A 66,560-nucleotide genomic window follows, 5' to 3' on the forward strand; every position below is an offset into this window, starting at 1 on the left:
CCCAGCCATATTATTTACATATCGAGTCTCAACAGCAACAGTGTAGGGATGAGCACGACAATGTATGTGAGCATGAAGGATGGACAAGCTTCGGGGATTTTGAATTGGGAACACAATAAAACACTAACACTCAGGGATTTGGGTATAGTCAAACGCCTGCTAATATCGATGATTCGTTTTTAGATCGAATCAATGAATTGTCAAACGAATTCAATCAATGGCACCAGCGTGACCAAGAAAAAGAACGACGTCGTCTGTCATTTTATTTTTAGATCGTATGTTACTAATTGTATGCTTTATTGTAGTCCATGTATGTTGATATACCTATTCCATGATAATTCTATGTTTATCCTTTTGTGTGATGTAAATTAAATGATAAATAGTAGTTCATGCAGGGAAAGAACATATAAATATTCGCACATTCATGCAAAAATATGAAAATTCTTAATGGAATATCCTTATTTCTTATTGAATTCCTAAAAAAAAAAATTTATAATGAATTTTAATAATTTTTTTGAATTTTTTTGAAGCTTTACTATGACAGATGCACCCAAATCCCGATTCGAATCATCGATTCGTCGATTTGGATCGGTTTTTGAGGTGCCCGATCAGGGTCACCGATCCCATTTTAAAACCATTGGTTGGAACATTATGGTTGTGAAAAACAAGTAGGATTTCAAATTCTTAAAATTGTGTATATTACAACAAATCATTGAGACAGTCTATTTCGCCTTAAAAATAAGTTTTTACAAATCCGCAAGATCTATACAATTTTTTTAGTTTCATATTTTATTATCAATGTTGAAAATTGATTTTAGAACCACCATGAAGATTTTGGATGCTAAAAGTGCTTTCCAAATGAAGATTTGAGGTGAGGCATTATTTTGTTTTCATAAAGCCTAGGCCCTATAAAAACTTCATCGTTTTTTAAGCCCTTTTAAATGAGAAATGTTTTCATGCTTTCCCAACAACATACAAGTTCTATCCTCCCCCTACCATCGAGCCGTCCACTTTTGATCATGAGAGCCACTCACCATTTGATCTTAGATTTGACGTTTCCAAGTATTTTATTTTTAGTATTTTTTTATACAAATTGTCTGAATATGAAATTTGGTACGTGTCATCTTCTCATTGGGGCGCACCTATAAAAAATATTAAAATAATTTTTTCGATAAAATATAATGACTTAAATACTTCTTAAAACTTTCAGGGTATTTTGATCATTTTATTTTATTGAAAATATTTTTTTTATATTTTTCGCTAGTGCAAGTTTAATAGAGGAATGGAGTCCAAAATTTGGTATCAAAGTAGTTTATAAAAAAAATTTAAAATATAAAATAGTGTAGAGACGTAACATTGTGATTGGGAGAATCTTAGCCCTCCATTCAGAATGGACGGTTGGATATAGGGGAGGATAGAACGTTTACGGCTGTCGGGGAAGCATAGAAAGCTTGCCCTTTTTAAATTAGGGAAAAATTTATATGAGGTTGTAACCTTAAAATGTAGAATTACAGATGGACCTAAAAAATCTATCAAAAAAGTTGTTTTAATGTTGAAAAACTCTTTATTTGATCATCTCCATATCGAGATATATGAATATAAAAAAAAGGAGTTTTTGAATCTAAAAAATAGTGCATCGTGCAACATATTATCTAGACCGTTTATTTTCAAGATTTTCAAATGTTTATAGGTCTTTTTTATTTTAACCATTTTTTAAATTTAAATTTTTTTAATTAGATATAAAAATAGATTTTAAAATAATCTTAATAATTTTTTACAACATAATTACATGATAAAATTTGAAAGTGCACGTTTTAATTGGATTTTTTAAGATTGCAACCACCGTAGCCTTTAAATAATATGTTTTCACATTGTTTTGAAGCATGCCATTCTGGTTTAACACCATGTACAAACCCCATCTATGAGATTAAAAGACGCGAACACAATAAAGAGACTTAAAAGTACCATATCATCAAGTTGTTCCGGTTCCCCCATCTTTTAACGCGTCCACCATTGACTCGAGGACGGCTCCTGTCAGGATTTTTGCCGCTCTAGGGTACTTTTTCCCTGCTCCCCTTCAAATCCGTAATCGACTCGACTCGGATTTCGAGGCGCCGCACTATCATTGTGGCGGCGGACTCCTCTTTAAGCAAGTTGCGCATGCGGTCCCCACGTCGGCGTGTCCCGGAACGTGCCGTGTCGACCGCCAAATCCGCTTGATCCCATGTCATTTCTAACGTGTCAACATCGCATGTCTCTTCATTGTCCCCCAAACACGTGTCGCACTCTTGTGCCTTTACCCGTGTGCTCGTGCCTGAAATAGTACGATCTGGGCCGTACGATACGCATCTAGGGATCAAGACCGTACTATTCTTTACCAAAGCAAGGGATCAGAAATAGTATGAAGGAATTAAAAGAAGTTGCGAGAAATGGAAATGGAAGGAGACCATGGTTTTCTTACTTTTCGCCTAAGGGTGGGTTAAAGCGTAGGGTTAGGGTGCCTTAATGGAAAATTGTAGGGCTGCAGCCTTATAAAAGCAAGTAAAGCTCCATTAAAATAATTGCAACCACCAAGCTTTACATCCAATGGTCAAGATTATCGTGATCACTTTGTATAAAAGGTAAATGATTCTATTTTATACTTTCTTGAAGCATAATTAAAGCATCAAAAACTTTTTATATCGATCATTTTGACTTGAACATTATAGTTGTACAAAAAACAAGAAAAATAAATGATCTTGTAAGACCCTCCCCGCACCCATGTGTATAGGATTTCAAAAGATCGCCATTAAATTTGATACGGATCTCTAAAAAAGTCAAATATCACACCTATGTGATAACTTTTTTAGAGATCTGTATCAAATTTAATGGTGATCTTTTGAGATCCTACACACATGTGTGTGGGAGGGTCTCATGGGATCATTACTCATAAAAAAAATATAATTTTGAGCTCTAAAAATATTGTATATAATAACAAATTATCCTTTATATAATAACAAATTATATAGACTATCTATTTCATCTTAGAAAATAAATGTTTACAGATCTGTAAAATCCTGAAACCCACGTTTTTCTTAAAAGTTAAAATAATGGGAAAGTGATGGATTGTTCATCCCATACATTGTTTTTTCTTTTGAGTGATAACTCTTTTTTGACAGTTTTCTTTTGAATGATATTCATCCTATAATTACCCCATTCTAAGTGGCCAAGCCCGCATATATAGAAATGCGGGCTTATTAATAAATCTATTTTTGAGATGTATTTTTTAACATAATTTTTAAGGATATGTAATCTCTAATATGAAGATCATGAATACGAAAAAATAAGTAAATTTAAAAAACTCGAAACAATAATTCTAGTAAAAAAACAATTGGACCATTAGTTTTCATTGTTTTCTGATAGAACACCCACTTGCATCATAAATGCTTTACATTTTTTTTTATCGCATATGTAGTCATGCGGTCTTACCTGTATGAAACAATTTTTCTTATATATATTAATTAGGTAAAAAAGATGGGAAAATTTTGAAAAACCCACGTTTTTCTTGAAAGTTAAAATAATGGGAAAGTGATGGGTTCTTCATCCCATACATCGTTTTTTTCTTTTCAATGATATCTTCTTCTTTTTTTTACAATATTCGTTTGAATGATATTCATCCTATACTTACCCCATTGAAAAAGATAAAAGAATGTGAAAGAAAAGAATAATAATTATCACATGTCCTTTTGAGAGAATAAGAATTCAACACTAAAAAAAAGAATAATAATTTATCTATCAATATGTACATTAAAAAAGTGAAATTTGTTATTTTTTTTTTCTAGATGCTTACGGACCAAGAAAACATGGAGAAGAGATAGAGAAGAAAAGCCAATTAGGGGTTCTTTTTATGGGTGAGATGGAGAGAGAGGATTTGAACCACGAGGTAGGTGGCGAAGGAAACAGCATATAAAATAAAATATTAGAGTCTTTTGAACAAACTATGGACCTAGTAATCTTTTATTAACGAGTTCATTGATAGGATAATTTATAGTGTGACATTTGTTGATTGTTGAATAACTATCCCAAAAAAAAAAAAAAAACAGAAAAGAAAAGAAAAGAGGGAGGTCTTGTAACTTTCTTATTTGTCAATTTGGGTTTAACTGGTATTTTAGAACCTAGAAAGAGGTCTCGGCCCTCCTCTGCAGTGATATGTGGATCAACCAAACATGTAAAGAACATAATTTGCAAAAAAAAATAAAAAATAAAATAAAAATAAAAATAAAAATAAAAATAGGAAAAGCTTTCAATATTCCTTTATTGCAGGGAAGATGTATGCTTCTCCCTATCTATCGGTTCAATTTATATCAAGTGAGCTGCTGATCATTCGATCTTAGATATAACTCCTCATAATATTGATTTTTAGGTTATTTTATTTTATTTTTATTTATGAATTATATGAATATGACATTTGGTACTGCTATCAATAGAATGCAACTAAAAAAAATATTAAAATTAATATTTTGATAAAATATAATGACTAAAATACCCTTTAAAATTCAAATGATATTTTGGTTATTTTATTTTATTGAAAATTTTTATATTTTTTTTTACAGGTGTGAGTTTAAGAGAGGAGTGGATACCCAAAATTTGGTTTCAAAATGTTTTGTAGGAAAAAAACATTGTGATTGGGGCCATCTTAGCTGTCCATTAAGAATGGACGGATGGATAGGGGGAAATATATTAGTTTTATGCAGTAGAAAAAAACATAAAAAACTTGTAAAAAAAAAAACAAGTGTAGGAATCATGCAATTCCAGGCCATAGAACCCATCTTCATCGATCCAAGCTTGTGGTAGGCAAATCTGGTTCCACCCAGCATCTTTTAAAGCACCGGTCAACCTTCAAAGTATAGGAATTTATCAATGGTTTCCAAACCCATTTTGTCAGAATATTTTTATAAGAATGCTTGTTGATAACTTCTTTTTAAAGGGCAAATTGAGGTCCAACTTGGAGGCCTTCCTCCTGCTCCCATGTAACATTCATGGAGAATCGTTGTCCAAGTTTGAGTCATCGTGGGTACTCCTTTTAGTTTCTTTCACATAGTTTTAGTTGGAAGATCCTTTCTTTTTTTTTTTTTCTTTTTTTTTTCCTTTTTTTTTTAAAAAAAAGGCTGCAGTTTGTATAAGGCCAAGGCCCTAAACAATTAAAATAAGGCGTACCTTCAAAGAATGTTTAAAGATGTTGTTTTACTTCTGAGAATCTTTGTGATGGCTTGAGAATTTATTTTCGTCTCTAATTATAAAATTTAAAGCTTAAAAAATAGTGTAGATCTAGCATATTTATGAACACTTGAAATTATTGAAAATTTATGATATGAAAATACATTACAAGGTGTATTATTTTCAAGACTTAAAATCTATTTTTTCTCACGTCCATATATCTTGAGGTCGAGATGATCAATTTGAGGATTTTTGGGTATCGAAACATCTTCTAGTGATTTTTTAAGGTGTGTCTTATTTTGATTGTTTAGGGCCTCGCTCTTATATAAACTTTTTCCTTTTAAAAAAATGAGGAAACATTGGGAAAGTGGGGATAACAAAAAGATGACTTCCCCAATTTGGGTAACAACCAATTGACAATCATTGGCAAACATTGGAGATGCCTCATTTCCATATTAGAGTATCCTGGAAATTACATTTCAAGGACCCAAGCAATGTTTGTGTACAATAGTAGTCGTCAACAATTGACAATTTATCAGATGTCAAAATCAACGGCCCGTTGAAGATCATGAGATGGAGGGTATGTTAGAGATGGTGATAAGCAAATTCGTCATCACATAGAAATCCTATCCAAATGGGTTAATATTGGGTCAAGAAAATCGAATTCCAACAAGACAAGGACTTTTGGTTATATTTCTTGGGTCTTTAGATATATATAACTTATATGGAAAATTTTCTATGATACAGGATTTCTAATCGTGGTCAGAGCTTAATGTCTTAAGTTCCATTCTAAGTTCCATTCCTGCCATAAGTAGATGACCTTTTATCCACTCAACTACTCAAAAAAAAAAAAAAAAGACTTAATGAGCGAAAATCTCAATTGGTTCTCTTTTTAAACAGTGGTGTAGCTATATAATAGACATTGATGGTGTAGCTATATAATAGACATTGAAGATCGACAATGATTTGGTCAGGGGAGTTGGTCTAAAAAAGTTATTCGATTGAGTTTTGTCAAGGGTTAGAAAGATAATTCTATATCTCAAAATCTATAATATAACTATCAAAGGCATAATGGATTTTAATTTGTTGTTCCTATACATGTAGCCTGTTTGGGTGAGCCACAAAAATATGTGTTCTTCTTATGAATGTATTTTATATTTTGTTTCTCGTACTGATTATGCTTCATACGCTCACCTAATTTATTTGTAGTCAATTAAATACACGATTTAATAGAGATTGAAGATCAACAATGATTTGGTCAGGGGAGTTAATCAAAAAAAGTTATTCAATTGGGTTTTGTCAAGGGTTAGAATGATAATTCTATATCCCAAAATCTATAATATAACTATCAAAGGCATAATGGATTTTAATTTGTTTTTCCTATGCATGTAGCCCCTTTGGGTGAGCCACAAAAATATGTGTTCTTCTGATGAATGTATTTTATATTTTGTTTCTCGTACTCATTATGCTTTTTATGCTTACCTATTTTATTTCTAGTCAATTAAGTACACGATTTTAGTGGGATCCAACTTCTAAGGTTCACCTTTCCGCATCTAAGAGATCTCCTAAATCCAAATAGAGTTTAGATTAGCCATTAGAATGGAGTATTTTTAGGCCCCCAAATCAATAAATATATATATATATATATATATATATATATATTTTAAGGGTCTTTATCTTAGAGGACAAAAGAACTAATTCCGTAGTTTTGGATCCTAAATCTATGGAATACATGAGTTTTTGAGGTGAGGTTGCACAAGAACAAATTCCTAAGGCAAAAGATTGTGCGCTGCAGTTGGAGCATTTCTTCCATTCCCACACGACCTGGGAGTATTTTTAGGCCCTTTTTGGGGATATAACTTATTCATCCTAAAAAATGTTTAATCTATGTGCTTGAAGACATAACAATATAAGAACAAAGACTGTCCAAATTTTGTATAGTAGATCCAAGTGTTTAATAATTCAAAATCCTTTTCTTTTCCATGAAAAATAAGTGTGAAATGATTTTTAAATTTTAGATGGATCTCAAAATTTTTAATTATAAATAAAATACTCCTAAATAGCTCTTTTGCCTGAGGGAGTAAGTACTCTTTCCTTTAATAAGAGATCCACATACATTAATTAACTACAGGCATTTTCAACGTGAACTGCATTATCTTTCCTTCAATTATTGTCAAACAACCATACACGTTAATTTATTCTTGCAATGATATGATTTTCCAGAGAGGTTTGTCTACAAAGAGACTATTTACTTTTTGTACAAAGAGGTCACAAGCATTCTTGTCTTTTAAATTTCAAAATAGGTGGTCGTAAAAGTGTCATTGAATAAAAACAAAATTCTAAAAAGAAATTCTCAGACTTCATGACTCACCCCAAGCCATACAATTTGATATCTAATGAGTGAGAATAGTTGTGACCTCATTTTAAATGGTCTCTTATATAGACAATCCCTTTACAAACTTTGAAATATATTTAGTGGCATTTTAGGATTACAATATAAGGGGTAACTTTATTTGTGATTCTATTTTTAACGAACCATATAACCAGAGATTAATGAATGAAATTCGTATTCATATTCTACTAAAGAGTCTGATAATTTCAAGATTATAAATTAGGACAACGCATAAGATCAGACAAATCACAAATTTAAAGTACGTTAATAGCTTAGTAGCCATATTTCATATCGTAGGAAAAAGTTTATATAAAACCAAGGCTCTAAACAGCCAAATTAGAGCCCACGTAAGCATCTCGACATCAAGATGCATAGACTTGAGAAAAAAATAGATTATAAATTTTAAAAATAGTGCATCATGTAATGTATTTTTCGACCATCAATTTTCAAGCCCAAGCTTAATTGGTTAGTGTTTGACGATTTACAACGTTACCTCCTAAGCGTAATTCTTACCTAGGGGGCCTCTCCCCACTAACTCATCCAATTTTTTTTTTATTTTTTTCAAGTTTTCATAGATTTGTTTGATCTCAATATTTTTGAAGCTTTATATTTTATAATTAAAAATAAAAATATAATTTAAAGCTATCACAAAGATTTCCAATATCGAAAGAACATTTCTCGACACTATTTGAAAGCGAGTTTTACTTTAATTGTTTAGAGCCTTAGATCTATAAAAACTGCACCCTTTTTCCGTGATGTCCATGTTGGATTTGGTGTTATCCAAAATCATTCATTGATTAAGATATTCCCAAATTATATAGGATTGAGATATTACATGTGGGATTGAGATATTGAAGGAAGAATAATTTAAAAGGGTTTGCTCGACTTGGATTTTTTTCGATGTTTGTTTGTGCCTCTTGTAGAATCCCAAAGATTGAGAGATCTGTTTCTTGTAGAGAAAGAAAGGATAATGGCTTAGAAGAGTTTGTTTGATTTGGGTTTTTGTCGAGGTTTGTTTCAAAATCTTTCATGTAACTTTCATTGGCATAGTGGATTTCAGTTTGCCGTAACCGTGGATGTAGCCCTTCTGGGGTGAACCACGTAAATATTTGTGTTCTTTTGGTATGTATTTTATGTTTTATTTCTCAAACTTTATTTTTCAAAAATCAACCCATCAAGTTTAGAGCTTCCGTGCACAACAATCATACCCTATGATTTTTTAAATTTTTTTCCAAGATTCCCCCGAGTTTGGTTCTTTTTCTTTTTAACTTTTTCTTTATAATTTTTTGACCTAGGTAGGGCTGTCCATGTCCAAAACATCGAACCACCCCATTTAACCAAAGATTTCAGTGGTTTCCACCATTAATGCTGCAAATATGCAAAAAAACTCACTGATTTTTCCGAAAACGAAAGAATTGATTTTCAAAGAGTTTCAGGTGTCCGATTCCTTTGATTTCAGCCCTAACGCCCCACCCATTTACAATAACTTGGCTCCAAATTTATAAATTCGGTTATTCAAAAAACTAAGCGTTTAAGAAATTAGGGTTTTGAAAAACCAAAAATCTTAAATATTTTAATTTTTGGGGCAATTCTGTTTTTTTTTTAAAAAAAGTGTTATCGACTTCGAAAGACGGATATATCCATAATAACGAAAACTAAAATGTATTTTTATAATAACGACAAAAATAACGGATATATACATAATTTTTCTTATTCTAATATACTAAGCACAACGTTGTAAAATTACGTGCCAAGATGTCTAAGGTGGACCTTAACATTTTGGGAATCTACCATGGTGGAATCTGGAATGTAAGTTATTTTTAACTTTTAATTGCTATTACAGATATTGTTGAGAAGGCATTTGAAAATTATCCATCTATAAGTCAACTAACAACCATTAGATTCAAACATATTTTAATTTGTTATTCTTTCATGCCCTCCAAAGACATGAAAGGTTGATTAGGTATTAATATCAATTATTAATCTTAAAATGGTCTCTCTCCGTAGATATTAAAATAGTATATTTTTCTCTACCTAAATCGTATCTTTTTCTCTATCTAGATCTTAAACTGATCTCTCTCTCTCCCAAATAAGCTTCAACCCTAACCAGTACCAAGTCCATGTTAAACCAAGTTTGCATCTGAGAGGACACATAGAGGGCGAAGAGGCGTTTTCCTCTCATGGAGGATGAAGAGCGCGTTATAATTCCGATGGAGCAAACTATACATTTACTCCCTTGGGTAAGACACTTGGAGATTTTTTTATATGAAATTTCAAGATCATCTAGATGATTATTTTCAAAAAACAAACTTGGATTTTGAGCTCTTTAATATCTAGATCGTTCCCTTCATGGCTGGCATCAATGCAATCTTTTTAAGCACGTAGAGAGTGAGAGTTACATTTTTTTTTTTTTTTATTTGAGGTTGGTTGCCGAGATCACATCCCCAAACTTTGGGATATATAAAAGATACTCTAAGTGTAAATTTGGCTCGAGGGAGTAAATAGAACTTGTATAAAAGATTTCTCTAAAAATCCATTATGTCTCTACAAACCCAATCTCTCTTTCTTTCTCTAAAAACTCAATCACTCTCTTTCTAGAAACTCAATCTCTGGAAAAATCCTAAGTAGTAAAAAAGATTGCCTCAATTTCCTTGCCCATACTTGACTAAGATTTGAGCACTAAAACAGCAAAATTATGAAAAAGATTTAGAATCAGTGTTCGCAAAATCGCACGATGTAATCGCTAACCGCCCAGTTAGATCGAAACCGACCAGTAGCCGGTTCCGGTTTTGAGCGGTTAGGGTGATCAACCGGTATTTAAAAAAACAAATTCAAAGAAATGTATATAAATTCTAAAAAATAAGGAATTTAATTTGTAATGCATTTAAAAATATTCTTTACATTATGGTAAAGATTAAAAATTCTTTTAGTCATTAATACTCACTTTTATATTTTTCCCATCTTTTTTTAGAAAATTTTAAAAATAGCCCTTGAAAATTATACAATGGGTTAAAATCCATTTTTTTTCATTAATTTTCAACTTCATTTGAATGCGTTTTGTTTTTAATCATTCTTTATATGCTTTTCATATTTTTAGTATTTTTTTTGTATTTCTTATTTTTTTTCAATACTTTTTTGACCGCTCGGTTGAAGCGGTTGAATCGGCCGGTTTACCGATTAAAGCGGTCAAACTGCTTCCAAGCCCATGTCCGGTTAACCATTTTGGTTAGATTTTACGAACATTACTTAGAATGGCCCTCATAGATAATTGAAATTTCTTGAAATACAATTTAAAACACGCAGCTCTATAATGTGGATGCAAATTTTTTCTATTCACTTCTTAAACATAGAAACCATGAGTGCCATTTTAAATTCTCTTCTGCTCTTTCATGTTCACAAAACTTTTTCCACACCCAATGGGAAACTTCACATGGGCGAGTTACGTAAGCTTATACCATTTCCAATCACTACCAGCATGTGTTAAGAACTTGGGTTGAAGTGTGGGTTGCATGAAGTTGTAAGACATGGAATTTGGTTTCAATTGGATAATAAATACATAGTAAAATATGGTGAAATATATTGATTGCTATAGGGCCACCCTATGTACAGTTATCAGTAGGTAGTCGAGGGGAATTGATTTTGTCTCTAAGTCCCTGTTTTTAAAAGCATACAGTGTATTTTAACTTTTCTATATATTTGAGATTAAACCTAGGCTGCATTAGTTGGTGGTGTTTACCTTTAAAGTTTTTAAAATATCTTTATCTTATAGTTTTTTGTCTAAGAGTATTTTAAATAATTAGTCCAAGGTAAAGTAAAACTTCTTAATAAAAATAAAAGTATTTAGTAACAATAATGAATAATGACATCACCAATATAGCATGTGACATCACCCACAAGATGTATTAATTGTTTTTAACAACTAATAAAATGTCATTCTACCTTCTAAATGACCAAAAATTCTCCTATTTGAAAAATTTTATATTACAATTCAAAAATATCTACATGTCAAAAAACGTTAAAGACTTTAAAGGTATACACCACCAAGTGGTGTAGCATAACAAAACCCTTAAAGTTATATTTAGAATATATGTGATTCTCACCATCACATACTTATAAAAATATTAAAAATAATTTTAAAATAATAACTAATTAAAATGCCCTACAATATTAAGGGCTTTATATATATATATATATATATATATATATATATATATATATATATATATATATATATATATATATATATATATATATATATATATATATATATATATATATATATATATATATATATATATATATATATATATATATATATATATATATTATGGTTGCATAATGGTGAGAAGGATTGACATATTAAATTTGAACTTAACCTGAGATATAAGAAAATCATAAAATTAAAATGCACTATATATCGTTGGAGCATAAAATATGAAATACAATAGACTAGTTTTAAATTCTAAAAAATAAAACAAAAATTTTCTGTAAATTTCCCTTCGTTTTTTTACAAAAAAAAAAAGAGGGTCCGGTGGACATTGGGGTGGCAGGACCTTCTTATTTGCCACGAGGTTTCTGCCTTTAAATTGAATGGATTTCAATGCCATATTCTTTAAAAAAGAAAAAATAATACTTTATTATTGCAAGTTGGTACTTGGTAGCTTTTTCTATTCTCTGATTGGATTCCTCCAAGATGCATCGCAGGATTAGTTTATCACTCTCCAGGAAATAAATGTCCAAAAAAAAATAAAAGAAATAAATATCATAAAAAATTCAAAATTAGTTTTTGTGGTTTGTCAGTCAAGGTGATATTTGTTTTTTTATGGAAAGTTACGGTATTTGCAGTAAAAATGTATTTTTATCATTATATTAGCTTTAACTATGGTACGAATTTAAATTATAGTGCATATGTTTAGTGTGATTTGTTGGTGTAAAATGGGATTTCATTCAGTCATTCTCGATAATGAAACTAAACATGTTGTTCAAGCTTTCATCGTACACATTGTAAATGGTGCTGGGTGATTATTTTATACCTAGATTTGCACATATGAATCAGTGTGCAATTTGAGGAATATGAAGGGGAAAATTTTCTTGGCTTTTGCGTTCCTCAAGAACCTCAAACATCTCTATGTTGTGCGTAATGGACATTGTTTTTTGAAAACGGTTACTATGAATTTCATTGACCCAAGAATGACTATAAATATTGTAGGGTATTTATTAAAAATTTTATAAAAATATACCTTTATAAATTTGCAGAAGTGCTAAGTTATACCTTAAAATAAAAATAAAAAAATACACCCCGTCCTTTAATCTTTTGAAGGACAGAAGTACTTCTCTTTTCTATCCAAAACAAAGAGCTCTGTTAAGCGAATTTGATAACATTGGTTAGGACTGCATAATCAGTGGAGGTAGAAATGCAAAGTTAGGTCAAAAAATGAATAACTACGGTTAAAATGAATAATTATGGGGAAAGAGGAATGACCAAGGGTTATAGCTACATTGCTGAGGTCAAAACTTGATAACTGAGGAAAAAACTACAGAATTCAAATAGAGCTTCGACTTCTAAACCATAAAAAAATACATGAATTGAAACAGGGCTTAAAGTTTTTTTTTTTTACCAAAAAAATGGAACTTGAGACGGTGGGCTTTGAAAATCTAGACAGGGCTTAAAGTTACAGGAGTTTTTGAAACTGGGAATGTATCCAAACAATTGAAAACCTTTTCTCAACATAAACAAATTCCCATTTTTTGTTTTGAAATACCATTTACAATACTAAACTTTGCTCTGCAAAAACTAACAGCATAATCAAGTTTATGATTGTACAGGAGATGGACAAAACTAGGAATGACTCTCTTTTTCAATTACCTATTTTCAATCAAGTCTATTCATGAATTCTACAGCTGTGACCATTCCCATTATCGATCTTTTCATCTATAACTTTTGCTTTCAGAAAGAAACATTGTTTAGTCCATCATGTTAGAACCATCATTAGAGCATATAATTTCTAGCACCAAATGAAGGAAAAATATCTTTTAAAACACTGCTGTTTACTTTAAACTAAGTTAGAGGACACATTATGCAACTCAACCTACATCTTATTAGCCGGCACTCAGTATATTTATGACCCCAGAATTGAAATTGAAGATCAATTTAAGTGATAGTGATAAATTGAAAGCAGCTTTAATCATCTTTGTGTCATGCTAATTATTCTGTCTCATTTACCCAAATGCAAATATTTTGTAAGTTCATGAAATTCATAACACCAAACAGTAGAAAGGACGCGGTTAGCATGAGGCCAGCCCACATATTGTAGAAATGAGGGCTTGGCAATAAATATATTTTTTAAATGTAATTTGATGCTAATTTTTAGAAAATATATAATCTTTAACATGGAGACCATGAATATGAGAAAATAAATAAAATTTGAAAACTAGAAATAAGAATTATATTGAGAAAACATTTGGACCTTTAGTTACATTTGCTTTGAGAAAACATTTGGACCTTTAGTTACATTTGCTTTTAGATGGACCACCAATTTGCATCCATCTTTAAGATGGATGCTTTATTCCTCTGGACCGCATATTGTAGAAATGCGGTCCAGCCCGCATAAAACAATTGTTCTAGTAGAAATGATATTGCAAAGAAATTAACAATTTGTGTGTGGCATCACAACTCGGCTCATTGCTAAGGTTTCATATATCATTCGAGGATTTGTGAAGAAGGTATATTGCTAGTTTCATCAGGTTGTTTACATGCAAACATGAGGTTAACTTAGTTCCATGCTTGAAAGCACTTGTTTTGTTAGTTTACTATGTGAGATGCATTGATCCTCAATGTTAATCCCAACAAGTTTGGCATACTCGAGAATGTGCACATTATTAAGGCAGTAATAACTTTGTTTGGTTTCCCTTAATGGTCTACATATTAGATTTTAAAGTAAAATTAATAAGCCAGTATGAGTCAACGTCTTTCTTTTTTTCTTTTTTCTTTAATTTTTTTTTTTTTTTTGGGGGGGGGGCGTGTGCAAAAATTGAAAATTTAACAACTACAAAAAGTGATCCAAAACAACAGCGTCAGGGCGTCTAGCCTTGTTCATTGGTGATGAAAACTTCTGGTTGATGGGGGCTTAAAAGTGCTGTCTTGCGAGGTAGGAGGATTAGTCATTCCAAGCAATAGCTTTGATCTCCCCCCTACAAGGATATGATGATTTGGTCTGGTGATATCTTTTAGACTACAATTTCTAGAATGTCATGGATTGCTTTTCTTTGAGTCAGTCTGGAAATCCAGTTGTAGAATGGTCTTCCTTCTCTGGTTGCCTGAGAAAGGGATGCATGCATGTGTGTGTGCGCGTGCGCATGTGAGAGAGAGAACAAGAATTACACGGTATATACAAGACGTTTTTCAGTACACAGCCGACGATTGCTTCAGAAAATAGCCAGGACATCACTATCACCTGTGAATTACAAAAAATACATGATACATGTGACCTCTGCGAGTCGAGCTTTGCAAGAGGAAATACACACCATGCCAGAGGCCAGCTCCAAACATCGTAGGCACCCATTTTTTGCGCCCAATAATCGGCTCTCCATCCATTGGACTTCGTTATCGCCGGAAATGAAAAGGAAAGAAGGAAAAGAAGGCTTTATATGCTGAGATGTTAGCTTTTTCAAACGGAAAAGGGTGGTGAGAATTCTATCCTACGTTTTGTCAGTCTTAGTGTCTCGTCTTAGTTGAATCAGATGTGTTCTTAGGCTCCACTCTTCAACCTGTTGATGGTCCAAAAAAAATGTCACCACTAATGTCATATGTGAGAGAGGAAGGTATGCCTGCTAGGGGTTCTCATCATTAAAAGCGGGTGCGCAAGCACGACCATGGAGTGGGGGAGGAGGGGGGGGGGGTGTGTGGGAGGGGGGGGGGGGTGGGGGGGTTGTGAGAGAGAGAGATGGCACTTTACTGGTTTTCTAAAAACAGAACATAGAAACTGAATGAGGACAACACAGAGAGCTAGTCTTGCCTGCTTAGCTATGATGAAGGATAAGAGATGTCGGCATTCATCTAGCAAAGCTTTCTCTTGTGCAGCTACGTCTGCAAGCTCAGAGACCAAGGAATTCATGTCCTCTACCTGATAATTGCACCACCGATATCAGAGTTAATAAAAATCTAGCAGATAAAAAAGATTGCATTGATCCAAATTTTCAAAAATTTAAAGAAATAATTCCAGATAAGATTAAACAATGAACATTTCCCAAAAAGTAAACAGGGTTTGAAGGCAGTACAGGATGATAAAAACCACAAGTCTGTGTATGATCGTCCCAGCAAACAATTTCCTTATAAATATAGAATCACTTATTACTTCTCAAATGACATAATCTGCTGACTCAAAAAATTCTATTTTTTTCCCAAAAAATGATTCAACAATTTTATCTTCTCTGTATGCTGCAATAGGAACCTCAAAAAGTTCGGTCAATCTAAGAATTTTTGTAACAGAAAATTAAAGTCAACCTATGGTTGCTACTTCCTTTCTCTGCTTTTTTATAACTTATCATAAGGTTATCTTTGTCAAGTGTTCCTCACATTGTGTGTGTGTGTTGCCATGTGTAGTGTACGTTGGTTGTCTGGAGAGGGCAAACAGGGATTTGGAACCTGGGCATAATGACACTGCCCTTGATCCTAACAAACCAAAAGGTCAAATCCACCTGTCAGTATAAGAATGGACCACGCAGTTTACAAACCTTCCTGATTATTTAAACCAGAAATTTAATGATCAAAATCCATTTAACAATTAATTGCCACAGATATAACAACCTCAGGATCTCACATGAAATTCTTTACAAAGATAGGGAGTAAAATCAATGTACAAACTAATGGCTCGTTTCGATGCATTTGCTATAACTGATAATTCACTGTTTCATCAAAATTAATCATGATAATGGCTCAGCTTTTTTATAACTTATCATAAGGTTATCTTTGTCAAGTGTTCCTCACATTGTGTGTGTGTGTTGCCATGTGTGGTGTATGTTGCTTGTCTGGAGAGGGCAAACAGGGATTTGGAACCTGGGCATAATGACACTGCCCTTGATCCTAACAAACCAAAAGGCCAAATCCACCTGTCAGTATAAGAATGGACCACGCAGTTTACAAACCTTCCTGATTATTTAAACCAGAAATTTAATGATCAAAATCCATTTAACAATTAATTGCCACAGAATATAACAACCTCAGGATCTCACATGAAATTCTTTAAAAAGATAGGGAGTAAAATCAATGTACAAACTAATGGCTCGTTTCGATGCATTTGCCATAACTGATAATTCACTGTTTCATCAAAATTAATCATGATAATGGCTCTGCTTTTTTATAACTTATCATAAGGTTATCTTTGTCAAGTGTTCCTCACATTGTGTGTGTGTGTTGCCATGTGTAGTGTACGTTGCTTGTTTGGAGAGGGCAAACACGGATTTGGAACCTGGGCATAATGACACTGCCCTTGACCCTAACAAACCAAAAGGCCAAATCCACCAGTCAGTATAAGAATGGACCACACAGTTTACAAACCTTCCTGATTATTTAAACCAGAAATTTAATGATCAAAATCCATTTAACATTTAATTGCCACAAGAATATAACAACCTCAGGATCTCACATGAAATTCTTTAAAAAGATAGGGAGTAAAATCAATGTACAAACTAATGGCTCGTTTCGATGCATTTGCTATAACTGATAATTCACTGTTTCATCAAAATTAATCGTGATAATGACTCATTTATTTTTTGGCAGTGTCCCTTATAAAATTACCTGAGATAAATGTATAGGCAGTTTTACATATAAGTTTATCTTTCTGAAAGTCTGTTGTCACTCATTCAAAGTAACTTGCTGAAATCACATGTTTTTAGCCAGAAATAAATAAAGCAAGCTGAAAATTGCCAAAAAGATCAAATAATTACATGATATTACAAGGTCTTTACCGATCAACTAACAAAATGATATTATGCAAAGTTTTTCTTAATTTCAGATAAAATAGTCTACTCATAATAAGATCAACTGTCATTCAAATGGGCCCTGAAGTAGAGAGAAATGAGGGACGAATTGAATCAAAAAGAGCCAAGATGTTACCCTCGATAGTAAGTTACATATAGAAGAACCCATCGCCTGCATAACATCAACTGCAGAACCAACAGCATCCCTCATTTCATGGATATCAGCCTGTAAAAACAAAAATCCAATAAAGATATTCACTTTGGAGAGAGAGAGAGAGAGAGAGAGAGAGAGAGAGAGAGAGAGAGAGAGAGAGAGATCAACTCTTCAGGAGTCATGACTTAATAGGTACTTACCCTTGCTCCATCTATAACTGGAAGACGGAGGGTGCTGGCTTTCAAAGCTTCAATCGCTCCAGATAAAGAATTGGAATGATCTCTTTCCAGCAGAGACCAATCTTCGAGATATGACATCTGCATTTACCCCATGCCATGAGTTAATATTTTCTTTTAATTCACTAGTTAAATAATTTTTTCTTAGATGTATGAGAGATACAAGCCTTTGGCATAGGACTTGTAAGACCCAGAGCAAAGGTATTTATATTTTGCACATGTTGGTAACTTGTGAATCATGTCAGGGCACAATTCTCAATTATATGCATTTTCCAAGGGACTTTTGAACATATTATTGCTCAGATGGTACAAAATAATATAGATAGAAGCAAATATGTGAGTGAGCTAAGGCAGGGTGACTAGGAATATGTAAGGGGGAGGAGTAGGAAGGTTGTTTAGACTTTAGATTCATGGTCCATGTACAAGGGGTATAGTCAGTATGTAGGGCATCACGCTCTCTTTTGTATGTTTCTCTTGGGACCTGCATGTAATAAATGTTTCCTCATTAATTTAGACTATGTAAATTAAAAAGAAGTCACAACTCAGTTCCTCGATGAATCCAGAGTGCTAGCTAAGCGTCAATGTTAACCTGCAAAAGGACACTCCTACATTAACTTACAACATTAAGCTCACATTGATAACAATTTAATCCTATCCAAGAACCCCTAAACGTCCCAGCTCTTACTATTAAGCACACAAAGTTTGTGATCTAAATACCTCTCAAATCATGATAGCTAGAATCTGAAAATCCCTGGCCCCTTCGATAAACTAAGACGAAACAAACTACTCACATAACACCTGAGAATCATTGCGTCAATCCCACAGTTGCCAGGATCCACCTATGATTCGGCTCCAGAAACCCTATCTTGTGCTCTAGGGAAGGGGATCTCACTCCTTACCAATTCTTAAAAATCTTGATCCTTCCTAATAGGGACGGAGGTCCTGAGTTATATGGGATCCAGATTTTCTAGCATTCTAGTATAGTAGCAGTGTGATATAGCATAGAAGTATATACTATACGGTGTATATTACATAGATGTATGTAGTAGATTTAACTATAGTAGTGTATAACATAGTTGATAACATAGCACTGTAGTATAGTATAGCAAGTATTGTGTAACAATGTGATATATTATAATAGTTTGTACTATAGTACCATACTAAAAGTGCTCTCGGAGGCCTCAAGTTTTAACCAGATGGAGCTCGGTCTATCATCCAATCCCCATTAAGACTGCATCAATCTCTCCCACATAACGGGATTAACATCCCTAGATTTTAGGGTGTACGGACCGTGATCTGTAACATAGGGAGCTTTCTGCTTTCAACGTTCCCACGGTCCTGATCCTGATCCCAGATCTGATTCGATCTTGTTCCTAGTAAATATGGTCAATCCAAATAAGAAGAGGAGAGTACTGCAAGTGTTAAATCTCTATATAAGTTGAGAAGAGGATGATTCTCTCAATATCATTGCTCCAAATTATATCCATATTCACATACCATCACATACATCATGGAACCTTTTTTTTTTTTTGAATATGCGACATCAAGGAACTTATCAGTCATTAATCAGAATGCAGAGAATGTCACGGTCCACCTTATACTTTCTTTTGTTGCATGATAGATCACAAAATAAAGGATAGGCTCATTGCCAAGTTAGTCAGATGCAAGTGTAGCGGGTGGGTCTTGGATATTTAGTCTCTTTATTTCCAAGTAAAATGTTCACTGAAACCAAAGTACAACTATGAAAGTGAACGGAACCAGCCAAATGAATAAGAAAATATTCAGAAAACCAATCAATAACATCAGGACATCACACGTCCTTCCTTGACATAAAGGTCATGGACAATCGGTTGGGAAGAATACGGTATATCAGTGTTGAAGAGGGGTTAGGCCTGAAATAAAATTTGTGGTGTTGACGGGGTTGAGTCATTGGGGGCAGGAAAACTACTCTTCACAACGAAAGAAATAACATGTCTTATAGTTATGGTTTTGTGGAAATTCCTTTGGGGAAATAGTACCTATCCAATTCCACCATTACCACTGCCACGTGGATCAGCAGGTAGATTCTAGAATAGATTGTCATGACCAAAGGATTGTGGAAAAGACAATTAGCTTCATGATGGAGGATCTCATCTAATTTATCTGTCTACCAACATATCTATACACACAAGCATGCACCCACACATGTATCTATGTAGTATCCTGTATGTGTGTTTGTGTATATGCATATATTTATATGCTACTTATGTACATCCAGAGCATGCAGCTTTGTTGTTATATGTGTGAGCACACGTGGGAATAACAAATGAGAGATCATTTTGAAGTACATTTTTTTCTTACATTAGTAATCCATTCACAAGAACGTAAAAGTAATTAATTAGTAAACATAATTTATTATTCCTAAATGACTCAAAAATATGAAAAAATTATCGAAGTTTGGATCTCAGCAAGTGATTTACAAAGATTAAGAGCAAATAGATTATCATCGTGGCAAATGCATTTATGATTGTGATCTATTTTTCTAAAACTGATTGGTGCATATATCAAATTCATTCATTGTTGTTGTAATTTTTAGTGTATGCAGTGTTTGTATCAAATTTGGTTTCAATAATTCTCATGCGAATTCATGGAAGAATAATTCCATTTCTCTCTTGAGAAAGCAATAGCCTCTTTAATTTATTAATAAATATTTTATTTATTAATTCCTATAGAAAGGTACATCAGAATTAACGTCATTTCTCTACAACTGTATTATTAATAAGCAAGTAATGCAGTTTCTTTTGTAATTCTATGTTTTCTCACTACAGACGCTTGAAAACTTCTATCCTTCACTGTAAAAAATTGATATTAATTGAAATAAAGGGTAAGTTTGGAACAAGATCTGAGAAATACTCCATTAACCCAGCCTATGTAATAGAGTGTAGATACCGGATGAAAACAATTGTTATCAGAACAATGTTATTTCTATTCTCAGAGTAGCAATAAATATTTTTAATTGTCCACAAGCATGAGACCAAGAGTAAGGGCTTCGCAAGGGATGGAAGACGAGAAAGGAGAAAAATAACTCTCCAAAAATAATTTGCTTACGATGTCAATAAAAAACAAGGAGCAAAATTTCTAGACAACAAAGAAAAGCATGAGAAGAACGAAAAAAATTCAATGATGGCCATCCTGAGCAGAGATAGGATGAAGGTCATCCAAAACAATGACTTCGTGCAAATATGAAGTCTAGTCTACACAAAACCTTAGGAGTTTATCTCCATAATACATGGAAAGATGAAAATCGATTCTTGTTCAACTGACAGACATGCCCTTCATACATGGATATTAGCATACTCTTAGCCAAGAGAACAAAAGAATAGTACATGAATACACAGATAGATAGCCAACGGGTAACAAACTTGCAAATGGATGTCACTATAATGAAAACTAAATCTAGTTATGGAATTACACAGAATTTTCTAATGTATTGTCCACCACCGCATGACCTAATATATGACAAATGCAGATATGTAATGTCAAAAGGCCTAATGCATGGAAACCCTGAAATGGAAGAATATAAAATATTAAATATGCCGTAGGGATAGGAAGCATCCTATATATGCATATTGGTTCAGTTAAATCTCAGCAATGAGAATGTCAAAGTGAGGCAGTAATCCAGCTCGAATCCCATCAATCTTTTGCTCAATGTTAAAAAATTCAGCCGCCCAGCCATCTAGGTGACCAGAGGCCAAAATGCCTATGAGGGCCTTAGACAGGCTTCCTAGGCTTCGTGTGTCTAGGCTCTCGCCTTAAGATAGGCGCCTCACTGTCGGCAGGCCGAGGGTGGAAATGGGCCCTCGGCCAAGGGAAATTTAGGCATCCATTTAAGAGTTTGTTATCCGTTGGCTATCGATCTATGTATTCATGTACTATTCTTTTATTCTCTTCGCTAAAAGTATGCTAATACCAATGTGTGAAGGGCATGTCTGTCAGTTGAACAAGAATCAATTTTCATCTTTCCATGTATTATAATGGTATTTGAGATGAACCCCTTCTAAGGTTTTGTGCAGATCAGACTTCATATTTGCACGAAATCATGTTTTTATGTCACTGTAATGAAAACTAGATCTAGATATAGAACTGCATAGAATTTTCTTATGTACGATCCACCACTGCATGACCTAATAAATGGAAAAATGCATATATGTAATGTCAAACTGCCTAATGCATGAAACCCGAAAATGGAATCATATGAAATATTAATATGCCATAGGGAGAGCATGCGTCCTATATATATATATATATATATATATGTGCATATTGGTTCAGTTAAATCTCAGCAGCAAGAATGTCACAGTGAGGCAGTAATCTAGCTCGAATGCCATCAATCTTTTGTTCAATGTTCAAAAATTCAGCCGCCCAGCCACCTAGGCAGCCAAAAGGTCAAAATGCCTAAGAAGGCCTTAGACGAGCTTCCTAGGCATGGTGCGTCTGGGCGCTTGCCTTAAGGTAGGCACCTCATTGTAGGCAGGTTGGGGGAGAAAATAGGCCCTCGGCCAGGGGAAATTTGGGCATTCCCCCACCCCACCTCACCTCTCTTCCACCAAAAAAACAAAAAGAATGTGGACAAAACTGTTTTAGGGAGCATTCCAGCCCTCCAAAACCTCTTTTGTATATTTTAGAGAGATAGAGAGAGAGAAACTCTCCAAATACTAAGATTTTGAGATCTTTCTCAAGATCAAAAAAGTTTCAACATCTTTTAGTTTTTGCGAAATCAAAAGATATGCTTCTTGATACTTTTTTAAGCTTGGAGTGGTCATATAAGAGGACTTCTTGCGACCAAAGATCACCAGTTTGGGCCGATATCGGTCTCATTCTGAAAAGGTTAATGCATTACAATATTTGAATTAGGGTTTGATTTTTCTTTTTCTTATTTTATAGTGTGTAATGATTTGATGTTCCTTTTTTTTTACTCTTTTGTGATAATTTTACAGGCTTGTAGTTAAAAACTTGAAATATTTTGTGAATATTTCCCAATTTTGGCCTATATCAAATTTATTTCGAAAAGCTTAGTACATTACAATATTTGAATTAGGGTTTTTTTCTTCTTCTTTTTTTGTATATTGTGTTATGATTTGATACAATATTTGAATTAGGGTTTGATTTTTCTTTTTCTTATTTTATAATGTGTAATGATGTGATGTTCCTTTTTTTTATTCTTTTGTGATAATTTTACAGGCTTGAAGTTAAAAACTTGAAATATTTTGTGAATATTTCCCAATTTTGGCCTACATCAAATTTTTTTCGAAAAGCTTAGTGCATTACAATATTTGAATTAGGGTCTTTTTCTTCTTCTTTTTTTTGTATATTGTGTTATGATTTGATATCTTTTTATCTTTATTTAATATTTTTACATGTTTTGGTAGAAATATTATGTGATTATTTAACAGTTTGGGCTTATATTCTGTTAATAATTCGAAACTTCGATCTAAATTGGTATTTTGTGAATATTTTGATTGCAAAAACCAAATCTAAGCAGTATTAGTTATGTCTTATGAGATATTATGTGATTATTATTTAGATTGATATCATATTATGTGATTTTTGTTAGATTGATAACCCAAATATTATGTTATTCTTTATATTTCATTTGGCTTCCACATATTGTGAATTTCGTTTTTGATTGGTTTCCAGGTTGCACGTATTTTTATTGGTCTTTTCTAGTTTGTTTTGTTTACTTCATAGTCTTCACTTAAAACTTGAATTGTTTGTCTTTATTTTTCCCTTAATACTTTCATCTTGTGTTTTTCCAGGTTTGTTGATTGGGTGATATTGTGACTCTGTGAGTTGTGTTTGCAAATTCTAAGTCGCAACAATGACTTCAACTGGATCAAGTAAGCAACGTGATATGGGTTGGAAGAACGGACCTTATCCAAATCCCATTGACAAGAATAGGGTGGTGTGTAAGTTTTGTAAGAAATCATATAATGCTGGTATTAATAGATTAAAGAAACATTTAGCCAGCATCAGACAGGATGTGAACCCATGCACTTAGGAAAGAGATGTTAGAGCACTTGGAGGGGGTTAAAAACAAGAGAGGAGGTGAGGAAAAGACATGAAGAAATTGTCAGAAGTTTCGATGTTTATCTATTTTAGGAAGAAGAGGATACGTATGCCGAGGTCAGATCTTCTAGTACGCCAATGGAAGCCACGCATATGCGTAAGAGGCCTCAAAGAAGAGGGCCTATGGATTCTTACTTCCCCCCCCCCCCCCCCCCCCCCTTCCTGAGATTTTATCGCATGGAAGGGGGAAAACAAGTTTGGAGATCCACTTAAAAAAAAGAGGATATAGATAAGGTATCACAGTATGTAGCCAGATGGATCTGCCAAGCAAACATTTCTTTTAGTGGTATTAACTTGAAGAGCTTGCAGACAAGGTTGGAAGTAGTGGGTCAATTTGGGCTAGAGAATAGGGTTCCAACGGCTTATGAGTTTAAGGCGCTAACTTTTTGAAGACCCATAGGGACGCAGGGGGGACATACGGTTGCCTACTATGACTAAATGGTCGGAGTCATAGGAGAAATAGAAGCATTATGAATTTGATGATGAATTGTCCATTATGTACAATGTCCTTAAGATCTATTGATGCTTCTGACAATTCCATGATGCGACCTTCGTTTGTTATTTGGTGGACCAGTTAGTAGAGGAGTAGGGGTCGATAAAGTAGTCCACGTAGTGACTGATATTTACTCAAACCAATATTGGCAGCAGCTAGGTTATTGATGGCAAAGAGGCCGTGTCTTTTTTAATCGCCTTGCGTAACACACTATATAGACCTCATGCTTTAGACAATTGGTAATAGGAACTCGATGAGGACAATCATCAAAAAAGTGAAGACCATCACAATCTACATATACAGTCACACTCAGGTAAGAACATGAGTATACTAGCTTTGTTGTTACTTTTTTATTCTTTTGAATACATACATGTTATGTGATGCCATTGTAAGTTTATGACTCATGGAAATTTATGTTGATCAGGTCTTAGCCATGATGAGGAAGTTCACATAATGTTAAGACGTGAGAACTGGGGTGATTAGATTTGTCACCTCCTACTTGTCCTCGCAATCTTTGTATGGACAAAAGGAAAAGCTGAGGTTAATGTTTGCATTTGAGGATTGAATCAAGTCTAAGTGGGCCAAGAGATCTGATGGGAAAGTAGCAATAAAGATTGTCATGGACTCACAATACTGGAATAGGGTTCAGTATGACTTCTATGCTATTCGGCTATTACAAAAGGTACTCAAGATGGTTGATGCTGAGAAGGAACTGTGATGGGTCACATATATAAAGCCATGTAAGATGCCAAGGAAGAAATCAAGAAATATTTTGGGAATAATGAAGCTAAGTATGGAGAATATTTGTATACTATAGAAGACAAAAGGAACTACCAGCTTGAAAGGCCCCAACACTTAGCAAGATACTACCTTAACCCTGCTAACTTTTGTACTAATCATCAAATACATAGCCAGACTGAGTTCATGGAAGCAATCAACCAATGTGATATCAAACTCAACCCTGAACCTAACGTCCAAGACAAGGTCTCAATGGATTTCGAAAAGTATAGGTTCTCAATTGGGTCTCTTGGAAAGGTCTTGGCAATAAGGTAGAGGACCAAGTTATCTCCTAGTGAGCTTAGAACTTCTCATTTTGATTTCATGATTTGAGTATTAAAATCCAATTATACAGGCACCTTATGTAATACATTTACATTTATATAAAATAGTTGCATGGTGGACAAACCATGGGGCAAGCACCCCACATTTGTGCAAGATGACCATCTGTATATTGAATATGACTTATAGCTTGTCTGGATGTTAATGCAACTTCAACACATTTGAAATGGTAATAATACTTGCTTAGTGGTTAGCTAGTTACTTAGTTTAATAGTCACCTATATTATCTTTTTTCTAAATTTTAGTGTTCGTTCAACATTTATCTAATTAGTCCATATGAGGAACAAACTTAAGCAAAGGCGACTATATGACTTTGTCTTTGTTCAGTATAATCAAAACTTGTAGGAGCGTCATCAGGACCAGAGAAGCACAATGAAAGGGAGGCTATTGAAGTTGATGATATGGATGATACTAGCGAGTGGTCAGTTAATGCTGGGGAAGGTAAGGTGCTCCCTATAGGGGGCTTGACCTAGGGCCAAGTTCACGAGGTCACTGGGACACCATTAAGCCATGTGCGGACCACTCGATCTCAATCTCAAAGCCAAATGAAGGAGAAAGGAAAGGGGAACAAGAAGGGGAAGAGGTTAACGAGATTAAGAGAGGATGAAGCAGATTCAAATGAGAAAAGGGATAATGCTCAATATGTTGAGAAGGGGGATGTCTGATGATGATGGCATCATCACCAGATTCTATTCGGGGTGGTGATGATATTGAATTGTCATTTTAAATTATTGGGTAGTACATTACATGTGGGCATCATGCTTTGAGTCTTTGAGTTTTGATGGTTACTTTATCAATTTATCCAATATTTGTTGCCATTTGATGATTTTTGTGTCTCTGTAATTATTTATGTTTTATTTTTAGGGGTTTTGGGGCCCCCTTAAAACGCCTTAAGATCCCTAGCAGGGCCTAGACCCCTATACTAAGAACTCCTTAGGGGCCTAGCCTGTCGTTGTTCCTAGGTGCTCGCCTAATCAGCCAGGACCCCAAACTGCCTAGGCAAGCGAATCCAACTTTTTGAACAATGGTCTTCCCAATGGAAAATAATTTATTCCTGCCAATGTTTATTATGAATCTTCAGCAATATTGTTGGGAATAGCTTCCACATAATGAATATAAAGCCTAGACCATGTCAATGAATCCAAGTTGTATTACAAATCGTGGTGGATATGTTAGCCCTTAAGACACCAAAGAGACTCAACACCCATATCGTTTTCTTGATAAGTAACATTCCAATGGCCCTTGATAGAGCGGAATGGTGGAACAAGATTCGTGTAGCCAACCCCAAAGAGTTTGGATAAAGTTCGGATGCTGATGATTATGACGATGAAAAATATTCAATGAAATTTATAGAACATATACATCTAGTTGCATCCTAGGATGCAGATAGACAACAATTCCATACATTTTAGAGAAGAGAAGAGAAGCGGCGGAAATGAAAAATGAAAAATAAACACTGTCATCTCTCAATCAAGTGGATCCGTCTCTCCAACAAAGAGGTCAGGCAACCCCACCCTCATTTTTGCTAAGCGATCGGCATTTTCATTCTACTTCTCTCCAAATATGGTGAAATGATATATCTCCCTTTGACGAGGTCGACAATAACCTCTAGATAATCTGCCAATCTCAAAGCGACCTTATTTCCTTGCCGAGCACATCTATCAACATTAAGATAGTCTCTATCCGTTATAAATTCATCTAAAAGAATCGAAAGAAGATTCACAATCCATTCACTAATCCTCGCAATTTAGCCCCTGTTGCATCACCAACCCCCACCAAATTGACAAACACTCAATGAACGTTTCCAGCTGAATCTTTAAAACTATCGCTAATCCTAGATTGATGAGGGCTACCAACAGTGTTTCAAAAAGCAGACGCCCAAGTGCCTAGGTGGCCGCCTAGGCGGTCCAGGGGGCCTGGGCGCATCGCCCAAGCCTAGGCGACAAAAAAAGGCAGAAATCCCTGGGCACCCGCCTAGGCGCCCACCCAGGTGACTGTCGAGCACCTAGCCCTGGGCGGCCGCCCTGGGACTGCGCCCCGTCTAGAGGCAGGAAACAATTTCGGTAGGGGCATTTTTTGTCTATATTTTTATACTAAGGGGCCAAATTTGTTGTTTTTAGGTTTATTTGTAACCTAAAACATATTAGAGACCATTTTAGAGAAAAAAACCTCAAAAAACTAATCTTTGGTGATTTCTTTAGGATGGTAGGGTTTCTCAAAGTTATGAGAAATTGATCAAAACATTACCCATGGATATTGGATTTAATTTTTGATGTTTTATAAATCTATTTAAGGGTTTTTTAGAAGATTTTCAGTCCTTAGAAGCATCTTTGAGGTGAAAATTTGGAGATCGAGCAATCAAAGTACGTGATTTTTTTTTGTAAATTTTAAACTTTAATTGGATATGGACCGACTTATGGCTATGTTTATGGAGTGTGTGCTAATGTGTAGTATTTTTGAATTTTGATGTGCCCTAAATACCTAATTCTTATACTTTATACAATATACAGTTATACTTATACTGTTAAAGACTATAGAGTCCTTTTTGTCTCTACTAGGCCACCCAGGTTCTGGGAGCCCGCCTAGGCGCTGGGCGGCCTGGACCCCCCAGGCCGCCTAGGACACACCTTGCGCTTTTTGAAACATTGGTTACCAATCTAGCTTCGATCCAAATTCAGCTTAAGTGCTCCTAGTTGGAGGGATTATTTCTTCTCTTTTCATTGTGGGGAGGAGGGTTTCCATTTTGTAACAATATGCTAAACTCTACAGCTGTGAGACCAACTTTGCTCTATGGGGCGGAATGTTGGGCGGTCAAAAAACAATATACCGATAGAATGAGTGTAGCGGAGATGAGGATGTTGAGATGGATAAGTGACAAGACAAGAAGGGATAGAATTTGAAATAAATATATTCGGAAAAATTTAGGTGTGGCACCAAGAAGTGATAAGATGCGAGAAAATAGACTTAGGTGGAATGGTCATGTGTGGTGTAGACCAAGTATAATACCTGCTAGGAGTTGCGAGTTGGATATACCCATAGAATGTGTGTAGCAGGGATGAGGATGTTGAGAAGGATAAGTGGCAAGACAAGAAGGGGTAGAATTCGAAATGAATACATTCGAAAAATTTTAGGTGTGGAACTAAAAGGCGATAAGATGCGAGAGAGTAGACTTAGGTGGGCTGACCATGTGTGGCGCAAATCCAGTACAATATTTGTTAGGAGTTGCGAGTTAATTCAAGTAGGAGGCTCAAAAGAGGCAAGGGGTAGAACCAAAAGGACATGGTTGGAAGTAGTGAGAAAAGATATGGGGACTTATGACCTCACTAAGGGTATGGCCCTTAATAGAGCAGAATGACAGGCCACAATTTGTGTAGCCAACTCGAATTAGTTGGGAAAAGGGTTTGATGAAGATGATGATGTTGAACTCTACCATCTCAGAGAAGAACCAAATTCGAACCCCTTACCATATCTCTGGTTCTAAACCTTAGAACTCCTCTATTACAACCATCCACAGATAACTTAGTTCCACAACTGATAAAATGTTCAAGAAAATGGAAACGGGTGCCCAAGCAATTGGGGTATGGGGCTGAGCAGACACTGAAGAAAAGAAAAAAGAGGGCGTTTATGATTTGCATTATATATATATATATATATAAAATAAAGTGAAACATAATCAAATATATATTATAAATTTATTATTTTGCATTATAAATTATAGACAGCCGTATATATATATATATATATATATATATATATATATATATATATATATATATATATATATATATATATAGAGCCATACATAGAATGATATTTTTAAACATATCCATAAATATATTATAATCACAAAAAACTAGCAAACTAAGGGGAAAAACAACACTTCATGAAGCTTCATCATTAATGTAAAGCCAAACTTCAAAAATAAAGACATGAAAATGAAAAAAAAAAAGTATAACATAACGCAATACTCACAATAAATATGAAACCCTAAACATAAACAATTGAATAATAACCTTTCAAAAACCAATAGTAGGCTTGAATCGGTCACTTTTGGTTGCCAAAAGCTCAATTTTTCAACCTCCTTAATTCCTAGAAAATTGGAATGTATTTCCATTTTGCAAGAAATCAAAACCTACAATTGTAATCCTTAAAAAAATTCATTTTGAACAGAAAAATTGATTTTTTTGAAGGAAAAATAGGGTTGTTTAGGGTTTTGGGGGGCCAAAATGCCCCCAAATACAATTTCCCCCCTTTCTAGGGGGGGAAAGGACATTTTTACCCATTTGATGAGGCCTATTTTCAGGCCTCACCAAAAGGGCCATGGATGCCGGAGCACCCGCCCAAGGCCACCATACCACACTGGGCCGAATAGTCCCAATGCGGGGCGGTGATGCCTTCCATCTTCTTGGGCAGCCAACATTTGAACATCAGCGGATAACATAGTGCCGTTAAGCTTGAGTATCTCTCTTTCTTTCCAAATGCTCCTTACTAGCAGAACGAAGAACAGCCTCCACCAAGTCCTCACTTTTTGGAGGACATGCTTCATCCCGTCTAGAGCTCCCTTACCGAGATGGGCATCGCCCAATTGATCCCAAAAAGTTCCACAAAAAACATCCCAAAGCATCCTAGTGAAGGGACAATGAATGGACATATAGTCTACCAAATCTGCAGGATCCAGGCATAAAACATATATTTGAAACTAGATTTATCGATCCAGGAGACGGTCAAATTTTAGGGCTATGCCAAGCATCACCAACCGACCAAAAGTGAGGGATCATGGGGTAGCCAGAACTCACCAAATTGAGCATGCAATGGAATCATTAACACTGCAATCGCAAACAATAATAATGAAAAAGAAGTTAAATTAAGTTGGTCAATGAGCACGAGGACCAGACAATCTTGTCTCCTCTGTAAGATGCGAAGAAATCTGATTCCAACTCCAAGAGAAGCAAACAGAAAGGCTCCCAACTCCTTATCCCAAAGACTCCTCTCCTTTCCACTCACACGAAGCAGTCCGGAACCTTTACTTGGGAGCCAAGGGCAATTGCCATTACAGTACAAAAATGAGTTTCTTGATGCTGGATCGCACCCCAGAGATCAGCTATAATCTAACTCTACTCCCCTCGACCACCCTAAACCTAATGCACTTATGAAAGTAATCAATGACCGACCAAATTACCTTCCACGCTCCAGACTCTCTATAAAATCAATCCAAATTCCTAACTGCACACCCTCCTCCATCCCTCCCATACTTTGAACTGCCGCCTTTGTTGCAATCTGAGAAATCTCTTTCCCCAACAAAGCCTTAGTCATTAGTCATCAGAGCCTTTTTCCAACTATTTGGGCCATTCATTTTATTAAAAAGGAATCACAGCTCTCCTGTCAAAAAAAGAATCCCCAATAATAAGGACAAGCATTTATATCTCTCCCACAAGAAAAGGAAACCATACATTTTTCTCTTTCCTTTCTTTAAATGTAACCTACATTTAGCCTTTTAATCTGAATCTCCTAAAGCCAATAACATGTCAATGAGTCTATACTATGTCATTAATCGTGGCAAATATGTTTGGTCCTTATGACGTCAAAGTGAATCACGGCCTTTGGTTTTCTTTTTCTTTAAAAGGAATCAGAACTCTCCAAAAAAAAAAGGAGACCTCCTAGTAAATAAGAAGAGGAATTTATCTCAGATCCATTTTTTTCTCTCCTCTGAGTCCTTCTCTAGTTGTAATCCTAAATTTAGCTTTCCATCCATATCTCCCAAGTCCCCATTTGGACATCCTGATCGCCATATCCAAGCTTAACTTTAGTTGCCTTTACAAGCTATCTTGAAAATAGGCTCACTTCAACGGTCATAATCAAGTGGAAAAAAATCCAAGTTTTTAAAGTTGGTGATAGCAGAGGTTTCTTTTTCTTTTATCCTTTAGGCCAAAATGGGGCCTATCAGATGCATGTTCTCAATATGAGAAGGGTTCAATTCCTTATTTTGCACCAAGGATAGTGGCATGCCATCCACTCAGGTGCAAGAATAAGGCATTTTTTTCCTACAGCTGAAAAGGTTGACGTCCAATCAGGGTCTAAGACTAAAAGCTGAAGGGCCTAGGTCTAAGCTGAATCTATACCCCCACCCTACCTCGCTTCTTCCCTCGTATAAAAATGCAAATGAAGAGATACAAAATTACAAACAATAATACCATATATCTGAAGGAGATATGCCTAAACTTAAGGTATATGATGTACCAAAAATACATTGTAACCACCATAGAGATAAATGACATACCTCTAACTAAAAACAACATGATATGCATCACATTTACTGAATGTGCTGTAATGCATGTACAGCTTTTAAGAGATGGTCAAATTGCTCAATTTAAAGAAATATAAAAGGAATCATTTGTAACCAGCTCCCATTACATTATCTCAAGCACAAAAGGAAAATACAGGTATGTTCATCCATAGCCACCATGGTCCAAGAAGTGCCAAAAGTTTATTCAATATGTTTCCGAAATAAACCATTACTAGAATATCAAAAGAAAATGCAAGCAAGAAACATAATCGTGACCAATGAATGAAAATGCAGCCGCCTAGGCGGCCTATTTTCAAAAACACTTAGTTGTGGGCAAGGCAGCAATGCTCTAGGCAGGTCCATCTAGGCACCTGCCTAGACGGCGTAACGCCTAATGGTGGAAAATGTCACTCGGGCAATGTCTAAAATTGTCATTTTACCCCCTTGAAAGGGGGGAAAGGGCTTTGTGGGCCATTCTTGCCCCCAAAAATATTTTTAATGAAGTTTAGAATGAGAAAAAACTTGAAAAAGAAAGATTTGAAGATTTGGAGAGAGATCAAAAAAATTTTCGACCTCCTCGAATGGTCATGAAATTAAAGTATATTCATTCCCATATTTTTTTTAGGCTTAATAGTGGTTATAAAAGAGGAGATTTGGGAACCCAAACATTTCAGTTTAGCACGATATCGATTCCACTTCAAGAAGGTTGGTATATTTCAATAATTTTTATTAGGTTATGTATTTTTTATTTCCGCAATGTCTAATGATGTTATTCTTTGCCATTTGTATTTTTTTTTGTCATACTTTGTCATATATATTTGATATGTTATTGTCTATTTAGATTATTATTTTCCCATTTTGATATATAGTTTGGGTTTTTGGGAAAACAATTCAATAAAAAAGTCCATTGCCCCGAATGAATATTGTTTTTTACTTCTTTTTTTTAGTTTCATACACGAATTTACTTGTATGATTCATAAACCATAACTTTTCTCCCCATAATTTTTTTTATTAGTTAGTTTAACAATTACTTAATGCTACTTATTAAATAATTGCATGTGCAATATGTTTTTTCGATTTTGTGTTATATCATTGCAATTTTGATGTGTTTATTTTTTGGCTGGCTTAATAAGAACTTAATATATTAAAGGGTCGATGTAACTATTATTTTGTGATTTGCATAACTTATTTTTTGACTTGTGATTTGCGAGATTTAAAGGACATCTCGAGTTGATTTTATCTTCTAATGTTGCTTTTGAGTTTTAATTATTTCAGTTACAGGCTAAAATCGTAAATGTTTATGTTTGATACGTACTTCTGACTTCTTAACAATATATAAAGTACAAAACTTATTAAATAAAGAAAAGATAAATTCTACATACAATAAAATGGGGGGAGGTGTGGGGGGTCCAACATTAAAAAAAAAAGTCAACACAAGTCGCATTTGTGTCTGGGCGGCCGCCTTAGCGCCTAGGCAACCACAGGCAGCCACCTGGGCGTTTTTTAACCTTGATCATGACAATGATTTTCAGATTTGAAAGTTATCTAATTTCCAAAACAGTAGGCATGAAAAGAAGATAACAGTACTAGATAAAGATAGGAAGGATATAAAAAGGAAAGCTGCAGACTCACATGCCCCTTTAAGATGAAAATTAGCTTTGTTTTCTGCCTCATCTGTTGTAGTCCAATTCTTCTTAAGGTGACAGAATCACGGAGTTCTGAAGTTGTCAGCCATGCATTATATAAGAGTTTCTGTAAAAACAAAACGAACATTTAAAAGACAAAACAACCACTTCTCAACAACTGAAAAAAAACAATTCGGAAACTGGCCAGAGAAATTTAAGATGCACAAGCAGTGTGATATTTATATGGCAGTCCTTGAATACACACATCCGAGAGAGAGAGATCTAGGAATGTGCTCTCAACAAGCTCGAATAGCTTACAACCAGTGACTCGAATTGTATATTATGGATGATTCATTGTACAATTAAGCTATTAATTTTGTCAGCATGCTTTCAAGGTCTTACTTGATAATGTTCGACAGCAGAGCAAAGTATAAAATATAGAAGTCCTCTAATTATGCTGATAAGATCAAATATCCTACCAACCATTTGCCTCTTATGAGTTTTTTCATCTGAACAATGACCATGCTTATATCCATAAAATCGAACCCGTAGCTTGGGGGCAACAGAATTTAGTGCCTCGGAAATGTTAGAAAAAATTTGTAAACTTTTCTGCATATAGTTATTCAAATTGTTTATCCATCGAAACAATGAAACATTAAAAAATAAAGCTAGTCTCACTAAAAAGTAAAGCTAGTCTCACCTAGAAAGTCTCTTCTCCTAAGTACTTGAGAAACCTAATAATCTCCAGTCAAGAATCTATCGAGCTCTTGTTCTTTTCTTTCAGAACTTATCGACATAAGATTCATGAATTTCGTCTGCTTGTCTATTCCCTCCCTTGAATGGATCTTCGTGGAAGCAGGTTTTCTCCATTACACAGGAATGCACACAGACACGTATGCATAGACATGAGAGTATTCTCCTTGTTGCTCTCATAGTTGTTGGGATCCAGAGCGAGAGTGGGGGACCATTAAATGCTAGAAGATCCCGAATTTTTGGAGATCAAGATCCCGACCTTTTGGGGATCTTGATCCCGACTTTTAGGAATCTTGATCCCAAACTTTTGCGGATCTTGCTCCCAACCTTGAAGAGAATGTAGAGTTTAGGACTATATAAACTCTTTAAAATAGGGACCTCTATTTATAATCAGTAAGCAACAATTATATTCGAAGTATAGTATTGTTGCTTGCTGCCTATAAATTAAGAAAATCATTAATCTGGTAGTTATGTTAGTCTTGAAGTTGGAACCGAGAACCTAACAGTAGGAATCAAGATCCCTAAAAGTGGGGATCGAGATCCCAAAGTTTAAAAACAGAGATCCCTTGAAGATCCTTTTCTCGGAATGTTGGAGTGAGATTCTAGAGCAGAATTGCCACCTATGTGGAAGAGCCTTGACTTTATGGGAATATCCAATGAAGATATCTTCCCACCTATTCCTAGACTGGACCAGGGAGTCAGCTAAGTCATTCGTTGTCCTAGGGATGTGCTGGAAGGTCACTGTTTTCCAAAAAAGTATATACCATACTTCATGATGTCAGCAAAGCAAAGTACATTTAGAGTGTTTTATTGCCCAAAAGAGATTGGTCTAAAATTTTAAGGCCAATGAGAAGTACAATCACTTCTGGGATGTTCACATCACCCTAGCCTATTGGACCTGGGAACTCTATTTTGGGGATGCCCAAGTGTTCTCTGATCGCTAGCCCAATCCCAGATGGGCCAGGGTTTCCCAATCAGCTTCCATCAAAGTTTAATCTAAATGTGCAAATGGGGATTTATCCATGAAGTACGTTTAGATGTCTCCAGTACTCAACTTTGGCAACCACCTTCCCCTCCCAAATCAAATCTTGAGCCTGGAAATAATGGAACTCCTTTCTCACCAGACCGAACATAAGAAGGTTCCCTATCCTTCCACCTAATCATTCCTGAATGTTTCCACAAAATACTCATTTGTTTATTGATTTCTTCCTGGTCAAATGGCCCAAAAAATAGCTACAGTGCTGAGTAGCCAATGTGTTTCACCTATATGAGAGAAGAGGCAGAATCTCCAATTAGATATGACTTCAACCACCAAAGATGGAAAGACCAATCAGGCCCCGAAAGACATGGAATCTGATCCTACATTACCAAGCAAAGGAGCAATGGATCAACAGATGCTTAAATGATTCTCTGGCTTTCCAACATATGAAGTATATGTTTTCAATTTCCACTCCTCTATGGTGAAGTTGGTCCCAGTTTAGAACCTTCTTAAGTAACACAAGCCAGCAAAACCATAGGAGTCAGGTGGGGCAGCAAACTCAGTACCAAACGGCCTTTGGAATGTGCCATTGTGGTCTGTGAGAGGAACATGATTTGTACTCCCTGGATCGCGTTTCCGGATGGGTTTATCATCCCCATGCCTAGACATACAAGTCGTACGGAGGCATTCTACACAGATCCTCAATCTCTTGCTCATCCAGACTCCATGCAACTATTCCATATCGTCTGTCATAGCAATCATGTACTTGCCTCTCCTGATCTAAGGCTACTTCAGCAAGTCTGGGGGAATCTTTTGTTGCTGAAGCATCACCGTCAAGTACCACGTTCATGCAAGTAAGTCATCCATGTGAAGTAGAACAATAGATCTAGGCCAGTCCACCTCGGGCTATCATTTAGAACAACTCTGTCTAGTATATGTATAATTGAAATAAAACAAAACACATATATAAGGAATTGAAGGATACATGGATACAAAGGAATGCCAATCAAGATACTATAGTTTATATACATCGAATCAGGTGACAAATAGATAAAAATATGAAACTCACTTATGCCACCTTACTCATGGCATCTTCTGAATTATTAATATTCTTCTTTTTTTTTGGGTAATTTATTAATATTATTTCCACTACCATACAAATGCCAATCGAATTGATGGATTCCTTCTTTTATGCTGAAGACAAAGATGGAGAAATTTGCATGCATATAGAGAAGGTGATAATTAGACAGACATCCTTGCAAAGAAAGTCATTGGCAAAGATGATATTCAAGAAGGCCTTATGCTAAATATTGATGTTTTATTTTCTGACCACTTTATTTGTTAGTCTTATTTGACCATTGCAATTATTCATTTTTATGAGGGGTCCACCAAAACTCATCCATTCACTCAAATCTTGTAGAAGTATGTATATAATTATATCACCATGAGGATGCATCCAATGAATTACCTTATTTATGTTTTCCTAATTTGCCTGTTATCAAATTGTCAAAGTTTATCTATTATTGAGACTATTCTCCTGAAATGGAAAAGAAGAAGTGAAGCAAGAACTTTAGGGAGCTCAAGCCTGCGAGCCTCACCTTGTCACCAGGCGACTCATAAAAAACAATATAACACTAAAACCTCAACTCCCCTTGGGCAAACTGCTTTCACATCACTCATAGCAACCTTAGTAACTTCATATAGTACTATCTCTGCTACAGTCACTACAGCATCCAATCCAATTGCCCACTGATAAAAAAACATATCAAACAAATATTCATATATCCATGTCTGGTGAACTCAGGAATAACTAAATTCTAATTTCTGTAAACTTTGATCTATAGTTGACCACTAAAATTAAGGAACCGTTAGTGGGCTTCACATACTTGCCATGCTCAGACTACAGCAACGTCAGAGAAAACACGAGGTAGAGCCTAGGAGGCCAGTCACTATCAACCAATTTTAAAACTTTCACATAGAGCAGAAATACTTTCATTGAGTACACTACAGTCTCCAAAAGTCTTAGAGACAAGACTATATCACATGCCTTCTTTCCTTTAACACACCTGGACCACTTGCATCTAGACCACTATTATGAAGTGAACACTAATCTCAATTAGGTTTTCTTCTCCGATCTACTATGTAGACTTAAAGAAGTGGCAAATCTCGTTACCCAGGGCATCGTTAAATCCCTCTTCTCAACGAACTTTTGCATCATGCTAATGGTAAGGGCGATGTTCCAAGAAATGGCCCGCCAAGCACCTAGGCGACTGCCTAAGCACCCAAGGGGCCCAAGCTGTGTCGCCTACACTTGGGCACCCATTTTAGACGTAAGTTCCAGGCCATCCGCCGAGAGATGCTAGGCGGGCACCCAAGTTCCACCATTGACATGAGGGGAATTTGATTTTGGTAGGGCATTTTGGGTCATCTTGATCCATAGAAACAGGCAAAAAGAGAACGGGTGGTGGTAGTATTATAAAACCCACCCCTCCCCATCACCCCGAAAAAACAAAAAGGTGAAATAAAGCCCGAGAAAATTTGGAAATAAATCCATTTTGGGGTTCTTTTTGTTTTTTTCCAAAACAAGAAAATTTCGAAAACTTTGAAGAAACATCCAAAACCTTATCGTATTTTAATATTTATGTTAATACTTAAATTCAACAACTTACGTTTAAAATGTAGTGTGCATTAGATTTATGAATCATTACAAATCACAATTTTGAGTTTGTGAGTTAGTTGCTCAAAATTTTCAATGATATGTACATGCTTGAACATTCATGCACATATATTTGCAAAAAAAAGTTCGAATACATATAAATGCATAAATATACATAATTGACAGACACACACACACACACACACACTATATATATATATATATATATATATATATATATATATATATATATATATATATATATATATGCTTATGTTTGTGTTTGGACAGCAAATGTATGCATATATCTCTCTATATTAAAGCTCAGGGAGCCTGAGGTTGTGGGTGGCCGTCTAGGCACTAGGATCCTAGACCACCTTGGGCACCTAGGGCCCCCTAGCGTTTTCTAGAACCTTGGGTAAGGGTGTGTATAAATGAACACTAACACGGTCTTAGCATCATTAAGGTGTACCTTTTACCCTACGCATTACACCAAGAGCCTCAAGTAGGAGGTCTATGCAGTGTGTTGCATATGGTATACAAAATATACGAGGCTGCTCCTTAGCCATAGCCAAATTGGCTACATCACTATCAATTAAGACTTGCATAACATGCTCTTCCCCAACCTCCTCAATACCCTTGTTAAACAAAGAAAAAAATGAATTGGGCATCATTTATAGCATCAGATACATCAATAGACCTCAAAAATATTGTCACCAAAGGACAATTCAGCATTAGGTACATCACATTCCTACTCTTATCCCTCAATGTATATGTCATTGCAACCCCATTTTGAACCTACATATCCTTATGGGTCTTGAGGTATTGCTTTGTGAGCTGTACCTCTAAAGCAATGGCTCCTTAAGATCATATGGGGTTAGGCCCTTTAACCATAACCCAAATTATTGCTTCCAATAGTTTATGGAATTGTGCAAGATAGGAACATTAAAAGCAGTACCCGCCTGATAAAAAGGCAGCAATATATTGTTTCACTCTCGGGCCTAATCTTCCTTCTTGAACATATTTTCTATTGTTACTTTCTTTTTCCCTTTCTCTATTGTGGCCTTGGGATTTTTTTTTATTTTTTATTTTTTTTGTTGTTTGGGGGGGAAATAGGTATCAATTGAGCCCATACGAGGCTTCTTCAACCAATCCTCTCATAGAACTTCGAGAGGAACCGCACTTCTATTTTCGCTTCATCATCATCATTATTACTAAAACCATTCACCAGTGCCCTCAACTCTGCCATACTTGCCACTTTTGCCACCTTCGTCCTCTTTTCAGCAACGACATTGTCAAGAATCTCCTTCATAACTTCTATTGGAACTTCCTTACATGGAGGCAATATCCCCCCAATACCAGCAAGGTGTTTTTTTAAATCTATTAATCCTTGCATTTGTATTGTTACCACAAAATTTGCACAAGATTTTGTTCATATAATTTTTATCAGGGAAAAACTTATATTTCCATTCCAGAGCTCCTTTCCTATTAGAACCCATGGAAGTCATTTGGAGAAAAGGAAAAATCTCAAATATGAAGATAGAAAACTAACCTTTGTTGCTCAATCTTCAGACTTTGAAGTTTTTGATAATATAAACCTCTAAATCACCCTAAAATTCTGTTAATAACTTCTCATAGTGCTTCATGATGAGTCCAATAAAAAAAAGTAAAATGAGATGATTTCTCAAGCCTGTAAAATTTTATTGATCTAAAAAAAAAATAGAAATCTCTCTTTTTTCTTTTAAGGATTTTTGGGTATGAAAGGCTCAAAGAAGGCTTGAAAGTTGGAATACTCCCATCCTTTTTCCCCCTTAAAAAGGGAAAAAGAGTAAATAAAAAGCCCTTGCTCGAGGGAATTTTCCGCCCTTGGTCGAGGGTGCGATCTGCATGCCCACCCGAGTTTGGGTGCTGGGTGGACAGCCAGCCCAAAAAGGGCTGCATATGCCCAGGCGGGGCGGAGCGACGCCTAGGAGGAAGTAGTCCTCTTTTTGTTTCATTAGACTACAGGAAACCACACAATGAGGGGATTAACATCCATGATATCAAAGTCTATGGTTATCCACATGCTTTCAAACCACAATGTTTTTTCATTTTTGAGGAAAATTCCTAATGAATTTAAGTATGCCAGCTACACCATCAGAATGTTCAATGTAGCAATATGATAAACCCGAAAGGAATAGCAACTCAGCTTTATGACTTGGTAGACAAAGAGGGGAACAACAAATAACGATCCAAAGGCACCACAATTCGAGCAACGTAAAATCCTTTCACATAAAGTGCAACAAAAAAAACCACATTGACAATTAAGCATGAACAGCAGATGTTCAAACGAATTTGTAGTACATGACTAATTTCAAGTGTACGACACACTACCATATAACATCCAACCTGATAAGAAGAAAATTCCTAATGAATTTAAGTATGCCAGCTACACCATCAGAATGTTCAATGTAGCAATATGATAAACCCGAAAGGAATAGCAACTCAGCTTTATGACTTGGTAGACAAAGAGGGGAACAACAAATAACGATCCAAAGGCACCACAATTCGAGCAACGTAAAATCCTTTCACATAAAGTGCAACAAAAAAAACCACATTGACAATTAAGCATGAACAGCAGATGTTCAAACGAATTTGTAGTACATGACTAATTTCAAGTGTACGACACACTACCATATAACATCCAACCTGATAAGAAGAAGTTTAATGAAGAAACTTATAACAACTCAATGTCACCCCACAAAAACAACTATTTAAAGTCATCTCAATCTGATGAATATTGAATAATAATAACAACCAATTCAATTATCCAAAATCAGTAGACCTACCTCTGCCAAGACTGTCTGTGTGGACAAAGCAGCCTCTGCCCTCGCATTGACGAACCGCCATTGCAAGTGCCTGTTATAAAACAACCTCAAGAGATGGGCATCTTCAATCTGGTTGGCCCCCTTCTTCCCTTTCCTCACATCTGCGAAAAAGTTAAGTATCGAAGACGAGCTACTCGAGCAACTACTAACTGAGCTACCCAATGAGAAGTGCATTGGCGTAGCACCCCTCGACCTCAAAGGACTAATTCCTCTCGACGGCGAAGGTGAAGCTCCTGAGAGCTTACTAGGAGAAACCGGATGGTGGGGCCCACGCATTGGCGATGCTAGGGCCCGGTTAATTGTTCGTGGAGAAGAGGAAGGGCTATCTGATGAATTGACTAAAATGCCTTTCCTTGAAGAAACAAGCCTTGGGGGTTGGTATCCTAGAGCTCGAGAACCAGCTAACGGTGAATTGGGGTCCCTCCTTTTCGATTGGTGATCCAATGGTGAAGTGGGTTCTTGAAAAGAAGAGCCCAAGCTATTTGTTCGCCTTATACGATTGTTTGTTTCCTGCAAAAACCTTGCAGGGACTGCTATTCCTCTTGGTGTCGATCTCCCCTTAGAAATACCAATGCTTTCATGCACCCCTGAATTACTCCCTGATGAAACACTCTCAGTATCAGAGGCTCGATCACATAAGAGCGAGCTTGAATCTGAATCTGTTCTGTCAAGATCCAGCCATGGTTTTGATTCAGGTCTGTTCAAATCTTCATTTTTATCAGAACCCGCTTCAGATTGGAGCCTACTATCCAGTGAAATTCTACGCGAAGCCGGCCCTTCATTGATGGATCTCTGAAAAGCTCTTCCCAACCCATCAATGGAGGGCCGACCTTGAAGGAGAATCGAAGCAGCTCGAGTGGGTTTCTCGGTACAGTTGATGCTCCTGGTCAAGGCACTCGCCGAAACCCTAGAATGGGGGTTGTCAAATGGCTTCGAATTCTCAGACTGGTCACTGGTTTTCCCTCGTAGAGGCGTGCATTTCCTCTCTGGTGTGGCCTTGCGCTCAATCCTTTGCGTTGAAGAGGGCTTCAAACCATCATAGCCACCACGATTTACCGCTCGCTCTCGCTTGTTTATGTGAAGAGAGAAAGACTCACCTTGAAAAGAAACAGAAAGAGTTCGGGTGGAAGGCCATAGAACCTCTGGAGCTCTCCCCAGTAGGTGCTTTGAAGATGAAACCAAAGTTTCGGAGCCACCATTAATGGCTCGGGTATGAGAAGAAGGAGTAGAAGGCCTTCGCCTCTCTGCTGAAATTGCACGTTTTGGGAGAGAAAAAGTATCGGTTGAAGGATTAGGAGAGCGAGCGATATTTGGCGATGGGCACCTTCTGGGAGATGAAGAGATTGAAGAAGAAGAGAGAGACGACGACGAAGAAGATGGGGTTGTAGACCTGTATCTTGAGGTGACTTCCTTTGCCTTAGGCCTCCTTTGAGCGCCATTGCTCTCCTTCTCTGAAGGTCCCAAGGGGGGTTTCGGGGTTTCCTGAGAAACTGTGGCAGAAATGGCAGCCACCATCATAAGAACGCAATCACATTTCCCCTAAAAAACCAATCCAAGAGCTTTCGTTGTGAAGCTTTCATGGCTGATTCCACTGCAACTGAGCACGAAATGCAGAGCTTTCATGGTTGATTCCACTGCAACTACGCACAAAGGGGAAGAGGAAAAACAAAACAAGGCCTACAAAGAAAAACCCACATTCAAGGTTTAGGAGAAAGGAAATGTAGAACAAGAATAAAAGAGAGAAGAGAGTATGGAAAAGGAGGAGTGAGAAAGAGTGAAGGTGAAGCAAATGGAGATGGGTTTTTGCCAAATGGGCCAAGGAATGAAAGGAGGGTTTCTGTGTCATAATCAGTAGAACCAGGCAAGCCGGGGAGCTCTGTTCTCTCTCCTTCAATACCTGACCCACTCAAGCTTTTTAGAGAGAGAAAGATAGAGAAACCCACTCAAGGTTTTTAGAGAGAGAGAGAGAGAGATCTGAAAGCTCAATGTGCAGTTAAGTATAAGAGCTCAATCTACAGCTTAAGTCTAATGTGACAAAGGAAGGGAAGTTAATAACCATGAGGGGGCACCCACATTTGTTGTGTTCTTTATACATGGAAAATAAGGGGTGTTCTCTTATACAAAAGAACGAAGAAAGACAAAAAAAAAAATTGCTTTAAAAAAAACGAAAATTGAAAAGTAGATAGGAGAATTATACTTTCCTGAATTCCACAGCTTCTGATTTCCTCCAAATAAAAGTACTTTAGAGGTGAATTCCTACAAATAAAATTAATTTAGAGGTGAATTCCTACAAATAAAAGTAAGGGAAAAATTTATATAAGGTTGCAACCTTAAAATGTAGAATCACATATGCACCTCAAAAATCTATCGAAAATGTTGTTTTAACGTCGAAAAAACCCTCTAATCGATCATCTCGACATTGAAATAAATGAATATGAAAAAAAAAACTTTTTTGAGTCCCGAAAATAGTGCATCTTGCAACACATTATCGTGACCGTTCATTTTCAATATTTTCATATATTTATAGATCTACTTGATTTTAACTGTTTTTAGAATTTAAAATTTTCTAATTAAGTATGAAAATAGATTTAAGATAACACAAAGAGTTTTATTTACATATTATGATAAAATTTTAAAGTGCGCCTAAATTAGATTGTTTAAGATTGCATCCTTATAGAAACCGTACCATAAAAATAATTCTATAAATTAAAAAACTTAAAAGGTGCCCCATTTATGTCCATTAAATGGTAGGTGTTAACTTTATTTCTCCAAATCCTACTCCTACTTCATTTATATAAAGCAAACTTTCTCCATGAAATCTCATACACCAATAATTATATGCAAAATTCACATATACATAGAGAGGGGTGGGAGGGTGTGGTTTTACTATTATATGTTATACGTGAGCAATAACAGAAATTATATAGAGAGAGATGGGGAGGGAGGACGGGGGCTTGTAAATGGAGAATGAGCTTGGGTTATGGTGTTAGTACTACCTGAGCTTCAATTATGCGACTCTTTGTAAATGGATGAGGTAATGATTATGGTGTTGGTACCACCCGAGCTTCGATTAAAGGTCACGGCCTCCACTCTTATTAACATTTTTTTCATTTTTATTAACATTTTCAAAAAATTGACTCTTTTCAACTGATATACATAAATAAATAAAAGAAAACTCCTAAAAAAAGAGAAATGAGTGATGTATTTGGAAGAGCAGGGTGGCACCAGACATGTACTCCCAAGTGAGTAGTGTGTTACTACGTCCTTGTTTTAAACCAACTATTCATTTTTAATTTGAATATTTAATTGAGCTATACATGAAGCCCATGGCCGGGAGTGTGAGACTAAGAACTCCCAACCACTATGACATCAAGTAAAACTCCAAACTTAATGTTTCTTTTCACCAATAACAATTCAGTGCTTTGCAAAAAGTTGGGTCACATGCTTCCCTTTGGAAAAAAGCACCTTTGTCATGATTATTGCCCAAATTATAAATAAAATCAAAGAGAGAGATGAAACAGAAAATGCAGGATTTTTAGTGGCAAGTGTTTTCAAATAAAATTTAAATGAAAAGTTTGATGGTCTTAACATACAATAATATGAGGGAAAGTAGTTTTAGACGGGTGGCTATGTATAGCGTAAACCTAATACAGTATTGGACATGAGGTGCAATTTGGTTCAAGTGCAATGCTCTAAAAGGACAAGGGGAAGGTCAAAAAAGACATGGATGAAAGTAGTAGATACTTGTGATCTTACTGAAAGTATTCTTGATAGAACAAAATGGCGAAACAAGATTAGTGTAGCCGATCTTAAATAATTAAGATAAAACTTGATGATGATGATGAATCCTATAAAAAAATATGTAAAATTGATTACTTAATGTAGATTATTATAAGAAAAAAGCGTGTGCTTATGGTTAACGATTTGCAATGTTAAGTCCTAGGCTCAATTTCTACAAAGGTAGGGCTCTCTCCCCACTATCTCACCTAAAAAAAAATATCGGATGGCAATGTATAGGTATATATTTCGACTTGCAATGCTAAATCTTAAGCTCAACTCCTAACAAAGGTAGGGCTCTCTGCCCCACTATCTCACCCCCAAAAAATGTTTGTAGATGGCTGTATAAAGGTATATTTTCTTGTAAAGTTGAGCAATTTTGAGGTTTCGTAAATCGTGTGGACTGGAATGTAAACATTGACTTTCTCATTCCATTTTCTTGCCATGTGAACATCCGTAAACCCTCAAGCCACACGTACGGGAGACGTATTGCATACGCACGTGAACATTTAAGTGGGAATCTATATATATATATATATATATATATATATATATATATATATATATATATATATATATATATATATAGAGGGTGCCAATTTTATATAGGGCCTCGAGAAATGTGGTTTTAATATTAGAAATCTTTGTGATAGCCTTAAAATATATTTCTATGTTTATTTATAAAATTTAAAGCTTAAAAAATAGTGTAGATCGACAGATCTATGAAAACTTGAAAATCTTGAAATTGACGGTCGAAAAATGTGTTACAAAATACACTATTTCCAAAACTTGAAATCCATTTTTTTCTTATGTCCGTGCTTCTTGATGTCGAGATGATCAATTTGAAGATATTTGGGCATCAAAGCAACCTCTTTTAGTGAGATTTTTTAGGTAGTTTCAAATTTGATTGTTTAGAGCCTCAGCTCTATATAAACTTTTCTCATATATATATATATATATATATATATATATATATATATATATATATATATATATATATATATATATATATATATATATATATATATATATATATATATATATATATATATATATATGGAATACTACTCAACGCCTATAAGCGAAATAAATAGTATTTTTGCCCATAGGCTCATCACCGTCCGAAAAAATCGGGAGGCGTATATTTTTTGACCACCACGGACCTAGTATGTCCGTGACAGTAAAAAAATCACGCGGACCTACAATGGACGATGTAAATCTGTTCAATAAACTGTCACGGATATAGGCAAGTCTGTGGTGGTGGCGAAACACTGTAGCACTTCGGCTATATGCGTCTTTTAGATTTTTCATATATATATATATATAGGAAATGCTAGTGTTGGCCAGTGAACTACATATGAGACCAACAATTTAGATTCAATCTAGGCCGATTTGACGGGCACAACTTCATTTTATATTTTAATTTTAATTTTTTTTTACAAATCCAAATCACTTGAAATTTTAGACGTCTATTCTTCTCATCAAAACACACCTAACAAAAATATTAAAAAAAAATTTGTAAAATTTAAATTAACCAAAATACCCCTAAAATTTTTTGCAGGTGTTTTAGTCAATTTATTTCTCACGAAATATTTTTTTGATATTTTTATAGGTGTGGGTTGTGTAGAGCCGAGGCTCTAAACAATCAAAGTATAGCACACTTTCAAATAGTATCAAGAAATGTGATTTAAATACTGAAAGTCTTTGTAATAGTCTTAAAATACATTTTCATCTTTAATTATAAAATTTAAAGCTTCAAAAATAGTGTAGATCGAATATATCTATGAAAACTTGATAATCTTGAAAATTAATGGTCAAAAAATGCATTACAAAACACATTATTTCTAAAACTTGAAATCCATTTTTTTCTCATTTCCATGCATCTCGAGATGATCAATTTGAGAATATTTGAGCATCAGAACAACTTCTTCCCAGTGAAAATTTTGAGGTGAGCTCTAATTTGATTGTTTAGAGCCAAGGCTCTATACAAACGTTTTCTTATTTTTATTGGATTTTTTATTGTTAAAGAATATACGTCCAAAATTTCAAGTGATTTGGCTGTATAGAAAAAACATTAAAATTCAAATACGAAATGCAATTGTGATAATTGGATCGAATTGAATTCAATTTGGGCCATTGGGCTTATATGTAGCTGTACGCCCATTGGCCTACGCTAGCATTTCCCTAGATATATATATATATATATATATATATATATATATATATATTACGGTACTCATACTATGAAATAATTTATTATTGTACTCAACAAATTTGGACGTTTTTTTAGCCTTGTTTTGTACATGGAGCTTTTTTAATAGATATATTTTTTGTCATTACGAGGGGAGTGACTTTATCTACATGGGGTGTGACATCACCCTCATATAGCACATTAGTGACATCTCCATGTGGGTGATGTCATATCCTATGTAGACAACATCATACTCTACCTAATTACCAAAAATACCTTTACTAAAAAAGAGAGCTCTATGTACAAACATAAAAGTGTCCAAACTTTGTTGAGTACAATGATAAATTACTTTATACTGTGAGCACCAAAAAATATAGGAAAACTTTTCCATTAGCAACCAAAATGTGTATTATTGCATGTGTTTATTTTAAATCTATTTAAATTAGTGATTTAAAAAATGCTGGGTTGGCACGAAGTCGCTCAGTCCAACTCAAGAATCAGTCACCCCATGTCAATTTTTTCAATATATAAAAAATCATCCGGGCTAGAAGAGAATCGACGATTTGCTATAGTAAAAACACCACTTTGCTAGAGTAAAAATGCCAATTCACCGATCAAGATCGGTTTTTGGCCAGATCACTGTTTTTGTACGTGGTTTTTCTCATGTTCACTATTTTTTCTACACAGTAAAACAACGATTCGGACCGACAATCACGGATCCAAACCGGTTTTGTGATGCCCGATTCGGGTCACCAATCCATTTTTTAAATCACTTATTTAAACCCTACATGTTTGTTTCGAAAGTGTCCAATGTGCTTGTAAGAGAGAGAGAGAAAGTTAACAGTGAGAAAGAGAGAGACCAAGTTAACACATTCAAGGGAGAGAGAGACCAAGTGAGAGAGAGAAAGCAAGTTAACATTTGTCTTTTTATTACAAAAACAAGGAGAGATATATATAGAGAGAGATGGTACCAAATGGTCCCTAGCCAATTGTTAAAGTTACTGAAGAGGATAAATTTAAGAGAATCACCCTTTTAATCCTTATTCATTTGATCATGATTATAGTGGGGAGGATAGAGAATTTCTAAAGCAGTCTCTATTTACCAAAACAATCATAGGCAGGCCTCCATCAACTCAATCAACTACCATTAATTTCCAGTAACCAACCAATTGAATTTCAATCTACCTTCGTTTAACGATTCAATCAATCTCTTTTTTTCTCTCCCCAACAAGCAAAATCAAGCAACCTCTTACCTGGGATCAAAGCAATCATGAAAAGACATCTCACATCAATTCAAAAGCATCAATCGACGGTGCAGATTCAAAATCCATTCATATAAACGATGTAGATTCCACAAGCCAGGTTTGCTTTGGAAAATCAGAATCATCCATTGTAAAAGCTTACCCTTAAAGCAAAGGGCCACTTCATAATACCCCAAAGCGCATGATTTGCATCCTAAGCTTTCCAGTCTACTGTATAATGAAGCCTGTAGATTTATCTTCTCTTTGCTTTGCTTTCATCGGAGGCTTTGCAAGAATGGATGGCCAGGATTTCATCCTGGAAGCTGACTCATATTTAAGAGGACACATGGTTTTGGAAGATCATGAACCTTGCTTAAAAAACTAATATCTTAATAATAAGTTGTGTGCTTTGTATTATACTATGGATTTATTGCCTTTTTCATGATGTTTGAGAGGCTTTTGAGACTTTTTTTTCTTTTGAGACTTGAGGGTTACTCTCCAATGTTCATATTGCACCTAAAAGTAACATTCCCCACAAAGGAATGTTTCTTAGTCTTATTTAACCACACTTTTTTTAAAACTTTTGTGGAAAGTGATTTGATATTTTGATTAGTTATGGAGAGAATTTGTTGTTGCCCCATGTGGCCATCCAGCCTGGGCTTTCATCACTACTTTTCATTAGCAAAAAGTGAAAGGAATGATGAGGGAGTAAATTTTAGATATAACCAAGAGGGTCCCTTGGTCTTTCCTCTCCTAGACTTGTCTCTCCATTGTTCCTCTGATTATTAGAGAGAGACAGATGCTTCACTAATCAAATTAGAGGTTGCTTAGGACATTTCCCACTTTTAGATGTCTCTCAATTGCTTCCATGTTTATTAGTTTTGTGTGTGTGTGTGTCTCCTCATGGATAATAAGGGCCTTTATCAGGTGGTTGGGCAGGCCACCTATAAGAGTTTGGGTATTTATTTGATCTCAACATTCTTATATGATTTTTAATCATTCCAAACACATGTATTTCGTCAAATATGAGGACTTAGAACTCAATCAATGCTCTAAGATATTGGGCTGTTTATTTAAGGTGTTAGCCTTAAACAATAAAAAGGGGCAGACTTTGAAACTGTGTCGGAAAATGTAAGTCTAGTGTTAGAAACATCTATGATAGCCTAAAAAATTGTTTTTATCTATAAATATAAATTTTAAAACTCTAAAAATGGTATAGATAGAGTAGATTTACAAACATATGAAAATTTTGAAAATGGACGATTTAGATAATGCATTAAAAATGCATTACATTTAGGACTTCAAATTCTTTTTTTTTTTTTTCTTTTTTTCATATATCCATATATCTTGAGATCGAGATTATCAATTTGAAGATTTTCTTACATCAGAAAAACATTTCCAAGTGGGTTTAATATGTAGTTGACACCTTATATAAATTTTTTCCCCAAAATACCCTCAACTCTAAACTTCTATTTGGATGACAATAGGCAATGCTTTAAGAGTTCTTAAACTATTTTACTATTGGGATTGTTCACAAAAAGAATAAGAAATAATATGGAATTTTGCATAAACAATATTCCACCCTCCCAACCCCTTTCCAACCCATATATATATATATATATATATATATATATATATATATATATATATATATATATATATATATATATATATAGGGAGAGAGAGAGGGAAAGGGAAAAATACTACAAAACATATATAGGTGAAGTTCTACCTTACTTCACATACAACTCATCACCGTCCAAAATCCATCACACTGTCACAATTGTCTTGTAGTATTTAAATTTTAATAATTATTTTACTTACGAGCTTTATCTAAAATTTGAGCCGTGTACATATGACCAACTTGCATTAAAATAAAATACTAAACAAATAATAGTTAAAAAAATAAAATGACAAAATACCTCAAAAATATAGAAGCATTTTATGTGATTTTTATCATCCAAATTATTATTTTAATATTTTATTCAGGTGTACCTCACTAAGGCGCACACCCCTACAAAGTTTCAGATTATTATGATTTAGAACAAACATTAAAATTCAAATAATATTAGACATCTTGAACCGTATGATGAATTTTAAACAGTGATAAAGCCGTAGGTGAAGTACTATAGAACTTCACCTATATATATATATATATATATATATATATATATATATATATATATATATATATATATATAGGGGGTTGTACCAACTAACAATGTGGTTTGTCTAGACCATAAAACCTTAGAAAATTGGCAGAAAACTCCTATTTTACTTTCTAGACTTAAATATAGTCCTATATATTTTATAATGTACGCTTGGGTCCATCTTTTTTTTTTTTTTGAGTAAGTTAGTGGAGGAGAAGGCCACTACCCAAAATTTTAATTAATAAGAAAAAGAAGAACACATTATTTTACAACCCTATGATAGGGCAGTTGCGTCAAATCATGTACTAATAGAAGAGAAAACAAGTATGGTGGACGACAACGCCAAATTATTGCACCTGCAGAAGCCGATTGCTTTCTTAGTTAGAGCATCAGCTACCATATTCGCCTAATGAAAAGCATGAGTAATTTCCATGGGGCACTGCAACGATCGTGAATGACAGTTGTCAGTTGTCATTCGTAATTTCTATGGGGCACTGCAACGATCCTGAATAGCATCTACTAGCAAAGATGAATCACTTTCTATTTGTATCGTGAAGCAACCCATCTAGATAACTAAGAGAACACTGTCCTCAAGAGCCTGAAATTGTGCATAATTATTAGACGCAACTCCAAAGTGTTTAGCAAATGTTGCTACAAATCCACCATTGCTATCTCTTATGACTCCACCCCCTCCTGCAAAACTAGGTTTGTTCAAGGATGCACCATCAATATTCAACTTACAACATTGAACTTCAGGAAACGACCATGCAATTGAGACTGAGGAGCTCGGGTCGTACTTTTCAAAGTATAAAGTGTATTTTGATTTTATTTCTTTTCCATACATCGTATTAATATCAAATTTGGTATAATTGTACTTCTCACCATCACAAGCCTATGAAAAACAAAAATAATTCAAGAATAATAAATAACAAAAATACCCTTACAATATATTATGATGTATTTTAGTAATTTTATCTACTTGTAATTATTTTTAAATATTTTTACAAGTGTGTGAATGTGAGAATATGGACAGATGAAATTTAAATGTAATCTGATGTATAAATAAAAGTATGAAATTAAAATACACATTACTCGCATGTGAGTATAAAATCTAAAATATACAAAACTATTTTTAAATTTTAAAAATAAATTTTGTAAATTTTTCAAATTCTTAAGGTGTATCTACCAAATTTATGGCTATCTTACACAACACATACCTAATTTATGGATACCTTACACAACCCATACATTGAATCCCCCAACTCTTATCCTCCCTCAATGTAGCAAGTGTAATTACCGGTCCCATCTTTTATCCTCAAAGGCTAAAAAAGAGGAGCACTCTCACATAACATAAATCTTACATATTGTGTCACTTAATGTCAGTGATTGAGTCCAGTAAGAGCCACACAACCATAGACCTACCTCTTATTTTTATAGACATCAACCTTTATAAAAATGATCTTAATTTCAAGATTCGTGAGACCTAAGTCAAAAGATTTCCATTGTTAATGGTTCCCAGAAAAGTTATTATCATTTGAGCGTTTTACGTACACTTAGGGTTTTATATTAAGACTTTACTATTACTACTGTAATATTAGTTTATTAAGAGTTTACTATTACTAATATAATATTAGTTTATATTTCCTCGATGTACACGCACAACATACGACGGCTTTATACGCCTAGTGACTGCAGCGTTACAAGTTAGATCTCTCGTTAGGGAATTGTTTCGATCGAGACGAAACGGCACATTCTTTAGGTCGGGGTGGCAGTAGAAATGACTATACCCGAAACTCACGGGAATATCCGACCGCGGGTTCGGGTATGGATCCAAATTTTGGACCGGTAGTTAAATTGGGTTTGGGTTTGGGTCCAGCCGTACCTGATCTGTACAAATAATCATTGTGTATATGATGACAATCATGTGCCTCTAGGCGTGCGCTAGACATGCATATTGTCACAATATATGGCAATATTTACACTATTATTGGCAAAAAAAAAAAAAAGAGAAGCTCATAGTTATAAGGTATACGATGGTAAAAAAATGGCAAGAAAAAAAAAGAAGCTCAGTCATTGGGGGTGGCAATGGATCCGACCAGATCTGGGACCTGACAGGTCTGGGTATGTGTCCAAATTTTGGATCCGAATACTATTCAAGGCCAGATCCAGCCGGACGCGACCCGTTGCCGCCCCTATCTTTAGGCATGTTTGATAGGTGTGAGAATATTTTTATAAAAGTATTTTCATATGAAATAACTTCCCTATGTGATTAGCCTATAAACTCCCATACCTAATGGCATGGGGGAGTTCTTTCATGTGAAAAACTTTGACGAAAGTATTTTTACACGTACCAAACATGCCTCGAAACACAATCTAAGTTTTGGGAACTCTTCCTCGTAGAAGTAGGATTTCCTCTAAAATGGTGGGCATTGTCGGTTAAATGTGAATTAGTTGAAAACAATTATGTAAGAAATAGAGCAAAAATAAAAATACATGAGGTTTACTCCAAATGACTCCTCCGATGGTCTTAACAAGTTAAATTTCATTGTCAATGAAGACTATAGTTTCAAATTACTAGAATTATAAATCTATTCAGACATCGGTAAAACGCTCGTCGTTTTTGCTTTTAAACTGCACTCTTCATTGAACATTAAAAAAGAAAAAGAAAAGGTAAACTGCTCTTTTTATTGAACATTGTTAATCAATCTTCTTTTTGTCTACAGTGACACCATGTCTAAAGAGAAATAAAAACTATTTCATGCGTGTTGGACTTCATTTCTTCAATATGCAATCTAATGGCATAAACATAGGTGGTACATATAAAAACAATGGTAACCAACAGTTCAAATGTTTTTTTAATATAATTATTATTTTATTTTTAATTTTTAATTTATTTTTTCCATATTCATGATCTTCGTGTCAAAGATTTCTCTAAAAATTAAGAACAAAGTATATTTAAAAAAGGAGAAATATCTTATTATCCCTTATTTTTAACTTCTATATCTCATCAAGCCCAATAATTAAAAATATTACTTGTAAGCAAAATGACTCGATCTTTTCTATCTCCCAACCCCCTAAACCCTTTTGACCATGTGTTATTGATCTCAACAACTTATGAAATGACTATATATATATCTCTCTCTAAAACTCTATCTCTCTCTCATCATCGTCTCTCTCGCAAAACTCCATCTCTCTCTAAAACCCAAACTTCATCTCTCTCTCTCACACACACATCATCGTCTCTCTCTTTTTTAAAACTCCATCTCTTTTTCTCTCTAAATCTTCATCTCTCTTTAAAACCCAAACTCCATCTCTCTCTCACACATAAGAAAGTGTGCTCGTGTTCGAGCTCAAGCTAAACCCCTTGGCCGGTAAACTCACCGAGAAGTGAAGAGAGAGAGATGGAGTTTTAGAGAGAGAGATAGAATTTGAATAGAGTGTCATTTTTAGCATTTGTTTGGGTAAAAAAATTATGGTTAAAAGGGTCCATGGGGTTGTAAGATAGAAATGATGAAAACTTTTTGCTTACAAGTAATATTTTCAATTCTTGGATCTCATCATATATGGAAGTTAAAAATAGGAGATAAAGAGATATTTTCCCTTTAAAAAATATATTTATTGCTAAACTCGTATTTTTACAATGTGCGGGCTGGCCACATAAAAACCATGTCCAACCGCATAGAAACCATGTCCTAAAAAGAATTTTAAGAACAACCGAGATATTCTTTCTCTAGAAACGCAAAATGAACCAACCCATAATCCTATGAAAAATAACTTCCCTCCATGTTACATGCCTTTTCCCATGAATATTATGGCTATCATCAATTCCCTTGTATAGAAATTACTATGACTTCTTTATTGCTTCTCATGGGTACCTTTTCTTTTGCCCTAGGACTGTAAAACCTCAATCTTACTAGAAAAAATCTTATATAGTGATTATTAGGACTAATGGTTTAAAAAATGGATCGGTGCTCCGGATTGAGCATCTAAAAAACTCATCTGGATTGGTGGATCGGCGATCCGTATCGGGAATTGGCCGAATCGGTCGAATTAAACTTTAAAAAAAATTCGAAAACATTATTAAAATTCATTATAAATGTTGTCTTTTAGGAATCTAATAAAAAAAAGGGGTACTCCAATAAGAATTTTCATTTTTTTGCATGAATATGCGAATATTGATATGTTCTTTTCCTGTATGAACTACTGTTTACCATTTAATTTATGTTCACACAAAATGATAAACATAAAATTATCATTGATTAAGTATATCATCATACATGGAGTACAATAAAGCATACAATTCGGCAAAAACTTTACAATAATATAGTAATCCATAATGCCACTATACATACATTTGGCACAAAAAATATCTACAATGATATAGTCATTCACAATGACACAAATAATATTTACAATGACATAGTGGGCACAATCCCAACTCAATTAAAATGATCACAAATAGTCGTATATCTCAATTACAAAAATGCAAGATAATATAATAAAAAATGCAAGCTCCAAACATGCCTGCAACTCAATTATTAAGAATATATATACAATTTATGTATCAACATACATTTTTTTGCATTAAAATTTTAATAATAAAATTAAAAAATGCAAGATAATATAATTATCATACATGCCACAAATTTTTTATAATGATATTCATACATTTAATACCAAGAATATACATACATACATACCACAAATAATATTTACAATGGTATAGTCATTCAAAATAATATAATGATAAAATATTTATCAATCGAGCAGTGATTTCATGCAACCGTTGTATAGTAATATGATGCAACAACCTTAAAAAACCATCTTATGGCTATTTGTTGGATCCAAAATTTGAAATATACACCCTTTTCATTCTAATGAACAATCACAAAAAAAAAAAAATTTTGAAAACACAACCTCGAAAGTATTTTTTTAGCCCAATTAACATAGGCCGTTCATTTTGGTAAGATGCTTAGATCTAAGCCTTAGAAGGATTTTTTTCGTTTCCAATTTTTTTGGATGGCTTTATTATCATTAGATAAACAATGTCAAAAAAGGAAAAAACTGATTTTGAGTTTATAAATGCTAAGATCGTGGTCTAGATTCGTTCTTGGAGGGGACTCATTTTGACCATATCTAGGGTTCAAATTGAACTTTTTTTTTTGGGATTGATTATTGAGATGAAGAGAGTGTGTGTAAAATTTCGGGTCATACAAATACCACAAACATAGTTTTCTAGAAGTGTCATTGCATTTTACTATGATACAACCGTTGCATTAGATCATTGTTCTTATCAATCATATATATACATTTTATGCATTAAAATTTAAAAATATAGTTTTGCATTAAAAATTTAACAACATGTATTTTTTTGCATCAATAATTTATCAACATGCAATTTTTTGCATTAAAAATTTAACAATAAAAATTAAAAATACAGTTTAATTCCTCATGATAACCAAAACCTGGTCACAATTTTCACAATTTTTCAGAAAATCACGATTTTTCAAAAAAGTTGATCATCAAAAATAAAAAATAAAAAAACGCAGCCACAACTCTTATTCATCCGAAATCGAGCAATAAAAATTGCTTAAGCCGACAAATTACACCCAAAATTAATTGAATGATAATATTACCTTCAAAAACCCTCTTAAATAATTCATAATAGTACTTTAATTCGTCTCATATTTGTAGTTTGGTAGAAAAAAAAAAAAAACCCTAACTGTTCTTCACAAAACTGTGACTCAAAATTGAAAATCCACTACAAATCTATCAAAATCAACACAAAAGGTGTACAATTTCTGATGAATAACACAATCACGACTAATTTCCCTCTTATTTCATACAAAATGGTGATCTATTTCATCTGTAATTCAAAGAATGGTGGAAAAAAAAACACGGAAGAAATGTAGACCCAACCTGACATCAGTCATTTGAACTCGAAAATCCACCTAAAATCGAACAAATTAGATCTAATTGAATACATTTTATGATAAATAACACTATAAGGAATCAAAACCCTATAATATTAACGAATTATTTGTAAAAACTTGAATACAATCGATTGAATAGCGGAAAACTGAACTTATTACTTGTTTTTCTGCAACTGTGGCTTCAAATCCAAATCTGAGTTGTAATGGACCAAAATACTCACAAAGTATGATTAATTTCTTCTAAATAACACTCTTAAGATCAATAACTCTTAGATTTTACAAAAAATGATGCCCTATTTTGCTTGAAATCAGAGAAATGACGAAAACCTAAAAAAAACGCCTTGGTCTTCACAAATCCGCTGATTTGTGATCGAAATTGAAGATTTCAACTCCAATTTATCGAATGATAAGATTGAAAAGCTAAATAAAAAAACTGAAATATTTGATTCACATACTGAAAAAGCACAACAATGATAAAAAAAATGCCAAACTTTGATGATTCCCATCGCAAAAATACTATTTACCCGTGTTTGAACAGTGACTCGGGAGATTTACTGTTGGGAATCGCCCGGTTCCCTCTAGACACGAGCGATCCCCGTGTTTCGTTGGAACCGGCACGGGTGTGCTGATTTTCGAGACTCGCCGACTTTTTAAACATTGATTAGGACATTTAGTTACTAATCCAAAAAACCCCCTTTGTCTTTTACATAAAGACAATAATACCCCAAATCTTTCTAGGAAGACAAAAAAATGGCCATTTTGGCTATCACTAAACCTAGTTTTCTAGAACCTTGAATCGGACGTTGCACCAGTTTACTGATCTAGATTGGTGATTTCAATTTGGAGTCGATTATTCAACTTTCCAAGTTGAAATTATTATAAAATACTAAAAAATTAAGGTAGGTTGGAATTGGCAGGTTTTATGATGCAGATCATCGATTTTATCAACAAAATTGTATAGATCTTTGATAAAATAGGCAAGTTCCATTGCATTGGACTAATTCCCAATTCCATATAGGAGGTGGTTGGTCCCCTACTGAATCCGATCCACATTTTAGATTCCCAATCCGAATTAATGTTTTCTAAAGCCTTGACCAAACGTAATAGGCAAAGCAGAGTGAACATTGTCTATTATTTGATTAGCCAAAAGGTCCAAGCATCCATTCCTAAACTACAGCGAAGGGACTTATAAAGAATGATTTGCTGGCCATGAAGGACGAATTTATAGAGAATGACCATATCAATAAAAGCATAAATTCAACCTTCATTGCCCATTGCCTTAATACTGAACGGGGCTACTACTGCAGGACTCGATGATCTTAGACCTATTAGTTTGTTGAATAGCTTCTACAAGATCATTGCCAAAGAGTTAGTTGAGAGGTTGAAGAAGTGTTTGCCTTTGCTTATATAAGTACCACAGTCAGCCCTCATTTGAAATAGGCTTATTACAAATAATGTCCTAGTAGCCCAGGAATGTATACACTATATAATATTATCTACGCATCTTGGATTGCTGCTGAAACTTGATGATATGGAGTGGGGCATTATAAGTGAGATTATGAGTAGAATGGAATTTGGATCGAAGTGGATTAGATGGATTGTCACACCCCAAGAATTTACAATACTGTTACTCCTGAGATGTGACAGACAAAACATATATACATCTATTGATAGGACAAATTTACAGTGGCGAAATCTTACAAAGTAACAAAAGAAAGCTAGCACAACTACAATATCTTCCAAGGTTGATCTTGACTAGCACTCAAAATGAATCCGCAGTTATCCTGAAAAAATGTTTACCATAGTTTGATGAGTTTGGCTACTCAGTAAGTGATCATCATAATCCTAAAAATAATCATGATTGAAATATATCAATATTTTCCAAAATGAGATCTATTAACAAAAATGCATCAACAGTTTCACTTTCAATAAATGCATAATTAAGTATAATCCAAGTAATTGAAATGCTTATAACACTTTTAACGGCAGTGCATAATTCAAAAGATTTCACAAAATACCCTACTGGCGTCCCAAGTAGGTCACCTATATACCCCATCAGCGTCCTGATGGGTCCACTTAATCCCTATCGACGTCCCAGACAGGTCCACTTAATCCCTGCAGGTCCACTTATACCTCACCGGCGTACCGGATGAGTCCACTTAATCCCTACCGGCGTCCCAGATAGGTCCACTTATACCTCACCGGCGAACCGGATGAGTCCACTTGCATACTTAAATTATTTCTAAATCTCTTTAAACATTCGAAAGCAGCAATATCATGTACTCAACATATCACTGAAATCATTAATATGAATTTCACTTAAACCATTAATAACAGTCACTCTCTATAACATTTAAAAAATAACCAATCAAATATTTTGGGCTCAAATTTAGAAAGGTAGCAGTTTGTAAAGGCATTCTAACATAATTGCCAACTTAATATGTATAGAAAAACTCTTATAGAAATTCAAGAATACGGAATTATCACAATTTATGAGATATCAATCCACAAATAAACATTTCACAATAATACTATAACCAATTGCAAAAATGTCAATTTTTAAATAATAAGGCAGTCATTTGCACATGAATTTTACAATGTCTAAATATTCAAAACAGTAGAAAGAAATATCACAATTTTACTAAAAGCTGAAATATCACATTTATTTCTAACAATAGACAAGAAAAATAAATAAATTTATTTTTCTAATTTATAGCATTCAAAATTTCTAACATAGATAAAATATCACAATTTTTATTAAAAAGATTATTTTTCAAGATAATGAGGTCACGTGCGCATAAAATTTATCGCGCCTAAAATTCATGATAATAAGCAGAAATAATTATTTCATTTTATTTTTAAAAAGAATGGATTATTTTTCGAGACAATGAGGTCACTTACACACAAAACTTATAAAATAAAGATCCTAGACGGAAATATCACTATTTATTAAAAACATACTATTTTTCAGGAAGACGATGTCACTTACCTACAAATATTTGAGAAGGAGCTTCCGATAAAAAATTCGGTTCGAGAGAGGAGTTCACTGTGTTTCGACCAGAGAGAGAGAGAGATCTCAAAATTTTCTAGGGTGGGCGTGCTCACCTCCCCTATTTAAATTCTTATAACGTATTATTATATTATTTTATTAGGCTCTACCTCATACCTGAGGTGTCGCGTTAAGAGTATGTTTTTAACATATGAAAACCACGTCCACTAAAGGACGTGGCAAGCAGCAAGCAAAAGTTTAAACCAAGTAAAAACTTTTGAAAATAGTGATAGTCCCCAAGGACCATCATACTCAAACAGACCATCACCTATTTAAAAGTATCTTTTCTCTTTTTTTTCTTTTTTTTTTTTTTTTTTGAAATTTTAGGATTGTTACATTCTTTCCCCCTTAAAGAAATTTAGTCCTCTAAATTTTTGTACCTAATTACTGAAAAAGATAGGGGTATTTTTCTCTGATTTCGTCTTCTCGTTCCCAAGTCGACTCTTCTCTTGAATGGTACTGCCATAATACATGGACCAAAGGAATCTCCTTGTTACGCAACACTTGCACCTTTCTATCCAGTATCAAAATTGGCTACTCAATGAAGGATAGATCATTTTTGATCGGTAAAGGTTCATATTTTAAGATATGGGATGGGTCGGGCTGATATTTTCGTAGTGAAGATACATGAAAGACATTATGGACGTTTGCCAATTCGGGTGGTAAGGCAAGTTTATACGCGACACCTCCGATTCTTTTTAGGATTTCAAATGGTCCGATGTAACGTGGGCTCAACTTTCCTTTCTTGCCGAATCTCATAATGCCCTTTATTGGTGAGATTTTTAGGAAAACTCGATCACCTTCCTCAAATTCAAGATCTCTCCTTCGGTTATCGGCATAACTCTTTTGCCGACACTGAGCTGTTCTGAGCCTTTCACGAATTAATGCTATTTTATCTGTTGTTATCTGGACAATTTCTGGCCCCAAAAGCTTTCTTCACCAACTTCGTCCCAACATATGGGTGACCTGCATTTCTTTCCATACAGGGCTTCATATGGTGCCATCTGAATACTGGCTTGGAAGCTATTATTATAAGCAAACTCAATCAGGGGTAAATGGTCATCCCAGCTTCCTGTAAGGTCAATAACACAGGCCCTCAGCATATCTTCTAAGGTTTGGATGATCCTCTCCGATTGTCCATCAGTTTGGGGTGAAAGGCAGTACTAAAGGTGAGTCTCGTCCCCATGGCTGACTGTAGTCTAACCCAAAATTTAGAAGTAAACCGAGTATCCCTGTCCGATACAGTACTAACAGGAACTCCATGCAACCGCACTATTTCCTTAATGTACAACTGAGCCAGTCGATCCAAAGTGTATGTCATACGAATCGGTAGAAAGTGGGCAGCTTTGGTCAACCGGTCCACAATGACCCAAATGCTATCATGTCCTGAATTTGTTCTAGGCAAGCTAGATACAAAATCCATAGAGATGTGCTCCCACTTCCGTTCTGGTACGGGTAAAGGCTGCAACAACCCAGCGGGCCTTTGATGTTCGGCTTTTACTTGCTGGCATGTTAGGCATTTAGACACAAATAGTGCTACCTCTTTTTTCATATTATTCCACCAAAAGGTTTTCTTCAGGTCCTGATACATTTTAATACTTCCGGGATGTATCGTATAACGAGAATGATGTGCTTCTTCTAAGATAGCTTTCTTTACACTCTCATCATTCGGGACACAAACCCGACCTTTGAATCTTAGCAAATCCTCACTACATATAGAGAATTCATCTCTCTTTCCTTGCTTTACCTCTTCTATAATTGTTATAAGCTGATGGTCTTTCTTTTGTACCAATCGAATTTGTTGGATTAATTGGGGTTCTGCCTTAATGTTGGCAATCATACTTACTACACCATTAATGGACGGAGTTGGATGCCAATCCACTATTTCCTCTAACAATCGCATTTCTTAGATCATTAGATGAGCTAAGACTCCCGTAGATTTTCTACTTAGAGCGTCGGCCACAACATTAGCTTTTCCTGAATGATAATGGATTGTACAATCATAATCTTTTAAGAAATCCATCCATCTTATCTGCCGCATATTTAAATCCTTCTGAGAGAAAAGGTATTTCAAACTCTTATGATCCGTGTATATTACGAATTGCTCACCATATAGATAATGCCTCCATATTTTCAAAGCGAAAACTATTGCAGCTAGCTCCAAATCATGAATTGGATATTTTTTCTCATATTCTTTCAACTGTCTGGATGCATATGCCACTACTTTCCCATATTGCATTAATACATAGCTCAAACCTTTATGTGAAGCATCACTATAAATCACAAACCCCCACTCCCCTCAGGAATAGTTAAAATAGGTGCTGAAGTTAATCGAACTTTTAGTTCTTGAAAACTCTCCTCACATTCACTTGTCCACTCAAATTTGACATTTTTCTGTGTCAATCGAGTCAATGGGGTTGCGATTCGAGAAAATCCTTCTACAAATTTTCTGTAATATCCTGCCAATCCCAAAAAGCTTCGAACTTTAGTCACATTACTTGTTTGTTTCCAATTAACAACGGCTTCAACCTTTGAAGGATCAACTGATAGACCTTCCTTTGATATAACATGTCCTAAAAATGTCACTTGTTCGAGCCAAAATTTACATTTACTAAGTTTGGCATACAATTTCTTTTCTCTTAATATTTGCAATACCATTCTTACATGCGGCTCATGTTCCTTCTGATTCTTGGAATAAATTAAAATATCATCGATGAATACCACAATAAATTTATCCAAAAAGGGCTTAAAGATTCGATTCATCAAATCCATAAATGCAGCCGGTAAAGGCATGACTAAAAATTCATAATGGCCATACCTTGTTCTGAAAGCTGTCTTGGGAACATCTTCACTTTTAATTTTAAGCTGATGGTATCCAAATCTAAGATCAATTTTTGAAAACACTTGTGATCATTGTAATTGATTAAATAAATCATCAATTCTAGGTAATGGATACTTATTTTTCACTTTCACTTGGTTCAACTGTCTATAATCAATACATAATCTCATAGTCCCATCTTTCTTTTTGACAAACAGTACTGGAGCACCCCAAGGTGACACACTGGGCCTGATAAAACCTTTATCTAATAATTCTTCCAATTGTTGTTTCAGTTCTTTAAGTTATGCAGGAGCCATTCTGTAAGGTGCCTTAAAAATTAGTGCTACCCCTGGCAATAATTCAATAGAGAATTCAATTTCTCTATCAAGCGGTAATCCTGGCAATTCTTCTGGTAAAACGTCGGGAAATATTCGGATAACCGGAGTGGTATCCAAATTTATTTCTTCCTTCCTATCTTCTTTGATATAGGCAAGATAGCCTTGACACCCTTTTCGAAGGAGACGATTAGCTCGAACACAAGAGATTAAATATGATGGGGAGTCTTCTTTGACACCATTGAAGTAAAATACTGGTTGATTCGGAATACTAAAGGTAACAATTTTTTTATAACAATCAACACTTGCATGGTATGCAGAAAGCCAATCCATGTCTAAGATTACATCAAAATCTTGAATTTTCAAGAGTATTAAATCAACCAACAGTTCATTTTCTTCTATCTTTATTACACATGATTTGTACACTATATTGGTGTTAATTGAATCTCCCATCGGTGTGGCTACCTCTAGAATGTATTCTAATTGTTCTGTTTCTACCTTTAAGTGGTATGCAAAGTGTTGTGACACAAATGAATGAGTAGATCCAGGATCAATCAAAACATGAGCTACTTTTTGGAAGATAGTAAGAGTATCTTGGATCATTGATTTTGAGGCCTGAGCGTCTTGCTCGGTAATCGCAAATACTCTTCCCTTCATCTGAGGCTTTGGAGCTATCTCTCCCTGCTTTGGAAGCTATTGTGTCCTTAAGCTAGGACATTGTCTAATCTGGCGTCCCAATTTTCCACACTTAAAACAGGCACCGGTATTCCAATAACAAGGGCTTGATCCATGATTTTTCCCACATTTTCTACATGGTTCTATTGGGTTTTGAAATGGCGAGGGCCTTGGCTTCTTGTTTGGCCTTTCAAACTGTTGTCGATTAGATGATGTAGGTCTAACATGACTGTTCTGATTTTTCGTCTTTTGGTAATCTTCAAAATCTTTTTCGACAATTTGGGCTCGATCCACTATTTCAGTATAAGTTCTCAATTTCAAGACTGATATGCTACTTCTAATAGCTGGTCTGAGACCCTTTCAAATTTCTTCACCTTTCTTGCCTCATTGTTAATCATATGTGGTGCAAACCTGGCCAATTCAGTAAACTTGGCCTCGTACTGTGCTACTGTCCTATTTCCTTGGATTAATTCTAAAAATTCCATTTCTTTTTGATCTTGAATAAAATCTGGGAAATACTTTTCATTAAATGCCTCTAGAAATACTTCTCAAGTCAAGCTTTTATTTTCTTTGACCAATACTCCTTTTGCCATTCTCCACCAGTGTTGTGCCTCACCTTATAACATAAAAACTGCCAAGGCCACCTTCCTATCATCAGGACATTCCATAACCTCGAATATTTTTTCCAATTGCATAATCCATCCCTCGGCTTCTAGTGGGTTTACAGCACCCTTAAAAGAAGGTGGGTTCAATTTCTTAAATTGTTCGATATTACTCCCACCATTTCCTGTAACTGACTGCCTGGGTGGATTGTTTTTTTCCATATGATGTTGCATTAGAGTAACCATATTTTTCAAGGCTTTGTGAATTCCTTCCATATTAGCGTCAACTATTTTGGATCTTGACTTTGTCCCGGTCTGTACACACAATAAATGTGATTTTAAGTACATTCTTTTTAAATTTCCATTCTTAAGAATCTTAAACCTATTGCTCTGATACCATAATTGTCACACCCCAAGAATTTACAATACTGTTATTCTTGAGATGTGACAGACAAAACATATATACATCTATTGATAGGACAAATTTACAGTGGCGAGGTCTTACAAAGTAACAAAAGAAAGCTAGCGCAACAACAATATCTTCCAAGGTTGATCTTGACTAGCACTCAAAATGAATCTGCAGTTATCCTGAAAAAATGTTTACCATAGTTTGATGAGTTTGGCTACTCAGTAAGTAGTCATCATAATCCTAAAAATAATCATGATTGAAAGATATCAATATTTTCCAAAATGAGATCTATTAACAGAAATGCATCAACAGTTTCACTTTCAATAAATGCATAATTAAGTATAATCCGAGTAATTGAAATGCTCATAACACTTTTAACGGCAGTGCATAATTCAAAGGATTTCACAAAATACCCTACTGGCGTCCCAAATAGGTCACCTATATACCCCATCAGCGTCCTGATGGGTCCACTTAATCCCTATCGGCATCCCAGATAGGTCCACTTAATCCCTGCAGGTCCACTTATACCTCACCGGCGTACCGGATGAGTCCACTTAATCCCAATCGGCGTCCCAAATAGATCCACTTATACCTCACCGGCGAACCGAATGAGTCCACTTGCATACTTAAATTATTTCTAAATCTCTTTAAACATTCGAAAGCAGCAATATCATGTACTCAACATATCACTGAAATCATTAATATGAATTTCACTTAAACCATTAATAACAGTCACTCTCTATAACATTTAAAAAATAACCAATCAAATATTTTGGGCTCAAATTTAGAAAGGTAGCAGTTTGTAAAGGCATTCTAGCATAATTGCCAATTTAATATGTATAGAAAAACTCTTATAGAAATTCAAGAATACGGAATTATCACAATTTATGGGATATCAATCCACAAATAAACATTTCACAACAATACTATAATCAATTGCAAAACTGTCAATTTTTAAATAATAAGGCAGTCATTTGCACATGAATTTTACAATGTCTAAATATTCAAAACAGTAGAAAGAAATATCACAATTTTACTAAAAGCAGAAATATCGCATTTATTTCTAACAATAGACAAGAAAAATAAATAAATTTATTTTTCTAATTTACAGCATTCAAAATTTCTAACATAGATAAAATATCACAATTTTTATTAAAAAGATTATTTTTCAAGATAATGAGGTCACGTGCGCATAAAATTTATCACCCCTAAAATTCATGATAATAAGCAGAAATAGTTATTTCATTTTATTTTTAAACAGAATGGATTATTTTCGAGACAATGAGGTCACTTACACACAAAACTTATAAAATAAAGATCCTAGACCAAAATATCACTATTTATTAAAAACAGACTATTTTTCAGGAAGACGATGTCACTTACCCACAAATATTTGAGAGAGAGCTTCCGATAAAAAATTCGGTTCGAGAGAGGAGTTCACTGTGTTTCGACCACAGAAAGAGAGAGATTTCAAAATTTTCTAGGGTAGGAGTGCTCACCTCCCCTATTTAAATTCTTATAACGTATTATATTATTATTTTATTAGGCTCTACCTCATACCTGAGGAGTCGTGTTAAGAGTATGTTTTTAACATATGAAAACCACGTCCACTAAAGGACGTGGCAAGCAGCAAGCAAAAGTTTAAACCAAGTAAAAACTTTTGAAAATCGTGATTGTCTCCAAGGACCATCATACTCAAACAGACCATCACTTATTTAAAAGTATCTTTTCTCTTTTTTTTTTTTTTTTTTTTGAAATTTTAGGATTGTTACATGAATCGTGGGTTATTTATCGATTGCTCATTTATCTGTCCTTATTAAAGGATGTTCCAAAGGTTTTTTTCAAGCGGGTTTAAGGAAAGAGGATCCACATGCACCATTCATTTTCACCTTAGTGGCTGAAGATTTTAGCCTTATTTTGAAGAACTTTGCATATACTGGGAGGTTTGAAGGTTTCAAAGTTTCTTTAATGGGTCCATTTGTTTTACATTTGCAATACACAGATGGTACAATTATTTTTTGTGCAACATATATGGAGGAAGTGTGTAATGTTGCTACTTTTCTTACAGTGTTGTGAACCGGCTTTGGGTTTAAGAGTTAATTTTCTTAAGGCATCCATTGTAGGAGTTGGTTCCGATGAGGATTCGATAAATTCTTTTGCAGTTCGTATGGGGTGTAAGATTGAGCCATTTTCTATTAAGTATTCGGGCCTTCCAATTTCTGATTCCAGGTTGCCTAGGAGTGTTTGAGATTCCACTATTAAGAGGTATTAAGTTAAATTAGATTTGTGGAAGACTAAATTCCTATCATCAGGTGGGCGGGTTATTCTTATCAATTCTTCCTTAGCAAATATACCTATTTACCAAATATCTTTGATGTTAATGCCCAACAATATCACCAAAAGCTTAGAAACAATAATGCACAACTTCCTATAAGGGTCTTTGAACGGGGAAAAAGTATTGCTTGGTGAATTAGGATAGAGTTTGTATTGAGGAAGTTATAGGGATTAGAAGGATAAAGATGGTAAATAGAACACTTTTGGCTA

At 34.8% G+C, this 66,560-nt stretch overlaps 1 protein-coding gene across 2 annotated transcripts; it reads right to left on the minus strand.

Annotated features, from left to right (window-relative positions):
• Positions 1 to 14,952: 14,952 nt before the first annotated feature.
• Positions 14,953 to 43,002, minus strand: LOC18421844 (QWRF motif-containing protein 2). 2 transcript variants are annotated; one of them, XM_006826629.4, is made up of 6 exons: positions 40,798 to 43,002; positions 33,589 to 33,708; positions 17,921 to 18,037; positions 17,703 to 17,792; positions 15,604 to 15,711; positions 14,953 to 15,355 (listed from the first exon to the last, which is right to left on the minus strand). In XM_006826629.4, exons 1-6 carry the CDS (start codon positions 42,352 to 42,354, stop codon positions 15,287 to 15,289), a joined length of 2,061 nt encoding a protein of 686 aa, XP_006826692.2. In that variant the 5' UTR covers positions 42,355 to 43,002; the 3' UTR covers positions 14,953 to 15,286. The 2 variants fall into 2 exon arrangements, with proteins under 2 accessions (XP_006826692.2, XP_088709601.1); XM_088853475.1 differs by lacking the exons at positions 14,953 to 15,355; positions 15,604 to 15,711 and adding exons at positions 16,467 to 16,670; positions 16,987 to 17,082 and having other exon boundaries at positions 40,798 to 42,996.
• Between the last annotated feature and the right edge of the window lie 23,558 nt (positions 43,003 to 66,560).

The sequence above is a fragment of the Amborella trichopoda genome, chromosome 12 (genome assembly GCF_054954075.1).
Source record: "Amborella trichopoda isolate Santa Cruz 75 chromosome 12, AtrichopodaSantaCruz75HAP2 v2.0, whole genome shotgun sequence".
Classification (NCBI taxonomy): Eukaryota; Viridiplantae; Streptophyta; class Magnoliopsida; order Amborellales; family Amborellaceae; genus Amborella; species Amborella trichopoda.

Excerpts from the sequence above, each read along its gene's own strand:
- LOC18421844 (XM_088853475.1), bottom strand. The coding sequence starts at position 42,354 with ATGATGGTGGCTGCCATTTCTGCCACAGTTTCTCAGGAAACCCCGAAA. Across the intron at positions 33,709-40,797 it reads CACAGACAGTCTTGGCAGAG|AAACTCTTATATAATGCATG; the intron begins GTAGGTCTACTG and ends TTGTTTTTACAG. Across the intron at positions 16,671-16,986 it reads TGGCAACACACACACACAAT|GATCAAGGGCAGTGTCATTA; the intron begins GTGAGGAACACT and ends TTGGTTTGTTAG.